General features: G+C 44.8%; 2 protein-coding genes and 1 non-coding gene across 4 annotated transcripts; 1 reads left to right on the forward strand and 2 right to left on the reverse strand.

The window, feature by feature from the left end:
* Positions 1-6,611: 6,611 nt before the first annotated feature.
* Trnaa-cgc (transfer RNA alanine (anticodon CGC)) lies at positions 6,612-6,683 on the reverse strand. Its single transcript has one exon. It is a non-coding gene; the product is annotated as a tRNA-Ala (tRNA).
* A 2,803-nt stretch (positions 6,684-9,486) lies between these two features.
* On the forward strand, positions 9,487-16,304 carry Tsr2 (TSR2 ribosome maturation factor). 2 transcript variants are annotated; one of them, XM_085837968.1, is made up of 5 exons: positions 9,487-9,594; positions 9,767-9,857; positions 13,826-13,917; positions 15,001-15,186; positions 15,368-16,304. In XM_085837968.1, exons 1-5 carry the CDS (start codon positions 9,511-9,513, stop codon positions 15,500-15,502), a joined length of 588 nt encoding a protein of 195 aa, XP_085694094.1. In that variant the 5' UTR covers positions 9,487-9,510; the 3' UTR covers positions 15,503-16,304. The 2 variants fall into 2 exon arrangements, with proteins under 2 accessions (XP_085694094.1, XP_085694095.1); XM_085837969.1 differs by having other exon boundaries at positions 15,001-15,177.
* On the reverse strand, positions 16,264-59,713 carry Fgd1 (FYVE, RhoGEF and PH domain containing 1). Its single transcript, XM_021153177.3, has 18 exons — positions 58,640-59,713; positions 39,398-39,571; positions 38,812-38,989; positions 38,248-38,686; positions 36,691-36,780; positions 35,696-35,844; positions 33,160-33,316; positions 32,917-33,055; positions 26,719-26,777; positions 26,423-26,569; positions 25,718-25,810; positions 25,493-25,572; positions 20,116-20,146; positions 19,564-19,665; positions 19,132-19,257; positions 18,796-18,957; positions 17,680-17,823; positions 16,264-17,190 (listed from the first exon to the last, which is right to left on the reverse strand). Exons 1-18 carry the CDS (start codon positions 58,944-58,946, stop codon positions 16,885-16,887), a joined length of 2,883 nt encoding a protein of 960 aa, XP_021008836.1. The 5' UTR covers positions 58,947-59,713; the 3' UTR covers positions 16,264-16,884.
* Positions 59,714-71,128: the final 11,415 nt, after the last annotated feature.

Here is a 71,128-nt window from a genome sequence, read left to right on the forward strand (position 1 = left end):
AACTTGGTGGGAACGAAAGTCTACAACAGAACTGTTGCACAGAGTCCAATCAGTTCATGGGATGTTGGGGAGAACTGTGTGGGGTAGTGCCAGCATTTGCCACCAGGATCATGATGGAACTTGCAGAGGTGTCACCATCCTGTGAAATTTTGCCTGCAGGGCACTGCCCATGGCTGGAACAGCACTGATAATCCAATCATCCAAACCAAGATTCAGAGAGGAAAATAGGACTGCCCATTGCAGATGAGCTCGAAATAATAAGACAGGATTCTAGGAACAAGGAAAGGAACCCAAGAGAACACAGACAGAATCTAGTAATCAGGCCAGTCTGATTTTATTGTTTTGTTTTGGTTGGTTGGTTAGTTGGTTTGGTTTAGTTTAGTTTTTTGAGATAGGGTTTCTGTTTCTCTGTGTAGCCCTGGCTGTCCTAGAACTCACTATGTGAACCAGGCTGGTCTTGGACTTAGAGATCCACCTGCCTCTGCTTCCTTAATGCTGGGATTAAGGCATACATCACCACTGCCCAGCAGACCAATCAGTTTTTATGCCCTATATATCCATGTAGCTCTCCCTAATCTTTGTACATATTCCTACCATGTTTAACTCAGTGTCAAATCAACATACCAGCAAAGTCCTGCTCTGTTCCTGCCGAATGTTTCTTCTTTTCCCTCTTCTTTTTTTCTCTTTCTGATTTATTTATTTTATGTATCTGAGTATATGTATGTATGTATATACACATGAGACAGCAGCTGTCTCAGACACACCAGAATAGGGCATCAGATCCCATTACAGATGGTTGTGAGCCACCATGTGGTTGCTGGGAATTGAACTCAGGACCTGTGGAAGAACAGTCAGTGAGCCATCTCTCCAGCCTATTTTCCCTCTTCTTAATACTTCCTTCTCCTCTTTCCTCTCCCAAAGAACAAAGATTGGCATGGTTTGCAGGATCTTCGTGGTTCATTCTCCTGAGAAATGGGACACTACTACATTGTCTGATAAAACATCTTTAACTGTCTCTTTTCAGTCTACCTTATCCCCCTTTCTCCTATAATTCTCCCTTCAACATTCCTTTCTACTTTTATCAACTCAGTACTAATCACTTGTCATATTGTCTTCTTTTTATATTTTCATTTTGAATCTTACCCACAATAACCACTAGGTTAGTACATAGTGCCACCAGTGTCTCTTAGTCCCTAAAATGTTATAACAGTTAAAGGGTGTCTGTTTCATAGTTGGCTATTCCTCTTTTTGTAGTGGGTCTATCCCTGGATAGTAATGTTGTCAGAGACAGTATTCTACTCGTGTGTGGCGCAGGGGGAGAGGGAGGATAAGAGCCTGGTGTGCTAAGCAACACCAGTACATGAGAGGAAAATTATACCTTAACCCTACTAAAACCCAGTCTTTCCTGATTAGCAAAAACACTTCCACTGAACAATGAAATGTGACTTAAATAAGAAAAAAATCCAGCAATTTAACTTCAATTATGCAAGTCTCAACACAAGGACAAAGGCTAAAGAAAAAGCAGTCTCCTCCAATAGTTACAAACCCATAGTCATGGCCCCCAACAAGAGGGAATTAGACAAAGGTGTACACAAAGATTTTTTTAGAAAAATATTTAATTATTATTTATTTATTTTTATGTATATGAGAGATCCATCTTCATGCACACCACAAGAGGTGTACATGTTGTGTACAGATGGTTGTGAGCCACCATGTGGTTGCTGGGAATTGAACTCAAGACCTCTGGCAGAGCAGCTAGTACTCTTAACTGCTGAACCATCTCTCCAGTCCCCACAAAGAATTTTAAAAAAGGATTTATAAATATGTTCAATTAGATCAAAGAAAACACAAGTCCTTGATGAATTCTAAGAGAACACAAACATCTGAATAAAATAAGGAAATATATATGGGATATGAAAATGGAATTCAACAACGAGGTAGAAATACTGATGTGTGCAGCTAGAGAGATGGCTTAATGGTCAAGAGCCCTTGATGCTCTTGCAGTGGACCCAGGTTCAATTCCTGGCACCCACAAGGTGGCTCAGACTGTCATAACTCCAGTTCTAAGGGATTGGACAATTTCCTATGCCCTCTGTGGGCAGTATACATATACATACATGCAGGGCAACACTCATCCACATAAAGTAAAAGTACATCCTTTTTTAAAAAAGAAATACTGATGGAAAAGCAAACATAAAATGTCTTCAATACAATCTTAACAGAAAATTCTCAAATATGGGGAAAGAAGTTGGGTCATATCGGAAACTTCAGCATTTGGGGGTTCTAAGGCCAGGAGAATCACTGTGAGTTCAAAGATAGGTTAAGTTACAGAATGAGTTCCAGGTCATTCTGGATTAAAGTGAGACCCTGCCTTAAACAAACAAACAAATCTAAGTAGAAAGATGTCTGTCCAGAATTAGTATTCTATAGACAAACAGGACTAGAAAAGAAACTGCCTCATCATATTATAATTTAAACACTAGCTATACAAAACAAACATAGCATATTGGTTGAAAACTGCAAGAGAGAGAGATACTGAGTTATACAGAGACAGACTCATCAGAACAACAGCTGATTTCTCAATAGAAATGTAAAAGCCAGTAGGACTTGGGATGGTATGCATCAAGTTGTCAATCCCTGAGATTATTCTCAGCAAAACTGACATAATTAAAGGGGGGCTTTCCATGATAAAAAAAAAAAAAACAGGCTTAAGAGTTTATGTCCACTAAGCCAGCTCTCCAGGAGATACTGGGAACAATCCTTTAGACTGAGAAGAAAGATGAATGCAATAGTCTATAGGGGGGAAAAGGGGACCTGGTGAAGTGGCTCAACAAGTGAAGGCACTTACTAAGCCTGATGACATGAGTTTTGATCCTGAGAACCCACAGAGTCAAAGGAGATAAGATAATTCTCAGACCACCACACACACATCCACAACATGCATACAGAAATAAATACATGGGGCTGGAGAGATGGCTCAGCAGTTAAGAGCACTGACTGCTCTTTTGGAGGTCCTGAGTTCAATTCCCAGAAACCACATGGTGGCTCACAACCATCTGTAATGGGATCCGAAGTCCTCTTCTGGTGTGTCTGTCTAAAGACAGTGACAGTATACTCACCCTGTCTCAAAAAAAAAAAAAAAAAAAAAAAAAAAAAAAAAAAAAAAGAAAAAAGAAAAAGAAAGAAAGAAAAGAAAAGAAAAGAAAAGAAAAGAAAAAAACAAAACAAACAAAAATAAATAAATAAATCCTTTTTAAAAATTAAAATAAGGGGGGAGGGTATGGGGGACTTTCAGGATAGCATTTGAAATGTAAATGAAGAAAACACCTAATAAAAAATTGAAAAAAAAAACAAAAAACAAAAATAAAACAGAAAATCACACTGGGAAAAAAAATTAAAATAAATAAATAAATAAGTTTAATTTTTTGAAATTAAAAATAAAAGAGGAACCACAGGGATGACTCGGTGGTTAAGAGCACTTGCTGCTCTTCTAGAGGACAGGAGTTCCCAGCATTCCTGCTAAGTGGTTCATAATCACCAGAGAGCAGAGAGAGTGTGGGGTGAGGATAAGGAAGAGAGAGAGAGAGAGAGAGAGAGAGAGAGAGAGAGAGAGAGAGAATGATTAAAAAATAAATATTTAAAAATAAATAAAAGAAGCTGGGTAGTGTGTGAAGTGAGGAGCTTTCCGACTACAGTAATAGGGAAGGAACAGTGAGAAGCAGGGAAACCAAAGAGCACCTGCATCACTTACACTACAGACAGAATCCATCCCCTCCATCCAGCTGTTACCTCGCACAAATGGTGAGAGCACCTGCATCACTTACACTACAGACAGAAGCCATCCCCTCCATCCAGCTGTTACCTCGCACAAATGGTGAGAGCACCTGCATCACTTGCACTACAGACAGAATCCATCCCCTCCATCCAGCTGTTACCTTGCACAAATGGTGAGAGCACCTGTATCACTTACACTACAGACAGAATCCATCCCCTCCATCCAGCTGTTACCTCGCACAAATGGTGAGAGCACCTGCATCACTTACACTACAGACAGAATCCATCCCCTCCATCCAGCTGTTACCTCGCACAAATGGTGAGAGCACCTGCATCACTTACACTACAGACAGAATCCATCCCCTCCATCCAGCTGTTACCTCGCACAAATGGTGAGAGCACCTGCATCACTTACACTACAGACAGAATCCATCCCCTCCATCCAGCTGTTACCTCGCACAAATGGTGCCTGGTTTCACATCTTCCAATAATCAAGGGTTTCAGGTGGAGTCCCCTAACTTTAAGAGAGCAGCTATGCCAGACAGTTGTGGCACAAACCCTTTGATCCCAGCACTGGGGAGGCAGAGGCAGGTGGATCTCTTGAGTTTGAGGCCACCCTGGTCTATAGAGTAAGTTCTAGAACAGCCAGGGAGGGTACACAGAGAAACCCTGTCTCAGAAAAACAAAATACTACTAGTACTACTACTACTACATTAATAAATAAAATAGACATATTTAGCTTGGTATTGGGAACCTCAGCCAAGGCAGGAGAATCATGATTTCCTACCAGTCTGAGCAACTTAGTCTTGTCTCAGAAGACACAAACAAGAACAAATAGAAACATTCAAATGGGTATTTCCTTATCTCTTCACTCAATCTACAATATTCCTTATTTATTTATTTATTTATTTATTTATTTATTTATTTATTATATGTAAGTACACTGTACCTATCTTCAGACACCCCAGAAGAGGGCATCAGATCTCATTATGAATGGTTGTGAACAATCATGTGGTTGCTGGGATTTGAACTCAGGACCTTCAGAAGAGCTGTCAGTGCTCTTAACCACTGAGCCATCTCTCCAGCCCTACAATACTCCTTTCACCTAAATTCCTTTTCCTCTGACTTCTCCCATGAAGAAATGTGCTACCTCATATCAAAGACTTCTGCATCCTTAAACTTCTGGCCCTCTTGATTCTGTCTCTTAGGTGCAAGGATCACAAGAGTGTGCTGCTATGCCAGCTTCTATGTCTGTTTCATAATCATTGAAGGACATAGCTCTCTCAGTACTCTCTGATGCCCTCTGTACCACCAGTTTCTCTTTTTGGAGCCACCAGCACATGCTCCAGTATCTTCCACAACTAAGACTCCAGCTGGACACATTGGTTCAGAGCTGTAATCCCAGTGCTTGGGAGGTAGAGGCAAGAGGATCAGGAGTTCAAAGCCATCCTCCACTATTTATCAAGGCTGAGACCAGCCTAGGCAACATGAGACCCTGTCTCAAGAAAAAATAAAAATAAAAATAAAAATGAAGAACCTGCTCTGAATTGTGCCAAACTCTCCCAACTATGTCTTGGTGCTTCGTCACCCTCCATTTCCTCTTCAATCGACTCCAGTCTCATTTTGCATCATTCTACAGAACCTGCACTTGTCAAAGTCACAAATGACCTATCACCAAATATGGCAGATGCTTTACTCTGCTCACCCTATCAGCGGCAGTGGGAGACTATAAGTCAGCATCAGCTGTGTAGCCTGACCTGTCTGCTCAGAGCTGAACTCTGTGGGGTTTTAGTGGTTTATTTTTATTTTATGCACGTGAGTGTTTTGTCCATGTGTATGTATGTGCACTGAGTACATGCCTGGTGCCTGTGGAGGCCAGAAGACTGCACTGGATCCTCTGGAACTGAAATTGCAGACAGTTGTGACCTGTCATGTGGGTTCTGGAATGTGTACTTGGGTCCTTTGCAAAAGGAGCACATGCTGAGCCATCTCTCCAATCCTTTTGTTTGTTTTGAGACAAGGTTCATGTAACCCTTGTCCTGGAATTCACTATGCAGACCAGGCTGGCCTCAAACTTACAGAGATCCACCTGCCTCTACTTTCCAGGTGCTGAAGCAAACACCACCACACCAGCTCCATCTTCTTTATTTTAAAAATGTATATTTTATTTTTATTAATCTTGCACTATTAGCTTTCTTTTTCTTTCTTTCTCTTTTTCTTCCTTCCTTTCTTTGTGACAGTCTCATGTAGATCGGGTGGGCCTCAAACTCATTACACAGCTATGTAGCTGAGAGTGGCCTTGATCCTCTTGCCTCTGCCTCTGAGGCCTGGGTGCTGAGATGCCATGAATGTATCTCATGCCTCAGTTTGACACTTTAAGAACATTTGTAGTTAGTTGTATGTGTATCTGTACATGTGCACACACAGACATTGCATATGGCATGTGTAGAGGGGAGGGGACAATTGGCTCTAGTTGTTTTCTCTCTCCATTCTATGGACCCCCAGGATCAAACTCAGATAGTCAGGCTTGGTGGCAAGTGACTTTACTCACTGAGCTATCTGGTCAGGACCTTACATGTAGTCTCCCCTCCCCTAAGTCCACCCAGATAATCCTCTCTCACCTGCCCAACTCTATGCCCTTTCTTTTTCTTTTTTTCTTTTTCTTTTTGAGACAGGGTTTCTCTGTATAGCCCTGGCTGTCCTGGAACTCACTTTGCCACCATGCCCAGCAAAATGTACAAGTGAAAATCTTTTTATTGAGAAATGTAATTGAGGAAAATATGTAATAAAAATATTAAAAATTAAAAAAAAGAATGAAAAACAGATTTATGGCTGCTTGAAGATGCAGGGGATTGAACCCGGGACCTCACACATGCGAAGCATGTGCTCTACCTCTGAGCTACATCCCCCAGCCCTCTATACCCTTTCTTTCTCTCCATATAGAAGACAAACAGGCAAATAAAATAGAATTAGAAAATAAAAATAGCTGGGTGGTAGTGGCACACGCCTTTAATCCCAGCACTCGGGAGGCAGAGGCAGGAGGATTTCTGAGTTCGAGGCCAGCCTGGTCTACAGAGTGAGTTCCAGGTCAGCCAGGGCTACACAGAGAAACCCTGTCTCGGGGGAAAAAAAAAACAGAAAATAAAAACAAAGAAAAAGCTTGGGAAACACATAGACACACAGACACACAAAACAAAACCCACAAACCACAAAATCAGAAACTGTAGTATACAAGCAAAAGGCCAGTAAGACAAAAAAAAAAAAAAAAAAAAAAAAAAAAAAAAAGCCCAAACAAAGCAACACCAGACGAAGTCTACAAAAATAACACTGAGTCCAGTTTTTGTTGGCTATCTACTGCTGCGTGTGGAGCCTGCCTGCAAGAGTGGTTTGTATCCCCAGTGAGAAAACTAGTTTTTCCCCTTTTCAAGCAGTTAACTGGAGGTACCTTCCGGATTAAGGATGGGGGCTTGCATCTACCTCCCTTCTAAGCATGGGAGCCACATGTGGTTTACACTGCTGCAGGCCCTGTGCATGCTGCCACAGTCTCTGTGAGTTCCTGTGTGCCTCAGTCCTATTGCATTTAGAAGACCTTATTTCCTTCATGTCGTCCATCTCTTCTGGCCCTTACAATCTTTTCCCCCTTCTCCTCTGTGGGATTCTGAAGAGAGCTTTCATGAACACATTCCATTTAAGACTGAGTATTCCAAAGCTTCTCACTCTCAATACATTATGGGTCTCTATGTTGGTTCCCGTCTACTGCAAGAGGAAGCTTCTCTGATGGTGGCTGAAAGAGGCACTGATCTACGGGTAAGGAGACTGTCATTAGGTGTCATTTTATTGCTGTGTGTTCCTTTAGCAGAACAAATGCTTCCTTTCCTAAGTGTTCCTTTTTCTAAATGCTTATAGAGCTTAATGTGTTCTCTAAACGCTTGTAGTTAAATCTCATTAACTTTGCTTATCATATATCATAATGATCATAACAATCAGATAACACTGGATGATCATAGCACAATGCTGGCTCATCCTGAACCTCTTTCCTGCAGTGTAATCAAGGGCCTGGCTTTACCTGAAGGAGGACAGAACTCCTCAGACTGCTGAGGGCAGTGGTGGGCTGTATCTCCCCCCACAGGCTCTTTCTAAATATTTACAGCTCAAACATGTGTCCCCTAAGTACTTCAGCTACAACACATAAAATTTTGGTATGCTATATTTTTAAGGTTCATTTCATAGTGTTTTCCAATTTCCCTTTGTTTTTGTCCTTTGACCTATTTCCACAAAATAGAGTCCATAAGCTTACACAAATTTATGGATTGCACATGTTTCTTTCTCTTACTAATTTCTAATTTTGCTTTGCAGTCTTTCTTTTTTTTTTTTTTTCTTTTGTGGTCTGGGGATGAAACTCCAGGCCCCCAGTATGCTGGCAAGGTAGATAGAAACATGATCAGCCCTTAGTCCTTTAAAACCTACTAAGCTCTGTTGTGTGGAATACTACATGGTGTGTCTTGGAGAATGTTCTTGTGAACTTCAGAAAAATCTATATTCTGTGCTAAGTGTGGTGGTGTGTGATTAGTCCTAGAATTTAGGAGAGTGTGGTAAGAGTCCAATACCAGACATGACTACACAGTGGAAACTGAAGTTCCTAGAGAAAAGAACAGGTACATCTGTATGGAAGGTTCTATAGGACCAAATGACCGAGCTTTGTGGTTGGGGTGAGTAAAAATGTTACAGGTGAGAGACAAATGGCCTTGAACTACTTTTAATCCCATTGAAAACAATTCCTTGTCTTCCCTTGAATCTGAACTAAAAATCTCGTGATTATCAAAACTTTTCAAATACATACTTAGCAGTGAGCATCTATGAATCCAAAAGCTAAGAATGTCATCAGATAGTATCTGAAACCTAAGCAGAAATGTCCTCATCCCACTACCTGTAGTCTCTATCAGTAGATTTAGTAAATGCTTTGACTTATGACTTTCTTCGTTCTGTAACTACTAAAATGTCATTTGACCACTTCCACAAAAGAAAATAACTCTCTGGACAACCTGAATCCTGGACATGGTCACTCATATTTGACTCAAGAATGAATTGTTGGAGCTGGAGAGATGGATGAGCGGTTAAGAGCACTGACTGCTCTTCCTAGAGGTCCTGAGCTGAATTCAAATCCCAGAAACCACATGGTGGCTCAAAACCATCTGCAATTGGATCCGATGCCCTCTTCTGAGGTGTCTCTGAAGACAGTGACAGTGTACTCACATATATAAAATAATTCTTTTTTAAAAATTAAAATTACATTTATTTATTGTGTGTGGAAGTGCCTGTGCCTGTGAATGCCGTGTGACACATGTGGAGGTGAGGGGAAATTGCAGAAATCGGTTCTTTAGTTCCATCCTGTAGGGCTCAGGGACTGAACTCAGTTCTTCAGGCTTGGAGGCAATTGCCTTTATCTGCCTAGCCTCGCAAATGTAGGTTCTCTCGCCCTCACTATTCTTTTCTCCTTTCCTCTTTATTTCAGCTATGCTTCCTAAGTACTCTGCTCCAGGTTCACCTTTAATTATTAGGATTTACTGTGGTAAGTGGTAGCATCTACCACTGACTGCGTTTCCCACTGTTCTGGTCTTGCTGCCAGCCACATCGGCAGAAAATTAAACCAAGTTCTGAGAATCGGCTTTTGGCTCCTTTTGCCTGGTGAGGTCGCCCTAGCGATTGGGCTGCCTGGGAACCACGTGATCTAAACGGATGATGGCGGGCGCCGCGGAAGACGTGCGGGTGCTCTTCGGAGCTGCCGTCCGAGCTGCGCTGGAGGCTTGGCCTGCTTTACAGGTAAGTGAGGTCTTGGCGGGGGTCACGATTAGGGCTGAGACAAAATAGAAGTTGTCCAGGCGAGGCGCCAGAGCCATGGCTGGGCGGTGTAAGCGGCAGACTCCCAGGCTCCGGCAGGCCACGCCGTTCTGGTTTCCATGCTGTCATGGTTGGCTTGGGCCTGTGTTCACAGATCGCTGTGGAGAATGGCTTCGGGGGCGTGCACAGCCAGGAGAAGGCCGAGTGGCTAGGGGGTGCAGTGGAGGATTACTTCATCGCCAATGGTGAGTGAATGTGAGGTGTTGCTGTCTGTCGCAGTGTGGCGTGGCGGAGCCTCGACATAGAAAGCCCGCGTTTGATGAATGAATCGTGACTTTGAGATCAGAATTGTGTCTTTAGAGTGCCTTAGAGGCAATGACACTCAAATGCTATTATGCTGGAGAACACATTTTTGCCTTCCAGAGAGTCATTTTCCTAGTTTCTAAAATGGTTATGGAAAGATCCGACGAAAAGAACTATTCGAGTCATATCTTGTAACTTAAAATTGCTGGATGGGGGGTGGGGGACAGCTCCGTGGACAAAGGCCAGCAAGCATAACAGTCCGAATTTGATAGCTGGAACAACATGGAAGGAGAGAACTGGTACACGCTTAAGGTGTCCTCTGATTCTCCCTACACAAGTAAATATAATTTTAAAATTGTTGGGTGAGGAGTGTAGCCCAGTGGAACAGCACTTTCCTAGTCTGCTCATGTCCCTGGGCTCCAACCCTGGTGCCACCAAAACTAAAAGCAGTACCTCTGGTAAATAAAAGGCATCCAGGCCCTGTGGTGCAGGCATGTACTCTCATATTCCTGATGCAAAAGGACCTCAAGTTCAAATTCACCACAACCTTGTCTCATAATAAAAATAATATAAAGACTTGGAGATACAGCTCAATGGAAGTGCTTGCTTACTACACACATGTGAGGCTCTACACTACTCATACTACCACAAATGAATAAATGAATGAATGAAGCAAATATTATAGTGTTATTAAATTCATATCCAAGGCCTAGCATATGGGCCATGTTTGTGATTCTAGCACCAGGGAGACTGAGACAGGGGAATTGCTCTACGTTTCAAGCTTCACATCCCCAAATTGTCCTTATGATAAAAGAAGGGGCTGGAGAAATGTTCAGCTGTTAAAAGTGCCTCCTGCTCTTCCTAACCTGAGTTGGGTTCTCAGCTCACAACCACCTGTAACTCCAGCGCCAGAGGATCCAAAATGTTCCTCATCTGTACACATGTGCATGCATATACATGTAATTAACAAATAAGTAACACAGGGCTGGAAGGATGGCTCAGCAGTTAAGAGCATTTGTTCTTGCATCAGACCTCCGTTCCGTTCCCAGCACCTACATGGTGTCTCACAGTTATCTATGATTCCAGTTCCAGGGGATCTGATACCATCTTCTGTCCTTATCTGGGCACCAGGTACACACATAGTGCACAGGCAATCAAAACAACATACACATGAAATAAATACAACAAAAATCCTCTTTCAAAATATTTTAGTATGTCATAAAAATTAAGCATTTTTCACTTTTAGTATTAAATTTCACAATCTGGAATTTATTTATTTATTTATTTAGTATTTTCGAGACAGGGTTTCTCTGTGTAGCCCTGGCTGTCCTGGAACTCACTCTGTAGACCAGGCTAGCCTTGAACTCAGAAATCCTCCTGCCTCTGCCTCCCGAGTGCTGGGATTAAAGGCACCACGCCTGGCACAATCTGGAATTTTAAAAGTCTTAGTATGTCTCATTTGTGAGCAGCCACAGTCTAAGTGCTTGTGCTTGGTAACCACATGCTGCTGCTTCTACACAAAAGTTCTACACTTCCATTTTGTCTTTGTGGGGTACAAAAGAACAAGAGGACTTAGAATATTGCATGCTGTGTGTTTTTTTTTAAACTCTTCATTAATATCCTAGCTTTTTTAAAAGATTATTTTATTTGTATGAGTACACTGTTGCTGTCTTCAGACACACCAGAAGAGGACATCAGATCCCTTTACAGATGGTTGTGAGCCACCATGTGGTTGCTGGGAATTGAACTCAGGATCTTTGGAAGAGCAGTCAGTGCTTTTAACCACTGAGCCATCTCTCCAGCCCCCAATATCCTAGTTTTGAGGATGGTATTAGGCAGATTCACAGCTCAACATTTACAATCTAGTGAGTGATTTCGGGTAAGTAAATGAATAGTTAAAATACTGGGTGGTATGTGTTATGATAAAGAGGAGCTCAGATTTCTTCAGTTAACTGAGCCTGAGGAGAAGCCTTTTTGATTTGATTTTTGGGTTTTTTGTTTGTTTGTTTGTTTTGTTTTTGAGACAGGGTTTCTCTATGTAGCAGTGACTATTCTAGAACTCTTCTGTTGACCAGGCTGGCCTCAGACTCAGAGATCTACCTGTCTCTGTCTCCCAAGTGCTGAGATTAAAGGTGTGTGTGCCACCACTGGTCAGTAAGAAGCCTTCTTAAGAGTAGCGATTAGGGTGAGGCCTAAGGAGTAAAAAGGGGAAAACTAGGTAGAGATGATAAAGCATGTACTCAAAGGAGTTAAGTGTATTATATTAAGGGGATGGAAGAGTGGTAGAGAATGGTGTGTGTGTGTGTACAGAAGACACTGTGCTAAAGGGTAAGAGATAAAAGGCCTTCTGTGACTTTGCTTATAGAGATAGAAAGCCAGTGTCTGTAAAATTCAAGCTATAAAAGACTTGTCTCGTTAGATATTCAATGAAGAAAAAGTTTCTCCAGTCAAATTATAGAAGCTTTTTTCTTCCAGCTGCTATTTTATTCCTAGTAGTAGTAGTAATTGGAGACAGTATCTCCTTCTATAGCTCAGGCTGCCATGAAATTTATGTTCCACATGCCTCATTTTCCTGAGTGCAGGGTTATATAGATGTGTGCCATCAGTCCTGACTCTGTTTTCCATTAGCTTTTTATGGAGATCCTCCCGTAAAACTCAGGAAAATTGAGCTGGGAATGTAACACAATTGGTAGAGTATTTATCTAACATAAGAGGCCCAGTGTTCAGTCCCTAGAGCCACATTAACCAGGCATAGTGATTCATGCCTGTAATCTTAGCACTGGGAAGTGAAGGAAGGAGGATAATCAATTACCAGGTGGAATTCCAGGCTAACCCTGTATTATACAGTGAGTTTGATGCTAGCCTGGGCTACATACCTGTTATAAAAACAAAACCCTTGAAACTCAGCAAAATAGTTCCTAAAGGCAAGCTTCACAATAGGTGATAAAATTCATGAGCAGGTTCTAAGATAAGTAGTGTTTACTAGCTAGAAAATTCAGAAAGTAGTTAGTATAGAAAATAATGTCTATCGTAGGACAATGGCAATGGTCAGGGAAAAGAGAGTAGCCATGGAGGGGGTCTGGAAAAGAGATTTATGATGAGTGGCAGGGTAGATTAGAAGCCTTTCATTGGATAGATGAACCTTGGAGGGTGAGATGCTGGTTTGGAAGGCAGGATAATAAACCTGGCTTTGGATATGGGGACCTGTTTAACATCTGGACACATAATTAGCCTGAGTGGAAGACAAATTTTAAGGCTGTAAGATTTGAATGGTAGGTAAAAGTAGAAGTGTGGAAGAGCTATGTCTGGGAGAAGGCATATAGGGAAAAGAAAGCTAGTCTTTCATTTAGGAAAGGTAGTCCATTGGCCCAGAAGATAACTGAGCTCCAAAGTCTGAAGGCAGTATTGAGGTTATGATTTCATTTTTGAAAGTAGTGCATCCAGCAGAGGGTGTAGCTCAGTAGTTGTTTGGCCAGCATGTGCTTGACCCTGGGGTTGATCCCCAGCACCAAAAAGCAATGAAGTCCCGTGTCTGTTTCTTCTTACCCATTGCCCTTGAACCTCTGGACTCCCGTGTTAGTGGAGCCACAGTTGTGAAGGGTCTCCACATTTCAATACTTAAGCTGTGAAGTGATGCATATTAATATTAGGGATTTCATCTCCCTTGTGACAAGCACTGTGTAAATGAGTCCTCTCAACAGACCCTCCTGAAGGCTCTGAGAGGAGCAGCTAGCTCAAGGTCGCCTCTAGCTGAGGTTGGTTAGAATAGACAAGTAAAAGAGGGTGTTTCAGTGAACAAGGGGTCACTGGACCTTTACCTACTAACCAGATATAGCAGGCAGGTATTGAAGAATGGTCAGGGCTGATGAAGTTGGCCTTTGGTTAAAGGGTTCTGTCCTTTCCTATTTAGCTGACTTGGAGCTGGAAGAGATAGAAGATTTTCTTGGGGAGCTGATGACCACTGAGTTTGATACAGTTGTGGAAGATGGGAGTCTGCCCCAGGTGAGCTTATGGAGACAGCTGCCAGCCCCCCTGCCTGCTCTTTCTCCCTACTGTGTTGGGGACAAGGTTCTTGTGATCATTCTTTTCTTGAGGCGTAGACATTCCCTATTGCATTTTCAAACATTCCTTTATTTCTCTATTTAGATCATTCTCAACCAGTATTTTCCCCACACCCCACAAGCTGGGTTGGAGCAAATTCCATCCCTATTCTGATTAACACTGCTCACCCTGGTGAGATCATCTTTCATTTTGCATCTTCAGTCCCTTTTTTTTTTTTTGAGACAGTGTTTTACTCTCTAACATGAGTTGCCTGAAATGTACTGTGTAGCCCAGCCAACCTCAAATTCATAGCAGTCAGAGTGCCTCAGCTTCCTAAGTACTGGGATTATAGTTTGTGTACCACTTAATTCCAGTACCTTCCTTCTCTTCTAGGAGGCCCTCATTCAAGGCCTCACACCCTCACCCCAGCCCTTCCTTGAATTGTGGTTGCTTCAATGAACTTTGTGCTTGCTTGCTTGCTGTCTTTCTTTCTTTCTTCCTTCCTTCCTTTCTTTCTTTCGTTTTTCGAGACAGGGTTTCTCTGTGTAGCCCTGGCTGTCCTGGAACTCACTCTGTAGACCAGGCTGGCCTCAAACTCAGAAATCCTCCTGCCTCTGCCTCCCGAGTGCTGGGATTAAAGGCGTGCACCACCACGCCCGGCCTGCTTTATTTATTTTTGAGACACAGTCTTACTATGTATCCTTGGCTGTCCTAGAACTTGCCATGTAGACCAGGCTAGCCTTGATCTCAGAGATCTGTTTGCTTCTGCCTAGTGAGTGCTGGGATTAAAGATGTATCAGCACTTTCCAGCTGTTGTTTTATTGACAGTGTGTTACTATGAGGCCAAGCTGACCTCAAACACAAAATTCTCTTGCCTCTGAGGTCTCTCATTTATATGCATCCACCACTGTGCCCATCTGCTTGGATGAACTTAGGGAGAAAAGAGCCCTGAAAATTCCAAACCCCCTTCTCTGCTGTAAACAGGCTAGTTTTACGGTAGATTGTCTGAAAAAAATCTAAGGTGGTTGGCTATTTCCTTGGTAGGTGAGCCAGCAGCTACAGACCATGTTCCACCACTTCCAGAAGGGTGATGGGGCTGCTCTTCAGGAGATGACCTCTCAGATCAACCAAAAAAAGTGCAAAGTCACGGCTACCCCACTTACGACAGCCAAAGAAACTGATGTGGCTGAAGATGATGTGGACAGCGTGGAAGAAATGGAGGTGAAAGAGGTGCCTGTACTGAGGGGCGGTATTCCTAAATGTTTTCAATTTTCTAGCTAGATTCATAGGGAAGTGATGGCGGTTGTAGGTGGTGGTATTTTCAAGGATAGCTCACACGGTCATGGAAAACTTAGTAGTAGCAGAGTCTGGGTAATGTACTTAAGAGACTTCTCTTGTATCTTCCTTCCAGGTGACAGCTACTAATGATGGGGCCATAACTGACGAGGTCTGCCCACAGCCTCAACCCTCTGATCCAGACACCCAGACTATTAAGGAAGAGGATATAGTTGAAGACGGTTGGACCATTGTCCGGAGAAAGAAATGAGCAGGGCAGTACATGTTTTGGGCCCTCGAGTTTGTTAAATGTTATGAGACTTATAGGAGCTGTTTGGGGGGCTATACACCTCTGTTCTGGAAACCATAACCCTTCTTTGTTCCCCTGTCCTTCCCTTCAGGAGAAGGAAAGCCCTAGTTGTGGGGTTGATGGGACCTATTCCAGCCCCTTGAATCTTAGGGTACCATATGAGAGCTAAGAGCAGGTTTCCCAGCATAGTACCTCCTAGGTGCCATGAATATGAAGATGGCTGATAAGTGTGGATGTGGTTGTAGACCCGACTTGTGGAAAACTGGCAGGTACATTTGTGGAAAGGACCAGAATTCCACAGTGGTAGGCTGGCTGGATTGCCAATCCAGCCAGGATAAGCATACAGTTGGAAGAGAGAAAAGATGTAGACATCTCTACATTCCCCAATGTCCCCACCCTAGCCTCCCTCAGAACAACCCTCATCCTGCCCAGAATTTGCATCCTCCTGAGAATGCTCCCTGTTTGAATACCCTTGAGAGTTTGAAGGACTTGACTAAAATTGGTGAACTTGAGAAAGTTGGGCTGTTTTAAGTCCAGGGATGAGGCTTAAGACCTTAATAACATATAACATTTTCTTGTTTAATCCATGATTTAACCTTGGAATCAGCTTTCTGCAAGCTGAGCTTCAAAATTTGGCAAGAGAGTAGTTTCTGTACCCTCCCATCTCCTTTAGTAGCCTGGGACTTTGGACAAACGGACGGACCATAGCAGTGCTCTGAAAGTTACTGTATGCCTGAAATAAACTGTATTTTTCTTTAAAAAACAGTATCCATTGTCCTCCCCCCTCCCCCATTCCCGTCCTGCCCAGTGGCCCTGCCATGGATCTGGACGATAAAATACTGGATTGCTTTGGGGCTAGGTAGAAGCTATAAGCCATGGGAAAGGCAAGAAGGGTCTAGTCACCACCCCATGTAAAGTCATACATGTGAAGAAGACACTGGCTGAGGAGGAAAGGGTGGGTTGGGGTCCCAGGGTCAGTAGCAGAGCTGGCACTTGAATCCAGATCTCCTGCCTCTGGTCCTTTTGTGGGGAGCTGGGTGGAAGTAGGATCTGTGGGGTACTGGGAGGAAACTAATTCAAGTGAGCCTAGCAATTAGCTCCCGCCCTCCCTGGGGACAGGGATTTAAAAAATTAACATCAATGTAGGAATAGTTTGTTTTCTTTTTTAAAAAGCCCACCTTTTGTGAAAAGATGAATTAAAAAACCCAAGACCCAGCATTCGGGATTGAAAGTGCCCTTGATGGGAATTCAAGTATTGACTGCATTGGGAGTGGGCTGGAGCCCCCAATTGAACATGGGCAGCTGGAGTGTGGGGCAGAAACTCCCAGTTCCCCCCAAACCCTCTAGGTCTTGTCTCGGGTCTGGGAGGCTTCAGGAGGTTCAGCAGTGGCTCCTGAGGCTGCCACTGGTGTCTCCTCCATCTCCTTGTCCTCAGACAGTGTGGGCCCTGGGCAGAATGTGTCCCCACGGCCCGCCCTGCCGAGAACAGCCATCCAGCGCCGCTGCAGTTCTTCTGTCTCTGGGCTGAAGTACCAGCTTAGGTGGCTTTGTGTGATCTTGAAGACATGCCTCCTGTCTGGCCGCTCTCCTGCCTCAGGAGGTCCCACCTCAAAGCCAATGAGGGGCAGGCTGCGCTGGGCTTTCACATCCTGGAGAGGAGGAACAGAAAACTAGTGTCATCTAGGAGCTAGACAGTATCCTCTGCCCAGTCAAACTCTGCTCTGTTCTGCTGTTTCCCTCTGCTGAAGAACACTGATTTCACTGTAATGAACAGGAAGATGTCTGAACTGGGACTAGGCTATCTCCTCCCATGCCCAAATCAACTGCTAGTCTTCACTATTATAGATTCAGTTCTTTTTGGCTAGTTCCTCTATCTGCCTATTCTGTTCTACTTAAGTGTCAGACCTAGAGGTGCCTGTCTCTTCTACTGTTTTCTCCAGAAAGCCAGACTTCCCACCTCACCCTCATTTTCCCCATACCTTGGCCTCCAAACTCTTCTACCTACCTACTCTGTCACATAAGGATAGGGGTTTTAATTTTCCCCTTTGCTAGGCTCACCCTGTCCCCAAAGGACAAGGAGAGGGGCAGCCCAGCTTTGTCAGATGGCTGGAAAAAACCTGAAGGAGTAGGATGCACACCTGAGGGGCTCCATAGATGTACAGCACCAAGGGTTCATTCTCAGGAACCACAAACCACGCCTTGTGCCATCCTTTCCCACCCTTCTCCATGTAGTGCAGGAAGCTGCAGATGACGCTGTTCTCAGCAGCGACCGAGGCCTGTTTCTGTGATCAGAGACACAGGACAGGGAACATCAATGTTGATGGAAGGCTTTGCTCTTGGCTTTAACAGCCCCATAGTGTATGGACTATGTCTCAGACAACGGTAGTCAAGCTATGCAAATCATAGCTGAAATGATTTAGCCTTCATCATGGAGATAAACAAAGCAAGGCTTGGCTGCTGCTGACTCTTAACAAGTATAAGGGGTGTGCAGATCTCAGTGGGGACAGTGAAATGCTGGCCACTCTTCAGGCTAAGGGACATTCACAGCTAACCCTTTTTCATCTTTCATAACATACTCATTGCCTGCTCTGAGAAAGTCCTTCTAACGTAATGATTAATGGGATGAGTGGGTGGCTAACACCATCTGTCTCAATCCTAACAATAGATGAAAATGCAGGACTTGTGAGAAGAGCACAGAGGGTGTTTATGAGATTGAAATGAGCATAAACAAGGCATTTAAAATAGTTCTGGTACAGAGTAAGCTCCCTTACATTTGGGATACCATCACCCCAAATATGTGTATATTCATGGTCCTAAAAAGATAGGAGGATCAGTAGTAACAGTGGCAACTTCTGGGTAAAGGAATATGTCTTATTTTATGTTTCCTTATCCTATTTCATAATTTTAAAAATGCACTTGGTTCATTAAAAAGAAAAACCTATAGGCTAGCTTAGGCTATGCAGTGAGACTTTGTCTCAGATAAAATGATCCGTAGAAGTGTTTTTCTGGTTGTACAACTTAGCCAAATATCCTCTCTAGGTTTTAGTTTCTTCCTATGTAAACTAAGGGTAAGAGTTGAGCAGTTACTGTAAGAGTTAAGTGTGCAAAGTTCTGTAATAAAAAGTATCCTTTTAACCCGTACACTCATTTTCCTTGTCTCAAGTCTGGATTACCTGATTAATGAGTGCTTCCCCTGGGTCAGTAACTAGGGCATACTTTGAGGCTTGTGGTTAGGAACCCCAGCCAGCTCTTACCTCTAGGATGGACCTCCTGCGCTGGGGTGTATGCTGGCTACAGGCTGGACTGCTCCCAGGTGCTCCATGCAAGGCCACATAGCAATCAGTGCACACACGGTTGGAACGATTGTTGTCATAGATGAGTCGGGCTCGGAACTCAGAGCATTTCCCACAAACCACCTGGGGCAGCAAGTGGGCACGAACAGCTTGATTGCCTCTGGCTTCTCTTCAGTGTATCAACTACCAAAGCCAACTTGCAGCCTCCTCCTTCTTGGAGGGTACCCCATCAGAAGTGGGCCTTTAGGTTGTCAGCCTGTCCCCACCTTAGCTCTGCCCCTGCCTCCCAACACTCACATGCCCACAGGCCTTGCAGTGGTGCCTGCGTTTGGTGATGGAATTGAAGGGCTCCTGGCAGCGCATGCACATGGTGACTTCCTTTTCCCGGATAGGCGTAGGTGCCCTCTTCCCAAGATCCACGTTCTAGGGGGAGGGTTAGGGCCCAGGTTAGAGACAGCTCCTCAGTCCAGTCCAGCCAGCCCACCTTGCCTCTGCTTTGCTACTTAAATCATCATGGGGTTGGGGAGAGCATACTATTATTGGAGGTAAGTCACTTCACTTTCTGCGGTGCAATCTGTAGCGCTACTAGCAGAAGCTGGCTTCTGGGGGCCTGTCTGCACTGCCTCTCTAGTCCCTATTTTCTGGGAAAAGGAAAAGATCATCTCAAGAAGAAGGTGGGAACATGGAGCTTCAAGGAGATCCCAGTACTGAGGAAAGTAGGACTCTTACTGGAGAGTTAGGGGGAGTATCTTCATCATCCCTGTTTGTTGAGTTCAACAGTTTGAAAGTCTCCAGGGTCTGTTCATGCTTCAGGAGGGTGGAATTGATGGCCTGGTGAAGAGGTGTGAGAAATGAGGGGTCAGATCACTCCACGACAACCTATCTCTGCCCTCACCACACCTTCCTATGCCTTAGCCTGGAGTTCTAGACCCAGGTCTGTCCCTGCTACACATGACTGGGAAAATCCCTCCCTAAATCCAGGTCTATGACTGGTAACTATCAAATGTGGGAAAGGGGAGTGGTGGATGGAAAACCTCAGAAGGCCCTCCTGGCTGCTGGCTGCGTGCAAGCTTTTACAAAGCTTGGTTCAGAGGAGCTGACTTCCTAAAAGAATGTTTCTATCTAATCTCAGGACTTCAGCTTGCTTATCTGTAAGAGGGTGATAATAGCATCTGTACAAAGCTGATGCCCAGGCCTGTTCTGCTTATTTTATTTATTATCAGCCCCTAAGAAACCTGTTAATACCCTTCCAGACCCCTACCACAAAGCCTTGGGTGTTACCTGGACCCAGTCTTTCTTCTCCTCCTCAGTCCTTGCAGGGGAGAAAAGAAAGGTGTTGAGTTAGGCAGGCCAATAAAACACAATCTGAATGGTATTTTAAGAGTTACAGGACCTAGGCGTCACTACACTTTTCCACTTTATGTAACCTTGAACAAGTCACATAACCTACGTTTATTCAATGTCTTCCAGATCAAGGAGCTCATGGTACACTATAGGAGACTGACAGGGACAGTATGACAGAATCAGTGCTGGCCTGGCTCTAGAGGGAATGAAGACTGAGGAGTCCAGAGAAGGGGACCTGCCTCAGCCTATGTTTGAGTGGGACTTTTAAGAAAGGTTTCCAAAGGGAGGTGCTAGGCCTCAGAAAGATAAAGGTGAAGTGTGTCTAAGAGTATGGAACATACATGAAACTATATCCAACTGCTAACCTGTCAACTTTGTAAAAGGAGGCAGTATTTTTTTTTATTTCATGAAGATGGGCTTACCTGTGTTCTAAGCAACACTGAGATGATTATGTAATGTGCCCAGCATGCTGTCTACTATAACTCCTACTCTAACTTCCTTTTGCTCTTCTTTGCTTCTTCTAGAGAACCCTTCTAGAACCCTTTTAGTAAAAAATTTATTATATACAAGTACACTGTAGCTATTTTCAGAGAGCATCAGATCTCATTGCAGATGGTTGTGAGCCACCATGTGGTTGCTGGGATTTGAACTCAGGACCTCTGGAAGAGCAGCCAGTGTTCTTAACCACTGAGCCATCTCTCCAGCCCCTCTAGAACCCTTGTGTTCTCCAAGCCCTCTGTCCTGGTGCAAACTTGTCAACCACCCCTAGGAATAGGACCCCTAACTTTGCTATCTCCCATCTAGACTCTCATTTTCCTTCTACATCTATATTCTAAGATTCAAATGTATTTTTCTAATATGAGTTCTGACTGCATCATTAGGACCACTATGTGAAAAGTAAGAATGTGAAACAAGTTACGATGTTGAGCCACTATTTAGGGATGTGGGGATGCAAGTTAGTGGCTGAATGCTTACCTAGCATACAAAGTCCTTCTCCAGTACTTGCAGCATAACATGCACATGCACTAATGCATGTTCATTGTAATCAAATGTTTGTCAAACCTCACCTGTGGTATACCTAAGACCTATGCATTTCACTATGCCGACTATGCCAAGAGAAGGGTTTGGCAGTGACTGAAACAAGTACCTAAACTCTGGGTAATGATTTTCTACTAATGCTAGACTCTAAAGGAGGGTTATGTATGGTAAGGCTTTCCTCATTTTGCAATGTATTTAGAAGTCATTGAAAAGCCTCAGTGGTAAAGGACATGTAATCTTGCAAAGTTCAGTTCCTAATACCCACACTGTGTACCTCAGACCTCCAATTCCAAGGCAATCCAATGCATCTGATTTCTTCAGGAAACTGCACTTGCAGTGTGCAAACCCATACACAGATACACACTCATATACATAATGTCATTGGATATTCAGTTTTCTCGGCACCATCTGCTAAAGAAGCTGTCTTTTCTACAATGTATGATTTTAACATCTTTGTCAAAAATCAAGTGGCTAAGTAAAGCATGGTGACATATCTGTAAACCTGGCACTTAGGAAGTAGAGACAGGATCAGGAGTTCAAGGCTGTCCAGTGCTACATAAGACTCCATCTCAAAACCCCCAAAACTAAACAAATTAGTTGTCTATGGCTGTGTGTGTGTGTGTTGTGTGTTTATTTTTAGGCCCTATATATCCCATCAATCTACATGTCTGTTTTTGTGCCAGCACCATGTTACTTAATTATTATGGCTCTGTAATATATGCTGAAATCAAGCATGAAGATAATTCAAATATTGACCCAGCTCCTAGGGGTGTGTGTGTGTGTGTGTGTGAAAGATTAGTCAGCATACCACAGAATTTACATGCCCATCTATCTTTACTGCAACACTAGTCACAATAGCCATTATGTAGTCAGCCCTAGGTTCTCAACTGGCAATTAGATAAAATGTGTATGAGTATGAATGTGAATGTATATGTGAATTATGGAGTTTTTCATGAACCCATAAAGAATAAAATGTCATTTGCCAGAAAATGGATGCAACTACAGATGATTATATTAAGTGAAATAAGCCAGATGCAGAAAAACATGTATTATGTGTTTGATATCATTTCTGGAGTCTAGATTTTACATATATATACAAAATCATTTTTATATGTGTCACCGAAGTAGAAGCAAGACTGTTAGGGGGAAGAAGCAAACGGGGTTCTAGATAGAAAGTATGGTCAAAGTACAGGATATACATACTTGTATGAAAAATGTCTTGCCAGGTGTGGTGGCACACACCTTTAATCCCAGGACTCAAGAGTCAGAGGCAGGGGGATCACTGAGTTCAAGGCCAGCATAGTCTCTACAAAGTGAGTTCCAGGCCAGCCAGAGCTACACAGAGAAATCCTGTCTTTAAAATCAAAAACAAATGAACAACCTATCATTATGAACAATGGACATATACCAATAAAAAGGGTAAAGCCACTGGATTGGTGGGTGGCTAAAAGCATAGACATGTGATAAGCTAAACACAGCAAGCAGCACATTAACCCTTGTATATTCTAAATGTTGGTTCATTAGTGCTCACTGTAATTCTTTCTAGTTTTCTATACTTTGGAAAAGGTTCATAAAAATATGGCAGCAGGTACTAGGAAACAGCACAGTGATTAAAACATTTGCTGTGTAAGTGAAGACCTGAGCTCAGACCATAATACCCACACGAAAGCTAGAAATTGTGGCAAATATCTATAAGCCCAGCAACGAGATGAGGTTTGTTCTGACTATAGTCGTTAAAAATATATTTTTCAACTTGTCATTTCTTGGCTGTGAACAAGTGTTACTCTTGACTTTTAAGAATTATGGTGGAATTTGTGGCCATTCAAAAGGTATATAAGGATGAAATTCATATTTGTTAGTCCCACTTACTCATGAGAGTAAGTCAGGAGGACCATTTGAACTCAGGAGTTCCAAGGATGGCCTGGGGAAAAATGTCGCAAACCAAACCAAAAAAAAATGTCAATAGGTGTCTTGTGTGTGGAAGAAGAGAAGTTCTGGGGATGGGACCCAAGTCTTCTGGATGGTAGGCGAGTTCTCTGCTTCTATCTGTATTATTGGATCTTAATCACTGGATCGAAGTCCTGGTGTACATTAAATCACCTGAGGAGCTTGGTTGGCAATACTTGCAGGCCAATTAAATCGGAATCTTTGGGGATGAAGCCCAGGCATCCGGATTTTTGTAAAGTTCTCAGCTGATTCCATAAATTGCCAAGAGAAGAACCAGCTAAGCTATATTGAAGATTACGGATGCTTATACTGTTTGGGTTTGGTTTGGTTTGGTTTTTTGTATATTTAAAATTAACCTTGTCCAGACAAGGTCTCATGTTCTATCTCAGTCTTGCCTTGAATTTTCTGGCAATCTCCCTGCCCCGGCCTCTCAAATGGTGGGATTACAGGCAGAAATCAACACACCAGAAATTTCTCATTAAAAGATTTTTAGAGGCTAGAGCTCACTCAGCAATTAAGAACGCTTGCTATTCTTCTAGAAGATCCTGATTCAATTCTCTGCACCCACTTCACAACCATATCCAACTCTAGTTCCAGGGTATCTGATACCATCTTCTGGCATCCTTGTATGTACATATTGCCAGACATGCATGCAAGCAAGACACCCATAAACATTCAAACATTTTTAATAAATAAACAATTAATTTAAAAAATAACTAGTGGAGTCAGATGTGGTGGTGCGTGCCTTTAATCCCAGCACTCTGGAGGCAAAGGCAAGCGGTTCTCTGTGAGTTTGAGGCTAGCCTGTTCTGCATAAGCAAGGTATAGGCCTGCCAGGGCTTCATAGTAAGACCCTGCCTCAAGAAAAAAATGTAATTGGCTGGAGATGGCTCATGAGAGGACTCAAGGTCAGTTCTCACAACCCATGTCCTGCTGTTGTAATTCTAGCTCCAATGGGCCTGTTGTTTCTTACAGACTCCAAAGTCACCTGTCATATGCATATACCCCTGCACAGATACATGCATACACATAATTTACAAAATAAACGTTTAAATAAAAAAGTTAACACTAGGAAGACTTAAGCCAAGAGGATTATTTTGAGTTCAAGTCCAACCTGAGCTAATTACAGACAATAAATATGATTGCAAAGTCATCTCTCCATGCCATCCTATTGAGACTAGGAAGAAATCAAACACTGCCTGGAGGGCCCCTCTGTACCCAGCACTCTTCTGATAATCCCCATCTCTAAGCAGATGCCATGCCTTTATGGCTTTGTGTCTTTCCTAGATGGTCCTGTTTTCTGTCTTGCTGGGCCTATTGTTCCTCCCTGCTGCTTGTATCAGTGCAGGCCTCAGGGAGGTTCTCTTGGTCTCCCAGAACTTCAAAGGCCAACCACTAGGCTTGGTGTTATTGTTTTGCTTTGTTTTTTGAGGCAGGGTTTCTCTGTGTAGCTTTATTTATCTTGGAACTCCCTCTGTAGACCAGGCCGGCTTCAAACTCAGAGAGATCTTCCTGCTCCTGCCTCCCAAGGGATTAAAGGCATGTGCCATCACTGCCCGGCCCAACTACTAGGTTGCTTAACTCTTCTCCCTTCTGCCTCCATGAAATCATCAGTCACCCCTCACTTCCAAGTAGCCTATCAGAAAAAGATATGTACTGATGTGCACTCAGTACTTTGAGGCCCTGATCAGGACCTTGTTAGACACCTTTACTCAGAGTCTCAGAAAGTAGTATGGACAGTGGTTAGGAACCCATGTGCCAAGCTGACGAAGCCTAAGCTCTAATTTCAGCTCTAATCCTGCTGGCTGGAACTAGGAAAGGTGCCTCAATTTCTTCAGCTTTAAAATGGACTGATGGTAGCCATGTGTGGTGGTAGGCATTGGTGATGTTATTCATGATAGTGGTAAGTAACCCACTCTTCCCTGCATTTTGGAGTTTGTTCATTCTCCAAAATGCTTTTGTGACTGACATACCACCTTTTCCCATACCATGTATGTGTCATCATCAGAATCACCCACACACACATAGCTGAGGAGCAAGGCCATATCTTTTGGGGAAAGTTGTTCACTCTTTCTCTGGCTTGGAATGCCTCAGCATATCTGAAGTAAAGAATGAGTTGGGCTGGGCAGTGTTGGTGCACACCTTTCATCCCTGCCCTTGGGAGGCAGAGGCAGGTGAATTTCTGAGTTTGAGGCCAGTCTGGTCTACAGAGTGAGTTCCAGGATAGCCAGAGCTTCACAGAGAAACCCTGTCTCGAAAAACAAACAAACAAACAAACAAACAAACAAAAAGGGTGAGTTGGAGGGAAGGCATAGGCAAGGACAGGTACCTGGCCTGCAGTTCGAGAGAGCGCTGCTTTCCTGACACCAGGAAGGTCCGAGGCATGTTGAGGTTGGAGCTCTCCTTTAGCTAAAAGGAGGAGGGAAGGATCATGATGAGGCCTATACACTCTATAGGGTCCTACACATATGTACACATAGACTGGGGACAGAGTAGGCAATTTCCTCCCAATACCAATGCCCCACTCCACATCTCCATTTCTCACGGTGCTTACCTCCATGCCATCTACATCAATGCGTGCCCGCACGCTAAACTTCTGGCCAAGGAGCCGCAGCCTGGGCACGCAGTAAAGGAGACGGTCGTTGAACTAGAAGGAGAAGATTTGAGATGCATGTACAGGGGCTTAGTGTGGATGGTGAGTCTCCTCACCCTCAAACTACTGCTAAGGATGCAAGGCAATAAATGGATGAAAGATACATCAAATTGTCAGCAGTGGTAGCACAAGGCTTTAATGCCAGCACTCGAGTGGCAGAGGCAGGCAGATCTCTGAGTTTGAGGCCAGTCTGATCTACAGAGCGAGTTCCAGGACAGCCAAGGCTACGCAGAAAATCTCTCTCTCTCTCTCTCTCTCTCTCTCTCTCTCTCTCTCTCTCTCTCTCAAACAAACACACAAACGCACACACACACACACACACATACACACACAAAGCTATTTCAAACTGGATTCAGCAATGAGGAAAGAGCAAGGAAATGACAAGGAAATGTCATGGGAGTCACTTCCTAGTTGGTAACCTTAGCCAACTCATATCTAAATTGTAGTTACATAATGTACAAAAGCAAAAATTATTTCTAGCTAACATAGTGCAAATACAATGAATGCTGGAGGAAATGACAGCTGGCTAGAAGTCTATTCTCGAATGACTGCCAGGTTATCTATGTCCCAAGGGCATGCCCACCCATAAGCACGCCTGGCACTTACTAATATGAGGTATCGATCTTGAGTGGTCCCATTCTTTGCTGACAGCTTAAGGATATGACCTTCCTTTATGAGCTCTTTGGTGGGACTGACAATGTCCTCCTCACCTCCTAGCAGCTCATACACCTTCAGCAGCTTGTGCATTCGTTCCTGGCAGGGAGTGAAAGGTAAAGATTGGGGTGGACAATACCTCCCCTTAAATGTCGTCAAGTCACAAGCCCCACCCCACACACCAGTCCTAGGACAGAGCTACCATAGAGGGATGGCCAAGGAAGGACAGGACTAGAAGGGCCACTTACCATTTTCCGGATGGCAGCATTAGAGTGTTCTGCTGCTGTGGCTATCAGCTCCAAAGACTCTATGGCACAGAGAAGTAAGATCAGATGGGAGTCATACAGAAAGGAAGCTCTGCAGGACATCTCTATTCCATGAGTATCTCCTTTTGGCCTAACTACACTTTCCACCTCCCAGCAGATGCCAGCCTCAAAAGATGTTCATGACAACATCATTTCAAATCAGAAACTGCCTGGATTAACAACACAGTAGCAGAAATATGGGATAGCCAATAAAATGTAAGCTTGGTAAAATGATTATGACAATTAACTGGCAGGAAACATGGTCATGTTTAGACAGTTGTTTCTGGCTAGTGGGACTATGGATAGATTTATTTTGTTGTTGTTGTTTTGTTTTAGAGACAGAATCCTTCTATATTCCCCTGGGTGATCTCAAAATTCTGGGCTCAAATCAAATGAACAGCAGCAGCAACAAAAGATTAAAAGTAAAGAGGGGCTAGTGAGATGGCTCAGTGGATAAGAGCACCGACTGCTCTTCTGAAGGTCATGAGTTCAAATCCCAGCAACCACATGGTGGCTCACAACCATCCATAATGAGATCTGATGCCCTTTTCTGGAGTGTCTGAAGACAGCTACAGTGTACTTACATATAATAAATAAATAAATCTTAAAAAAAAAAGTAAAGAGGGCTGGAGATGCTCAGTTGGTGAAATGTCTGTCTAGCATGTGTAAGGCCCTGGGGTCCATCCCTAGCACCATAGAAACCCCAGCTCTCAAGAGGTAGAGATGGTAGGATCAGAAATTCAAGGTCATTCTTAGGTACACAGCCAGTTCAAGGTCAGCCTATGATATGTAAGCCCCTATCCCAAATACACACACATAAAAAAAATGAAGACACCCTGTCTCGAAAAAAAAAAAAAAATGAAGACGATGATGATAAAGATAAGGCAGTAGTAGCAAAGAGGAATTGTGGAAATGTGGCTTCGTGGTAGAGCACTTGTGTTTTATGTTAGAGGCCTTGCATTCAATTCGAGTACACCAGGAAGGGAAGAAGGAAAAAACTCTATTGTTTGTCTTCCGAGTTCTGACTATACACACTTGTTCTATGCACAAATACACTTTCCTTGCAGTGTTTTTTTATTAACATTGTCAAACCTAAAACAAAAATGTTCAACCATAGGAGCTCAGTTACAGAATTTACAGCACACACATATAATAAAAATATCAATCTTTAACAATGATACTTATTTAGGGTTTTTGATAATATGGGAAATGTTCAGAGTGTCTTAGGAAAAGGATACAAATTTGAATATATACAATGATCTAATTCTTGCTTACACACACATCTAAAAACCATATGCTTAAACATTTATCATGGGGCTCAGGTCACAGGTGGCGTTTCTTACCCCCCACATCTGTCTTCTTTTCTGTCATTCCCACACTTCCTACAGTGACCAGTGTCATAATGAAAAAAAAAAATGAAGTAAGTCTCCATAAAAGTTCACATGTTAAACCATCCCTGCCTCTGCCTCCAGTCCAGCTGCAGCTTCATGGTTCCCATTTGACACAGTAGAGTCCCTCCTCAGAACTTATGCCTGTACTGGAGAATTACATGTCCACATGGATGGCAAAGGAGGCCCTGTTTCCTAAGATGAGCACATTCTGGGACTAAAGAGGATCCGTGGCCACTGCTCCAGCTCAGGTCTCCATATGCCTTTCAGTGCTGGGCCTTTCTCCAACTCCCCTTAAGCCCTGGCAGCCAGAAGGAGCTTTCTTGCACACAGCTTACTGTTTCCCCTCTGTTTAAATCTGTCAATGTTTCACTCTGCCAGCACATCAAAGACCCAGCTCTTTTGTCTAGCATTCAAAGCCCTTGGTGACAGGCTTCAATTGACCGTTGTGGCTTCCTTCATATGCACCTCCCTAAACATGCCCTGTCTTGCTTCATTTGGCCAACTGCCATCCAGTCTTCTGGATTCGGCTTAACATGTCTAGAAGCCTTCCCTAAGCTCCAAGGATGAGTTAGGACACTGTCCTTGCTCCTTCTGCCTCACTAGTCATACTGCATGCTCTTCACTCACTGCATCTGAATCCTTCAGTACACAAGAAGTCTCCGAGGAAGGGGCTCAGTTCCCACTAGCTTCCTCAGGGATCCCAAACAGATGCTTAGTATAAATTAGCCTCTCTAATTCAGAACCTCAGAAGACTTGCCAAGTGGTGCTGTCGTATCTTTAATCTCAGCACTCAGGAGGCAGAGACAGGCAGTTCTCTGACTTCGAGACCAGCTGCTAGTTTAAGACAGCCAGGAATACAGAGAGAAACCTTGTCCTGTAAAACCAACCAACCAACAACAACAACAACAAAACAAAACCAAGCCAAAGGCTCAGGTGGTTATCTACCTAGAAGGTGGCATTGCTTTTTCTCCTATAGATGCTGCATCTTTCACACCCCAGTAGAGCCCAAAGGGGCAAGAAAACTGGTGAGTTGGGGGTACATACACTTAGGCCTGAAAATATGGCTGGGCTCAGACTGGAAGCTGTGTTTGCTGTCAGGACCTGTCTAGTGATGTACCATGCAGGAAACAGATGGACATTTCTGGGAATCCCAGGATATGTTGAGAGTTTGTTGTGGGGATGTTAGCCTTAAGTTAGAAGCTTTAGTGGGGCCTAAGCTGGCCTTGGCAGTCTGGAGTCTCAGTCTAGAGTTCAGCCTTGGGCTAAGTGTAGGTAGGTAGCTGCAGGCAGCAGTCCCAAGAAGGCAGTTTGGGGACTGAGTCCAGGCTTTGGAGCTTAGTCTGTAGGTGAGTCAGTCAGCAGAACCAGAAAGATGATTCAGTGGGGCTCGGCTTAAGGATTTTACTTTGAGTCATAAAATATAGGGATCTCGGCATCGGATCTTGAGCTGGGTAGCTCAATGGGCAGATCTTAGCCGGCTCTCATTCGAGGTCCTCAGTCAAAGACTGAGGTAGGAAGCCAACCTACGAAGTTAATTTGTGTGGGTGGGGGTGTTCTCCTTTAGAGTCAATAAATGGAATGCTGAGATCTGTTCTAGAGACTCGGATATGGTTGAAGCTAGTACAAAACAGGAAACTGAAGTTAATAAACTCAACCTGCTGGCTAACTCAGTATGGATGACATTACCCAGAACATTTAGTCATCAAAAATAGCTAATGTTTATTGAGTCAAATGCCAGGTACACTGCTAAAAGTTTTAACTATTTTCTCATTTAGCCTCAAAACAATTCTATGAAGTAGACATTATCATTCCTATAGTAAGCTTATAAGAAAACCAAGCCTGAAGTTGGGCAGCTTTCTGGAAAACACACATGGTTTTATGCTGTATTGCTTGTTTTGGTTTGGGGTTTTTTATCTTTTTTTTTTTTTTTTTTTTTTTTGGTTTTTCAAGACAGGGTTTCTCTGTATAGCCCTGGCTGTCCTGGAACTCACTCTGTAGACCAGGCTGGCCTTGAACTCAGAAATTCACCTGCCTCTGCCTCCCAAGTGCTGAGATTAAAGGCATGTGCCACCACTGCACTGCCTGGCATTTTATCTTTCTTATTTTGTGTTTTCTAACACAGGGCTTCTCTATATAGCCCTAGCTATCCTAGAACTTGCTATGTGGACCAGGCTAGCCCCAACACAAAGATTTCCATCTGCCTCTGCCTCCCAAATGCTGGGATCAAAGATGTGTGTCACCACGCCCAGCTGGGTTTAGGATTGTTTTACTTGAAGTACTAGAGATTTAACATGGGGCCTCACACATACCAGGCAAGTACTCTCCCACTAACATGCCTACCCCTGCTTTTTTCCTTATTTATTTGCCCAGGTTGGCCTTGGATTTGACTTGTAGCCCAGGTAGCCAATCCTCCTGCCTTGGCCTCCAGATTAATTAAAATTACAGACACAGTACATGGCACTTTCTTCAGATTTAAGTTTTATGCCTTACGCTGGCCCCTCAATGGGGCTCTCATTTGGGAGAGGAACATGGTACTTAATATGTAGCTGTTTCTCTGCAGAATTTAAGTCACCAAATTTCCTGGAATTTTTAGCTCTTTTCAAAGTCCAGGCTGGGGAGCAAAGTGCCCTTAGGTAAAGGGTTTGGGGAGTATGTACAGCACAGTATACAACTGTTTGCTCCCCATTCCTGTGGCTTGTAGACTTTCTCTGTTTCTCCACTCTTTTGGGCTGCTTCTTCATCTCCTTTGCTGACCTCACCTTCCCGAGCTTTTAATGCGTCCTTCCGTTTTCCTTTCCGTTTAGATTCACTCCCTTTGCTAAATGCCACTTGCTCCATGGCTTTAAATACTAAACTGTGTACCAGTGGTACTTAAATTCCTCCCTGTAATTCTAGCCTCATCTAAGTATCTAAAGTGACAGCTCCGTTGTGTGTATGGGTAAGTGCCCAAGGAGCCCAGAAGACAGCATCTGTTCCCTCTGGAGTACAACAGGGAGTTGTGAGCTGTCTGGATGTGAGAGATAGCAACAGAACTTGGGGTTCTCTGGAAAAACAGTATGTGCTCTTTTTTTTTCTGAGACAGGGTTTCTCTGTGTAGCCCTGGCTGTCCTGGAACTCACTTTGTAGACCAGACTGGCCTCAAACTCAGAAATCTACCTGCCTCTGCCTCCCAAGTACTGGGACTAAAGGCATACGCCACCACAGTCTAGCCAGTATGTGCTCCTACCCACAGAGCTATCTCTCTAGCCCCAAGAACCATCATTCTTGACTCTCCCAATCTCAGCATCTGTGGTATCCTAGTGCTACTTTCAAATAGAATCTATCCGGAATGGAACCATTTCTCATCTCCTCTGCTCCTACCATCTTCATCCAAGCCACCTTTTTGACACTTTACTGCATTACCAAAATGACCCCACCTTCCCCCAGATTTTCTGACTCCTTCTCATATCTTCAGCCAATCCTAACCATGACCTTCTCGTGACTATCCACTACACTCAGAATACACCTCATCTCGGCCTCCAAAGCTTTGCTCCTCCAACCCTCTTTTCTATCATTCTGCCCTCCCTTAACTCAGGTCATACTGGCCTTCTTGCTGTCACAGAGATACATCGACCTCTATCAGCTTGCCCATCTCCCCCTGCTTTGGGGATTCTACATTTACAACTGTAGCTGCCTAGAGCTTTCCCCTCCCTTTTGCCTATGGCAACTTTCTTGTTATTCAGGTTTTGGTTTAGCCATCTTCCCTGCATAGAAGTCACTGGCTGAAAGTAGACTATCCAGTCACCCTTACATCACTCCCCTACGTCTCCAAGTCACACTTTTAGCATCCTGCAAATATGTTCCTGTGGATTTATCACACTTGTTTATGGGCTCTCTCCAACTAGAACACACACTCCCTGAGTCAAGGACCTCATCTATTTTGCTCAGTTCCCTGAGGTAGGCACAAGCACTTGCCTGTTATGTTAGCGATGAATAAATGACAATATGAGTTCAAGGAAGAACAAGTGGGCTAGACTCAAGAGCTGCACCCGAGGCCTGGCCTGATACAGATGAGGTAAATATGGAAGGAATCTAAACCAACTACTTTTCTAGTGATTCAGTAAATGAAGAATCAGTCCGAGGAGGAGGTATCTCAGCCTATAGATCCAAACCTGAGAGGCATAAAATACGGGAACAAGTCTGATCACACTTGAAATTCTTTAGGGAGGTTCATTCTTGGGAGTAGCCAATAGACCTGGAGTAGAGCTCTAATTCTAGAGGGTGGGAAAGTAGAAGTCTGACTATATGGGGCTTTGACTTGGGAGCTCACCTATGGAGAATTAATAAAATGGGCTTGGCCTGAAGGATTCAAGCTAGGCTCTGAGCCTGGAGGCTCAGGCTCTGGAGGGTTAGGCTCTCTTTCATTCCCAACTTCACTGAGAGATGAATCTTGGGTTCAGCCTAATAAAAGCATGGTTTCCTAAAGACAATCAGACTAAGCATACCTCTTAGACTGTACAGTTCCAGTCCGAAGTTCCTAACTGGGTTCTTTCTGGGTCATGAATGCAGAGTAATGAACTTGGAGGTTCATCCTGAAATCTCAACACAGAGCCTCAATATAGGCCCTTCAGTTTAGAGATCCTATTTGGAGATTTTAATCATTCAACATTAGCAGACCAACCCTGTGAGTGAAATCTAGAGCCCTGACTCAGAAGTCTGGCTAGAGGTACCAGTTCGGGGAAGTAGGGAGGGCCTAGGGGCACACACTCACTCTGGGCATCCTTGCTGTCCGGGGAGCCATGAGGCAGCTTTAACAGATAGTCCTTGAGAAGAAGTTCATAGCGGGGGATGCGCTGCACGGGCTCCAGCATGTGGTGCTGCAAGGTCAGGTTACCACAGGCTTCCTCCTTCTGTGACAGAAGCAGAAAAGCTCAGGTCGAGCTAAAGGCCTTCCCCAGGTCCTTGTAGACTTTTCCTCCTCCTGAAGCATGGTTCATCCAGTCTCACTTCTTACCTGTACTTCATGGATGATGACTTTAAACTGGGTAGAGCGCTCTGTCCATGTGTTGACCAGCTCTACAGCCCGGTCGAAGTTTTTCACATACTCGCCATACATCTTGAGGAAGGGTGCCAACTTCTGAAGGATGTCACCAATGCGTGGGTAGCGGTCCCTAGAGTAGAAGCAGGGGCTGACATGGTCTCCAGCCTCAGGAAGAAAGCCATTTTTCAACTGGTTTCCTTTTTAGGAAATGCTTCTTATGCTATAGGCCAATTAGGCTGAGGGACTCAGTTTGAGCTGAGGCTGTAGGCTGTGAAACCCTAGCCTAACTCTCTCCTGCTTAAGAACCAGAAACATTACCATCCTGGAACACCCGCTCTTGCCATACCGTAAAGGCTATTCATATACTGATCATTGATTCTTGCCCAGCCTTTGTTGGGTAGTGCCAGAGATACAGTACTGAGCCATACTCAGTCAATTCCTGTGAGCTTTACCATCTTGGAGGGTAGGAAAAGTAACCAAGTCTTGCTGCACGCTCACTGTCTACAGTGTGATGTGAGAGACAAAGCAGACTTCAGGTCACAGGATGGTAAAGGAGATTTAGGAAATGGGCTTTATGCTAGCCCTCTGCAGTCACAGTTTTGTAAAAGAGGCATACTTTATCCCGAGAATGTAGGGAACATTGGGACAATTTTAAGCAGGTAATGCCATGGCCTGGTAGTTATTTGGGTAGACTATTCAAACAGGTGGCGTAGATGCTCTAGGCTATATTAGAAGAGGAGAACCTGAAGGCCAGAGTCAGCCCCTATAAACCCTGCCCTCCTACCTCAGGCATTTGCTTCTCCTCAAATCATTCTTCTTTACTCTTAGGCTAGACTTGGTCCATTTGTCTGCATCTCCAGTCTCCCATTCTTAGCACTACCACATTTCTAGTGCACGTCTTTAATCCTAGCACTTGGGAGACAGCGGTAAGTGGTACTTTGTAAGATCTAGGCCAGCCTGGTCTACAGAGTGAGACTGTCTCAAAACAAGACAGCAGTTCATAAGCTTCAAATTCTTATATGCTAGAAACTGTTTTAAGCTCTGAACATGTATTAACACATTTAATTATTAGAATAACTCTACAAGGTAGGCCCTTATTATTGACTTCATTTTAAAGACAAGGAAGGTTTGAGTATAGCTCAGTGGTATAGCATTTGTCTAGCTTGTGCAAGGCCTTAGGCTTAATCCTTAACATGACAAAAAACAAGCAAAAATACACACATGAACCAAGATGTAAATAAAGCCAAGGTACAGCATGGTAAGAAATTTCCTTAAATTTAGCCAAGTAGCAGAGGCAGAATTTGAACCTAATCATTTTAGCTTTTTCTTCTGTTTGTTTGAGGCAAGGTTTCTCTGTGTAGCCCTGGCTGTGTTAGAATTCACTCTATAGACCAGGCTAGCTGTGAACTCAGAGATCTATCTGCCTCTGCTTCTGCCTCCCAAGTGCTGGGACTAAAGGTGGGTGCCATCACACCTGGCTCAGTTTAGCTTTTTTTGGTGTTTTTTTTTTTTTTTTTTTTTTTTTTTTTTTTTTTTTTGGTTTTTCGAGACAGGGTTTCTCTGTATAGCCCTGGCTGTCCTGGAACTCACTTTGTAGACCAGGCTGGCCTCGAACTCAGAAATCTGCCTGCCTCTGCCTCCCGAGTACTGGGATTAAAGGCGTGCGCCACCACGCCCGGCTTTCAGTTTAGCTTTTAAACTTATTCTTTTTATTTATTGGGGGGGGGATCTGATTTTTAACACAGAGTCTCTCTGTGTAGCCCTGGCTGTCCTGGAACTCACTCTGTAGACCAGGCTAGCCTCAAACTTAGAGATCCTCTTGCTTCTGCCTCCCAAGTAGTAGGATTAAAGGCCTGAGCCACCACCACCTAGCTTTTTTAAAAAAATAAGACAAGAGTCTCACTATGTCAGTCTAGGCTGGCCTCAAATTCATTGATCTGCCACAGAGTCCCTAATGATAGAATTATAGGCATCCAACTGGAACAGCTAAATCTCAACACTTTCTCTTGTCTTAAGTTTGATGGTGGTGGTGGTGTCGTAGGGCAAGAGAAAGAACAACTTTATAGAGCCATTTCTTTTCTTCCATTTTTATGTGGGTTCCAGGGCTTGAATTCAGGTTGCCAGCAGCAAGCACCTCTACCAACTGAGCTATCTCATGAGCTTTCGCACACTCTCAAGGGTTCTGCTATTCTGCTGTAGCATTCTAGGCCTTCATTTGTGTTCCACATTAGATTGGGAGGGCCAAGAAGGCAGAGATTGGGCGGTTTTGTTTTTTTTTTGGGTTTGTTTGGTTGGTTTTGTTTATTCAGAAGAGAAGAAGGTAGGTAAGATTGAACTTATTTTTATGAAGCCAGGGATGGAATCCAGGGCCTTGCATATTCTTGGCAAGAATTCTGTCACTGAGCTACATCTCAACATCTTCAGCCCAGGAATGAAACTCTCTGAATACATCTGGGCTTAGCATGTAAGTTGATGCCAGAAGAGGCAGACTGGCTCTGAGGCCCCTTACCATTCCTCCATGCGCTTCTCTAGCTCAGGCAGCAGGAACTGCTGGTGGAAGCAATAGATGGAGCAGATGTTGGAGAAGATGCCGTGGACCACATCTGCGGGGAATGAACTGCGGTTCCGAGCTTCTTCCAGCAGCCGGGCACAGAATACCTGGTGGAGCAAGGCATGAGTGCTCAGCCCAATTGAAATGAGAGCTTAGCTGGGGAAAGGGCAGCTAGCAGGTAAAGGCATTTATCTGTGGACCTCTGAGATTAGTGCTGGTCTTGAGACCAAGGAGGGTGGGAATTTAGAGAATTGCAGGTCACCAAGATTAGGAGCTGGAATTAGGAACTGGGATGATGGCAAGTTAGGATTGGAGCAAGGTCAGAAGCAGATTCAGGTTTAGAGAGAAGGCTGGAATTAGATCCCTTTATTGTAACAAATGTTTATGAGTGTGTCTAGTGTATAAAGCACTGTCCTGGAGGCTAGGATGGAACAATGAAAGACAAATAAAGATCCCTACCCTCAGGGATTCTAATGGATGCAGAGTGAAGAAAAAAGTCAAGGTTAGAATGAGGTCCATGAAGATGGATACATTAAAGACGAGGGGAAGAGTCAGAAGTGTCAGAGTCACAGGGTTGGTTTATGTCTGTTAAGAGTTAGGAATGAGGCCGGGCGTGGTGGCGCACGCCTTTAGTCCCAGCACTCGGGAGGCAGAGGCAGGCGGATTTCTGAGTTCGAGGCCAGCCTGGTCTACAAAGTGAGTGCCAGGACAGCCAGGGCTACACAGAGAAACCCTGTCTCGAAAACACCAAAAAAAAAAAAAAAAAAAAAAAAAAGAGTTAGGAATGAGGATTGACCTTGTGAACATTATCACAACTGGCTTCAAGGCCAGCCAGAGACCTTACCACTTCTGGATTCTGGTCCTAATGGTGGAGTTAGGCTTAGGGCCTCATTTCCTCTATGGAACCTACCTACCACATCCTAGGGTCCTGGGACCCCAGAGGGGCCATTCACCTGATCCAGGAGATGGAGCCTGGAAACATAGGCCTTCTCAGTTTGCAGGAGCTCATTGGCAATATGGAACACCTTCTGCTGCACAGTCAGCTGTAAAGAAGAAGTGACCTTTGATACATCATCTCTACCTTAACCCCAGCTCCTTCTGTACATTTTTCTTCTCTCCTTCCCTTCCCCACCCTCTCACTCATTTATCGGGTATTGCTATGTTTCTCAGAGTGCCCTCAAACACTTGGACTGAAGTGATAGTCCTACATCAGTTTCCCAGTGGCTGGACTCCAGGCAATGTCACCATGCCTGACTCCTCTAAGTGCACATGATGCTCTAACCTTAGTTCCTCCCTCAGATAACTCTGATCCGATTCATAAAGCATAAATATCACCCAGGAAGGATTCCTGTAGTTGCATCCTTCATAAAGTTTGTCCCTCAATGCTGAAGATACAAACTTCCTCATATGGGCAGTCATATACCACCCATTGGTCTACTTTCTCTACTCATTGAGCATGGTTTGGTGGCTAAACATGGGAAGTAGGAAGTCCAACTTCCTGGATTCAAATCCTAGTATACCTACCATTCACTAACATGTGTAAGTTGCTGAGAATTATTTCTGTATTTAAGAGTCCCCATTATAAAGACAAATAATAGGGCCTATGTCCATTTGTAATGAAGAAAATTTCTTTTATTTTAATTTTTGCAATGTTGGGGATTAAACTTGGGGGTTCATGTATGTTAGGCAAATGCTCTACATTTTCCTACACTCCCAACCCTAAAAGATTTCCTATAAATAAAAACAGAACAGACTGCAGATTACAGTCTCTAAATACCAGCTACTTAGTCACTCATTCAGCTCGCTGTCAGCAAAGGCTTGCTGAGTACGTGGGGTGTGAGAAAGGCACAGAAGTACAAAAATGTCTAAGATTATGCCTGCTGGCTCACTTTCTTGTTTGCAGGCTACACACTTGCTGAGTGTCATTTCATCTCGGTACTCCTGGCCCCAGTCCCCACAGCTGTGCTTAGTTCTGGGAAAGCAGGTCTCCTGGCTGAGACCTTACGTGAGTGCAAGGATTCCTTCTAAAGAAACATTAGCTAGACAACGCATGGAAAGAGTTCCCAACCTAAAGCTTCAGGCTCCTTTGGGGCTCTGGCTCTGAGCCCCTCCTCCAGTTGCTGAGAAGTATCTCTGGCATGTTAAGAGTTTCTGGCATACAAACAAGGAAACTGAGGCTTGTAGTGAGAAGTGGAAAGGGAAGAGACATCCTCAGTGTCACTCAGCTACTGGGTTGTGAAAAGACTGAGGTTCATTAGTGGTTCTCTGAAGAAAGTGGAGCCACCTTCCTAACAGGCATTTAGAATGAGGAATGGCCATTTTGGTGTTCACAGTCATCTGGGAGAGGAGCAGAGTTTTGCTACTTGGGTTCTATACTAGGTGCTAAATAGATTAAGTGGAAGCAACGGCCTGTTTTGAGAAATACCAAGCTGGGAAAGAACCAAATACAAAAGCCAAGCTCCTCCTTTCTCTGCATGGTCCTGCCTCTTGGGTAACACATAAGTCAGTACCTCCACAGACTCCTGTCTCTCCATTGGGGGCACTGGAATTTCTCTTTCCTTTTCCTCCTCTTCTTCTTCCTCTTCCTCTTCCAGGTCACTGTCAACCTCCTGGGAGCCAGGCCGGTGGGGGTCTGCCAAAGCTACTGGCATACTAGCCAGGGCAGGGGGCCCAGGACAGAGGCTGTGGATGGGGGGCCCATCATCACTGACGAAGCAGGTCTCTTCACTGTTGGATGGCGAGCTGATGCTGTCAATGCCGCTGTCCCGGTTAGGCACCTTCTCACCATCCCGGGGCCCAGGAGCCAGCAGGAACAGGCAGCGAGAAGCTTCACCCTCAGGGAGCTGGGACCCTGTTGGCTGTGGGGGTGGCTGTGGCAACATGGCTGGCTCTGGGGGAACTGGGCAGGGGCCAGGGGCTGGCCTATCCGAGGCAACAATCACAGGCTCTCTGAGGTGGGTGATGGACAGACATGGAGGCAGGGTATGAGCATGACCAAGAGGCCTCTTCTACAAGAACCCTTCCTGTCCCAGATCCACCCTTCCCTTACAGGGTCCTATGGGGACAAGACTCACCTTTCAAACTTCTCAATCAATGATGATACTGCTGCAGAACTAGTGCTGGCCTCAGCTCTGGGGGCAAGTCCCTTGGCCACTCTAGGGTCTGCAGGCAGAGGGCGTGATGGTGGTGGAGGAATGGGCTCAGGAGGAGGAAGCACCCGGGGCATCTGCAGGTAGCTGGGCTTTGGGGGAACTGGAGTGATGGATGGAGAAGAGAGGAGAGATATCACTGAACTGGATTTCGAGGTGATTATAACCAGGCTATACCTATTTTCACAATACCATAGCTAGCCCTGACTGACTTTAAAGTCACAGCAACCACCCTGTCTCAACCTCCTGAGTGTTGGCAGTATAGGCATGGACTGCCATGCTTTTTTTTTTTTTTTTTTTGGCCTGAGGTAGGCACAGAGTAGGACTGACCGATGTGAAATCTCAGTAGGCTATATTAGCCACAGGCAACACCTTTCTGCCCATTAGATAGGTATCACTCACTGCCCTTTGAGATAAGGGCACTTCCCTATTCTTCTGCCATGCATTAATTTCTCCTTTTCTTTTGTACACCTCTCTGGTCCATTTCTCTGCTCTTAATGGAAGCACTTACCCTGTGGCTTTGGGCCCGGTGCCCGCTTCAGTGGTGAAGGACGTGGGCCAGGGATTTCAGTGGGAGGGCCTGGATCTGAGCGAAGCCGTTGGGGACCTTCTGGATGAGGCTCAAGGCTCTGGCCAGGGTCAAGGGACAAACTTTTAACCAGGATCCGGTTTCCCTGGTGCAGTCCTGTAGAAAGGGAGACTAGACATGAAGTGACTGACTGATTTTACCCCAAGGGAGAATAGAAGTAGCATATCTTAGCTGGTATCTAGGGCTAGGCTCCTTTGAGTCCTGTGCTAGCCACATGGTTTTGCCTAAAGCCTAAGCCTCTCTTCCAGGCTTTAGCCAGAAAGTCAGGCCCAAGGTGGAGATTGGCTATTTTCATCAAGAAGTTATAATTCTCTGTGATTACTATATTGATCCCATGTCTGTCAGTAAGTAATTAAGGACTTAAAGCAAACGCTGGATTTCAACTAGGTGGAGGATAGACGTGACTAGCCTAAAGTTCACACACACACATACCTGGAGCTGTGGTTTATACAGCCATTCTTCAGTCTATTAATTGTTTTGTTTGTTTTTTAATCAAGATCTCACTGTGTAGCATAGGCTAGACTCAAATTCATGACAATCTTGCTTCAGCCTCCACAGTGCCAGGATTATAGGCATAAATTACCATTCCTGTCATCTTTATCCCATTTCTTTTTTTTTTTTAATTATTCTTTTTTTTTAAGATTTATTTATTTATTATATATAAGTACACTGTAGCTGTCTTCAGACACTCCAGAAGAGGGTGCCAGATCTCGTTACGGATGGTTGTGAGCCACCATGTGGTTGCTGGGAGTTGAACTCTGGACCTTCGGAAGAGCAGTCGGGTGCTCTTACCCACTGAGCCATCTCACCAGCCCCCTTTATCCCATTTCTTAAAGCCCTAAAAAACATCTGAACTTTGTTGTCTACAATTTTGTACAGCTAAGTGTCTTTAGAAGAAATGATGAAACTAGGAACTAGGGAGTTAGCTGATGATGGAGCACTTGTTTAGCATTTGCAAGGCTTAGGTGCCAGTCCCACTATGTGCACACATTGCACACTGGTGGAACTATATTTTATAAGCAAACATTTTTCTCTTTAAAATCCCAGTGTCTTACTAATTTGTTTACCTTCCTCTATTTCAACATCCACCTAACACCTCCCCACCCTCCCGACCAGTATTCAGAATACAAGCTGCTCAACTTTTCTGTGGTGAAAGAGGCCATGAAAAGCACTGTGTACGGAGAGGTGCTTGTAATAAGGTGAGGACGATGGAGCAAGCACTAGTCAAGAACTCCCAGAGCACCAGGCACAGTATGGGCCTATGAGCCTAGCACTTGGGAAGCTGAAGCAGAAGGACAATGAGTTCAAAGTCAGCCTGGGCTACAAACTAAAAACCCACTGAACACAAATAAACAAATAACAAGTCCCACAGCTACAAGGAGAGCATGATGTGCCACAGCCACGTGGCATCTCATCTCAAGGCTTTTACTTTATGTCACAGTCTCTTAAGTGGACAGTCACAAATGGGTCCCCAAAGACACAAGAGCACATGGAATTTATAGTGCTTCACACAACTGCCAGGTCACACAAATTCAAACATCTAAGCACATGTCTTCACCCTCCTGAAAGCCTGGGCACATACAAGTTCACAGACCAGCAGATACAATTCCACATATGATTACACAGCATTGAAATCATCTATAATAAGGTCAAGCGGGGGGTCAATGGTGGTGCACACTTTTAATTGGGAGACAGAGGCAGGCAGATCTCTATGAGTCTGAGGCCAGCCTGGTCTACAGAGTGAGTTCCAAGACAGCCAGGGTTGTTACAAAGAGAAACCCTGTCTAAAAAAAAAAAAGATAAGATGAAACACAATCATAAAGATATAAAAAACACAAATGTTAGTTCTTACACAAAGTCACTTAACCACAATATAACACATACCATAATATAACTTTATATACCACCATATATTGTTCAAGCACACAAAGTTACAAAGGATATTTTTCCATTTATATTACAGGATCATGTACTTTCATATATATCATTAACATGCCTTTAAATGCCTACAAGCATAGTTACAAATAAAGATCACAGCCACACAGGATCCATTATACCAGGTTATGGAAAAAAAAATCCCACATACAACAGCAAAACAGTGTAAAGTCATAAGCCACTACATACCTAGAAACATGGACCCAAATCAGGCACATTTCATGATTGATTATATCACGATCTTGCAACAAACATAACCATGGCATCTGAGGGTCTTAGCTCAAGGATATAGACAAACACAGATACAAAACAACAGGACACATGTCTCTTCCTGCTCTAAACAATGCTGTCATATGCTGTCTTTACATATAGAGACATCCATACCCTTGCTCACCAGATGACACCAGCAGAAAGAGTTGCAGGGTTCTCCTAGTTGTAGAGGGAACCCAGCTTCCATGAACTCCTGGCCTTATCCTGGATACAGACCCTTCCCAGCCTGAGGGAACATGTGCTCTAGATCCTGGCCCCAGTGGGTTTCTTCTACCTTGTACCTGGCTTTGGATGAAGTTTCCTCCTGTGCCTTCCTACCTGAGCAGGCAGAGCCCAGCCTGCATAGCAAGAGTATTCTTCTTCTCACCTCTGGCCCAGTAGAGCTGTTTATCCTGCCCAGCTCAGCACATCTTGGCTGGCCCTGCCCTGTCCTCTCTGGGCATAGGATTGAGGAGGATGAATCACCTGGAGGGTGGTACAGGTGTAGACATAGTTGCAAGGACACACAGCCAGAGAAAGTTGTGGCCAAAGAGTTGCTGAACAAGGCCAAACACACTGCCATGCACGCTTCGTAGACATACACAGGTATCATGGTCCCAGGGGCTCTCTATCTGCTTTCCAGCCCTTAACACCTCAAAGCAGGTAAGCTGCCCTAAGTAAATCCTCCCCACCAGGCCAACAGCTAGGCAGCAGGACTCTTGTGAGGGGGTTGGGCTTCTGTTCTTCTATTCCCCTGCTTCTCAGACTGGTGTGGCCTACCATTCTCTAAGGCTCTGCCCTGGCCCATTCTGGATTCTCCTTATCCACCTGACACTCCTATAGGAGACACATAGGCTACCTCTCTAGTCTCTGCCTCCTTATAAGCAGTCCTGTAGAACAGACTGAGTGAAGTTGAGATTCAGGGATACCCTGGAGTCCCAGATGAGGTGGGCAGGGATACTCTGTCCAGTTTCTTGTGAAGAGATGAAGACAAAGAAAGACTTGGTGACTAGCCCACAATCACACAAGGAAATAGCTGACTCTCAGGTAGACTAAACCTAACCCTGCTTTCCAAAGGAAAGCCACAAGAGACAGGAGAGGACACTAGTGTCATAAAAAAGAAATTGTAGAGCCGGGCATGGTGGCGCACGCCTTTAATCCCAGCACTCGGGAGGCAGAGGCAGGCGGATTTCTGAGTTCGAGTCCAGCCTGGTCTACAAAGTGAGTGCCAGGACAGCCAGGGCTACACAGAGAAACCCTGTCTCGAAAAAAAAAGAAAGAAAGAAAGAAAGAAAGAAAGAAAGAAAGAAAGAAAGAAAGAAAGAAAGAAAGACAGAAAGAGAGAGAGAGAGAGAGAGAGAGAGAAAGAAAGAAAGAAAGAAAGAAAGAAAGAAAGAAAGAGAGAGAGAGAGAGAGAGAAAGAAAGAAAGAAAGAAATTGTGACTAGTAAAAAGGATACCCACAACCCTGCCCACAGGACAGCAGGGTTTCAGTTCAGGAGTCTGGAGATGGCCACGATAAGGTCCCACTGAAGGGAAGAAGATCCAAGAGCCCTGCCTTCTACTTCTGTAGATCCCTTCTTCCCATTGTCTCCTGTTATCTTCAGTGACTCCCTTTACCCCAGGGCTTACTCTTTCTTGGTGGAATCTTCTTATAGACAGATCACACAACCTACCAGAGGAACTTTCCATAACTCCCTTCTACCCATAAATATAAACATCTTCACTAGATCTCAGTGGTCCTTTATAGCCCTGCTCAACTCTTGGGTTTCCCTCAGTTGTGTTTAGTAAGTGAACTATATTTTGCAGCTGCTAGATTCTGTGCAGAAACAGAAAATCTCGTTCCTGCCCTCAAGGGAGCTACTAGAGTAGGACCCACTTCCTCCTTTCTAAAAACCACAGTACTTCCTATTTCCCCATCCATCCCACCCACCTAGATCCTAAATTGGTTTGCTCCAGACTATTTTTCTTATGGTTGATAATTAATTTAAAACATTTGCTGACACAAATATACCCACCCACACCCCCATGAAGGCTCTGAAGGCTCTCTACCAGCACTGCTCCTTCTACCTCTGGGTCTACCAGAGTCCCTGTTGTTTCTCTCACACACAGTCATCATAAATCTTCTAACACCCCGTACCACATGCCAACTGTGCACAGCCCTCAAAGACCCAAAGAGAACCACAGAGCCACCATGATGTATCCTATCAGTATGCAGTGTGCTCAGCACAACATGCATAACCCAACCACTACGGTACTCCCACAGCTCATAGCAACGACAGGAAGCACACCCTGAGCATCCTAGAGTTTCCAGATACTCCTAAGCTCAGATGTAAAAGTGAGATATACACTCTCTTACTTTACCTCAACAACCTCTAAGCCCTCGGCTGGCTGTAAGGGCAATGGATTTTTGGTTGGTTAGTTTAGGGGGAGGGAGGAAGGGAGAGAAGGAGAGGGAAAGGGAGGGAGAGGGAGATTGTATGTGTGCTATAATGCTGTAACTAGCACATACTAGGCAAGAACTTTACTACTGAGCTCCAGCTCAAGAAACAGCAATATACTACAAAAGTATAGTAATGAAAACAGCACAGTACTAGTATAAAAACAGACACACTAATCAATCAATGGGACTAGAATTGAGAACCTACCTGCTGGCACAGATGTGGGGAAAGGAGAATACTTATTCCCTGATGGTAGGAGAACACACTGGTGAGGCCACTATGGAAATCAGTATGAAGGTTCCTCAAAAATGTAGAAACAGATCAACCACATGATCCAGCTTTATCACTCTCAGCCCTATACCCAAAGGATTCTATATCTTACTATAGAGGTACCTGTTGCTCCGTGCTCATTGACATTCTATTCACAATAGCCAATAAATGGAAGCAGCCTAGATGCCCATCACTGATGAATGGATAAACATGTAGTACTTTTACACAATGGAATATTATTCGGCTATTAAGAAAAATGAAATTGGTGCTTTTGCGGTGGTGGCACATGCTTTTCATCTCAGCACTTGGGAGGCAGAGCCAGGTGAATCTCTGTGTGTTTGAGGCCAGTGGTTTACATAGTGAGTTCTAGGACAGCCAAGGCTACACAAAGAAACCATGTCTTAAGAAATGAGAAAAGAAAAAAAGGAATTATGAACTTCCCAGGTAACCGAGTGGAGCTAGAAACAATCATTCTGAGTAAGATACCCCAGAACCAGAAAGATAAATGTTGAATGTTTTCTCTCATTTCTGAGTGTTAGCTTGAAATCTTTAGATATGGGAGTTCCATTTGGAATACCCATAGTGGTTGGTAAATTAGTAAGAAGCCATGGCAGGGAGCTTTCAATGGAAGTGACATAAAGGGCTAAAGGGGAATAATGGAAGCTGGAGGGTTAAATTAGGATTGAGCATGGGACATCAAGGCATAGGACAGAATAACTTGACTTGGTATTAAACTGACTCCTGATGCATGGTGAATGTGCCCACAGATTACCCCACCTATTGACACCCATCAAAGAAGCTTCTAAGTTTTAGCAGATGGTGATTAACACAGAGACCCACAACTGGTCAAGGTGCAGAGACTAAGAGAGTGTGGGATGCTCAGGAAGGGAGGGATGAATGGGTATGATACACATACATCACAGACCTTCCTCCCAGGGCTCAGGGATCATTGTAACAGAAAGGGCAGAAATATTTTTAGAGCCAGAGATAGTGAATAGTGATAAGAAAACATTGTTAGTCTCGAGACAGAAGGAAAGTTATATATAGGAAATCATAGTAGTTAGTTGTGACAGCACACAAGAGACCTGAACAAGTCAGACAAAATCCCATTGTGAAGAGAGGAGGTGGGTACCACGTCCCAGGTCCCATCCCTAGATGAGTAGCTATTGGCAATTTGGTAGCTGCTGGGAGAGGAAGAGTCAGTTTTGTTTTAGAGTATAGTCACTGGTAGATCAACCATGCTCCGGTGAAAGGCCACATATCTAAGAATATATTGGCAGCACAAACTGCACTTGATGGGGCTAAAAAAAAAAAAAAAGGACATAAAGTTGGGTTGGTAGGGAAGTGGGATGGATCTGGGAGAAGTCAGGGGAAGTGGGATGAATATGATCAAAATACACTGTAGGAAATTTGCAAAAAACAGAAAATATAGTAAAATTATTCAAGATATTGCTTCTGATTTTGACATGTGCCTGTTTGGCAGATACCCGGAGGACATGTTTCTGGGTTTATATGACAGAGCAGGTTCAGCGTCTAGCTGAATTTGAAGACAAAAACTCCTCCTCTGGCCCATTCTCACTGGAACCTGACCCTGCTTCTCCTGCATCTCTTTCTGGAAAGTTCAGCTGCCAGCTCTCCCTCCTTCCCTGGCCAGCAGCATCCTGTCTCCCTTCTCCCAGCTGTAGCCTTGGCTTAATCTCAAAACAACTATGAGAGCTGCAGACCAGCCTTGGCTGTTAACTCTCTGATGACCTGGGACCAAAAGCTCCACAGCTCTGGGCTCATTTTCCCATTTGCAAATTTGGGGCACTATATGTGTGTGTGCTGTTCATTGTGAGAAAATAGTGAGAGGTGGGGGGAGCCACCCATAACCCCAGCAGTCAGGCCTCCTCTAGGATGATGCAGCCTTCCCTTAAGAGGGGGACTGGCTGGGACAGCTGGAATTTCTGAGGTTGCAGTTGGGTAGCAACAGAGAACAGAGGGAGTGGAGAAGAAGAAAGAACAACAGCAAAAAGGAAAGAACTTTTGGGAAACTAGGTCGGCGGGGAAAGAGGATGGTCTCTCGGACTGGGGGAGAAAGCAAGGGCTGAAGGTACAGCTACCCTCACTCTTCCCACCTGTCTCCTGAGCACGAATGAGCTGCAGCTTCACCGTCTCAGCCCACCTTCAGGGTAAGACTACATCCAGACCTGGCTCGGACTAGTAGATGTTCCTTCGGAATCCAAGCACAAAGCTCTGTGAAATGTGTTCTTTGCACGAACCCCAAGGGGAGCCCAACCATTCTCTGAAGTCTACTCATCTTCTGACTATAAAGGTTTGGCAAAAATGGGGTGATTTCAGCAGTGCAAAGGCACCTTCAGAAAGTGGGAGGCATCTGGAGAGCAAGGAGCCTCCTAAGGAGCTTCCGTGTCCTCCTGCAGAACAGGTTCTATAAAAAGGTCTCTTTGATTTTTATTTTTGCTTTGCATTTATGAGACAGAGGCTCATCATATAGGCCAAGCTTGTTTATAACTCACTTTGTAGCCAAGGCTAACTTCAAACTCAAGGTAATTCCCCTGCCTCAGCCTTCTAAGCAGTGGGTTTAGAGGTGTGTACTGCAGTCCTCCTTTAACTTCCTGCTTGTTTTGTTTTGTTTTGTTTTGTTTTTGAAACAGGGTCTCAGTAGCCCAAGCTGGCCTCAAATTTATTCCGAGAACAAACTTGAACTCCCAATCTTCCTGTTTCCACCTCTTTGGGTTTGTTTACTTGTTTGGGTTTTTGTTCGTTTGTTTGTTTTAAGTTTTAAGGTTCCTCTGTAAAAAGAAGAATTTCTATAAAATGGAAGTAATTTCTTTCTTCAAAGTGAAGGGATATTCTGTAAGTGAGGAGAGTTCTACAGAAACCCACTGTAAAGCAGATGGCCTGCCAGTAAATGAAGGTCTGATAAAGGAGAAAACTTGTCCATTAAACAGAGGAAATCCAGCACTCGGGAGGCAGAGGCAGGCGGATTTCTGAGTTAGAGGCCAGCCTGGTCTACAAAGTGAGTGCCAGGACAGCCAGGGCTACACAGAGAAACCCTGTCTCGAAAAACCAAAAAAAAAAAAAAAAAAAAAAAACAGAGGAATTTTTTCTTATAAAGGGATGGACCTTTCTGTAAACTGTGCACCCCTGTGTGAAGTGAGGAGCTTTCCGTAGACCGAGACCGACTACAGTAATAGGGAAGGAACAGTGAGAAGCAGGGAAACCAAAGAGCACCTGCATCACTTACACTACAGACAGAATCCATCCCCTCCATCCAGCTGTTACCTCGCACAAATGGTGAGAGCACCTGCATCACTTGCACTACAGACAGAATCCATCCCCTCCATCCAGCTGTTACCTCGCACAAATGGTGAGAGCACCTGTATCACTTACACTACAGACAGAATCCATCCCCTCCATCCAGCTGTTACTTCGCACAAATGGTGAGAGCACCTGCATCACTTACACTACAGACAGAATCCATCCCCTCCATCCAGCTGTTACTTCGCACAAATGGTGCCTGGTTTCACATCTTCCAATAATCAAGGGTTTCAGGTGGAGTCCCCTAACTTTAAGAGAGCAGCTATGCCAGACAGTTGTGGCACAAACCCTTTGATCCCAGCACTGGGGAGGCAGAGGCAGGCGGATCTCTTGAGTTTGAGGCCACCCTGGTCTATAGAGTAAGTTCTAGAACAGCCAGGGAGGGTACACAGAGAAACTCTGTCTCAAATAAATAAATAAATAAATAAATAAATAAATAAATACATAAATAAATAAATAAATAAATAAATAAAATTTAAAAAGACTGAGCAGATCGATTGAATCAAAATAAAACTTGAGAGACCAACTTTGTGGGTTCTCATATTAACTACTTATGTAGGCCTCTTATACTTTTGCTGTTGACCTTTTTAAAACATCTGTTCATTAATTATTATTACTATTATTATTATTGAGAGAGACAGAACCCGAGACCTGGGGTGGGGAGGAGCTCAGAAGAGAACTTTGTGAAGTCAGTTCTCTCCTTCCACCTTGACATGTGTTCTGGGGACTAAAGTCAGGTTCACAGGCTTTACCTACTAAAACACCTTGTCAGTCTTGCTCTTTATCCTACATTGATAATGTTCTGGCCCTTAGCCTTGGAAGCCCCTTGTCTCATCCCTTGAAAGGGCCCTGTCTCTTTCATGTCAAGGGAGTTATTTCATATAATATTTGTCAGGCAGTCCCTGAATTAAAATCTGCCTTTAAAGACTAAAAAATATGTAGAATTCTCTAGAACTTAAGCTGTCATTTTTTTTCCCTTAAAGACAGGGACCTCTAGCTTAGACGGACCTCAAACTCCCTATATAGTCCAGGATGACCTTGAACTCATGATCTCTGTGTCTTCATATATAGAGTATATGCCTGGCTCAGCAGCAGCAGCCTCCTCTTCCTCTTCCTCCTCTTGTTCTTCTGGTAAGGCTGCACTTTGTAGCCTAGGCTAGCCTGGAACTCACTTCATAGTTCTGGTCTTGGAATCATAGTGATTCTCTTGCCTCTACCTGCAGAGTGCTGGATATGCACCAGTGTATGTGGGTTATACAGTGCTGAGAGAATTCAACCCAGGGCTTTGTGCATGCTACTCAAGCATACCAAGCAAACACACTACCAATGAAGCCACACACCCCGCACATACTAAGCTGTTACTTTCTAAAAGATGATAGGAGGTATGGAAATTCAACTGCATATTAAACATCTCTTCTAGGTCAGGTATTGTGTTGACACTTTCCCGTGGCATGCTATGTGAATTATTGGTGCCATTTTGTACACAAAGAAATAGGTACATGTGTGGTGGCACAGGGCTTTGATCCCAGCACTCAGAGAGGCAGAGGCAGGTGGCTCTCTATAAGTTGGATGCCAGTCTGGTTTCCAACTATAACTAGTTCCAAGCCAGCCAGGATTACACAGTGAGACTGTGTCTCAATTTAAAAAAAAAAAAAAAAAACAGAAAAGGAAAAACAAGGAAAGGAGGAAAGAAAGGAAAGAAAAGTGAGGCATAAAGAGGGAAATACCTGACTAGAAGCTATATGGCTAGAATAAGTGAGTTGTGGCTGGATCCAAGGTGTGTTCATGTGTAGTCACAGAACACATTTCTTGTGAATTTGCTGAACTGGGGAAGAAATCATATTTGGAAGGAGGGATGAGGCAACTTTCTGAAGTATGTGGTTTTAAGTTGAGCTGTCCAGAGTAGAGTGTGTTTTTATTTCATACATAGGTGGTCAGGATGGTCCTACAGACGAGGGAAGAAAGGTGGACAAAATTATGGATACCTGAGAAGGTGTGTAGATGAAGCATGTGACTAAAGAACAGTGTGCTGGCTTTGTAAGAAAGTTCCAGAATAGGAAGATCTGGCAGGGAATATCAAAAGGCACCCCAGCCACCACTATTAGAACACTGACTTATGGGGGACATAATGACAGACACAGAAACAGATAAACATAGAGAAGCAGCTAGAAACTTCTAGGACTAAGACTGAGCCAAATGACATAAATCTACAACACACAACATAAAGTAATGCAAAGACCCACATGGATATATGCAGACCCACATGGATATATGCAGACCCACATGGATATATGCAGACCCACATGGATATATGCAGACCCACATGGATATATGCAGACCCACATGGATATATGCAGACCCACATGGATATATGCAGACCCACATGGATATATGCAGACACACATGGATATATGCAGACACACATGGATATATGCAGACACACATGGATATATGCAGACCCACATGGATATATGCAGACCCACATGGATATATGCAGACCCACATGGATATATGCAGACACACATGGATATATGCAGACCCACATGGATATATGCAGACCCACATGGATATATGCAGACCCACATGGATATATGCAGACACACATGGATATATGCAGACACACATGGATATATGCAGACACACATGGATATATGCAGACACACATGGATATATGCAGACACACAGGCAAATTAACACACACGCACTAGTAAAACACAAAACAACCCATGGGGATAAGGACTGCCAAGAGGACAAGCGCTCTCTCTCGCTCACGCTCTCTCTCTCTCTCTCTCTCTCTCTCTCTCTCACACACACACACACACACACACACACACTGCTAAGAGCACAAGCAAACCCATCCTGCTTCCATCTGCTTGATTGCTCTGAAGGCCTGGCCACTTCAGCTGGTCTTCTCTGGACCAGAGTCCAGAAAAGGACAGGGGGTGGTAGCTCCACCCCCGGGAGGAGCTAGGGACTTCAGAGGACAGGAAGGGAAGGGAGTGGAGCTGCAGCTGGGAGCACTGGGGACAGTAATTACCCAGTGCTAGGGCTGCCACGCTGGCTAGCATTACCCTCCCAAGAAAGACAAAGCCACTAGGGGAATGATCCCTCTGACTCCTGTCTTGACCCCAGAGTTGTCCCCTAAATCCATGCATCCACACACCCCCCCACTAGAAGCCTGGTCAAATCTGAAAACTGCATACACAGAAGAATTAGGAAAGGAAAAGACCTTTTATAGAAAGCTAGACATAGTGGTACATGGCAGTAATCATAGCACTTTGGAAAGAGAAGCAGAAGGACCCAGGGTTCAAGGCCAGCTTCAACTACATAGTGAGTTTAAGGCCAGCCCAGAGTACATGAAACCCTGACTAAAAAAAGAAACAAACAATGCTTAATAAAGAAAGATTCTGGGACAAAGACAAGGAATCAAAAAGCAAGAAACCTTCAGAAATCCAGATAGGTATGAAAGACCAAACAGAAAAGTGGGACAAGTCTGAATGGAGACGGTAGTTGGCATGAGGCATGGAGGTCACAGAGGGATGCAGGCCACAAGGCAAAATGGCAAGCCAGGGCCACCTGTTGAGCATGGCTACCATAGGCCTCTGGGCTTTGCCTGTGACATTTAATCCTTTCAATGGTACTAAGAGGTGGGAATTACAAGCCATTTTATCGATAAGAAAACTGAGGCATGAGTAACAAGACGACATGAAACTTTTCAAGGTGGCAATCGGGGGGGGGGGGGGGGGGGCTGGGAGGAGGCCTCTCCCCATCATTGTCAGAGATATGGCTGAAAGATCCCTGAAGAATCTTTCAGAGAACAACAGTCCCGGAGATTAGGAAACTCACGCTAAAAGACACACAGCAACAGAGACTTCCACCTTCCCTACCCCCCCCCCAGCCCCCGCGCTGCCCTGCAGTGTGAGAGGGGCTGCACCTACACCTGGAATGTATTAGGTAGGGAGGCCCAGACTCGGGGAGCCAGGAAGAAGGTGGAAGGGGAGCAGTGAAGGTGAAGGCAAAGCAAAGGAGGCAGCGTGGGCAGCTGCAGCGGCTCTGGCCTTACTGGCTAGCGGAAGGGCTTCTATGCCAGCTGCAGCTCCCAGGGGCCAGCCCTGCCAGTCCTGCCTTTCCCACTTTCCAGAGAAGAGTTTTGCTCAGTGACTTAACCCTTTCCCTTTCAGGGCCACTGTGAAGCATAACACAGGAAGTGGAGCAGACAACAGAGAGGGAAAAGGCAACAGGAGAGCCTGTGGCTGGGCAGCTCTGGCCACACACCTGTGACCTCACCATCCTGTTCTTACTCTGGGGCCCAGGAAAACACAGCTGGTGCCTGTTGTGCACTATTCAGATGTCTTATGTTGGGGCGCCTCAGACTTAGTGTATCCTAAAAATAACAAGCATCCCTACCCTAGCCAGCCTTTAGCTGACTCCTCCTCTTGCTTTCCCCACCCCAGGAACAGCAAAGACCTCCAATCATCCAAGCTGTCCAAGTCAGACTGGCCTTTCTCTTAACCTTAACTCACACAATCAACTAACTCCAAGTCCTGCAGACAGGGCCCTTTCTTAGCTCTAGAATCCATACAATCCACTTCCAGTCTCTACTGCTTCCCTCTATCCTCAGGGCCCTTTCCAAAGCCTAGCCAGGCTTACCCTAGCCTTGGGGTGAACTCCAAATAGGAACAAGAAAGCCCTAAGCTCATGAACACTGCCCCACACCCATCCTTGAGCCACAATGGCCTCTTGTCTATTCCTCGAAAGTGCTTTCTTCCTTCCGCCTGAGGCTCTGGCACATGTCGTTCCTGCAACATGAACTGCTTTTCCACATCTCCTCACCTCTGGACATCTATTTATGCTTCAGGTCTGAACACTAATGTCTGACCTGCCTCCCCTCCATGTGCCCCTGCAACGGCTGTGCTGGCAGTGACTTGCAGTTTATCTTTCCTGCTAAACGGGAGCTCCATGAAGACAGGGCCATATCTCAGCATATATTGCAGAGCTAAGCACACTGTAAGCACTCAATAAACATGTTAAGAAAACAGCCTCGGGGGGCTTGAGAGATGGCTTAGCGGTTAGGAGCACTGACTGCTCTTCCAAAGGTCCTGAGTTCAAATCCCAGCAACCACATGGTGGCTCACAACCATCCTAACAAGATCTGACACCCTCTTCTGGAGTGTCTGAAGACAGCTACAGTGTACTTACATATAATAAAAAAATAAATCTTAAAAAAAAAAAAAAGAAAACAGCCTCCTTTCCCTACCTTACAGGTTCACAAAGTATTTATGCTTGTCATATTATATTCCAGGCAAATGAGAAGCAATAATTAGAAATGGGGAAATAAAGTCCTGAGATGGGAATGATGCCTAGGGAAAAAAATGAATCAATGGCAGATCCCAGAATGCTGAGGTCCTTCACTGGATATCCTATAACCTTGTCTCCAAGTGTTCTGGAGATACAATGCCTTCCAGCGTCCAGCTCCTGGACACCAGAGCCCTGAAGGGCTGGATTTTCAACTCCAAGGATGTTTGTTCTCTTTGCATTAAGGAACTTAACTCCAAGTAGCTAGCCAATGACAGGCTATGCTTTCTGCCCTCATTCCAGACAGGTCCCAGCCCCACCCAGCCAGCGTCTGGCCAGCACCACATCTGCCTAAGGCATTTAGCTAACTGGCTGCAGAAAGCCACTGTGTAGGGTACTGTTAACTGTCAGTCACTGTTGAGGGAGGAGGGAGCCCTAGCTGGGCCCTCCTTGGACAGGACATGTGAAAGGACTGAGTGGAGGTTCCAAGCATCTATATTTGAAACTTTCAATTCCTTTAATCTGGAGAAGTTCCTTTGCTCCCCTAGCCACCTCACCACCTAGCTCCCACCTACCCAGCCTTGACATTGTATTGTGTCGGAATGGCTCCAGATGACTAGAAACTAAATCTGAGATAGTTCCTAAACCTACCAGGCTCACCTGAAATCCTGCAAACCTCACCACCTAGCTCACCACTATTCCTATCCCAGAGACCCTTAAAAAGGAAAAACCCTCTGGGGCCTCTCAAATACTCTCAGCATGAAAAACAAGGAAGGAGCCACACAAATATTTGGGAATGTTTGATTTGCCTTTTAGGATTTTGTTGTGAAAGCCAGCTATCCTCAATGTGTGTGGAATAGGCCTCAGCTCCCTGCAAATGCTTAAAGCGGATGCACACAAAGGGACTTACCAGAATGTGGCTCTGCTGACCTCAGCATCTGTCTTCAAGGATGCAACTGCTCCTCAGAAGCACACATACTCTGAATAAGAGCCACCTTGTGATCTATGGTACATGGTGGTGGTGAACATTTCCATGCATCTCTCACACAGAAATCTTGTTGGAGATTTATAATTCTAAACCCAAATGCCTGGTGACCATTACTATCTTGATATCCTTCTGGGCCTTTCAAGCTCAGCAAGTCTCAAACACAACTCATCACCTTCCCCTAAAGAAACAGGTCTACTTCTCTTGAACAGATGGCTCCACTACCATCCACTAGGTCACTATAGTTAGTTGGTTTCAGAAAACTACCCAGAAACATCCTGAATTTTCCCTCTTTCCTTGGCCTCCACAGCCCTTACTAAGGCTTGCTCATGTTGGTAATTAAATGTACTCCCAATCCACTTGCTGCAACTTTAACCTGGGCTACCATCACCTCTCAAAATATATGTGACAGCCATGCTTGTCCCCTCCACTCACTTCCACTATTTAACACCTTCCACCCATTCTCCACAAGCACCTATGAGAGCTCTGAAACTCTAGCACTTAAGTACACCATTCCCCTGTGAATGAGCCCTTGATGGTTCCCATTTGCCTTCAGGACAAAGTCTATTTGCTAGCCTTATTTTTCCACCCTTCCCAATACTAGGCCCCTAAGCAGTGTTTGCATGTCTTTGCTGACACTAGACCTTCTAGCTGGACTGACCTCCATGTTCTCTAGGTCTTAAGTCTTAGTTGACATACTTCTAAATCCAGTCCCTTGGGATGGGATGGGGGCCTTGCATTGAGAAATGCTGATACCAGATTTCCCATGCCTGGAGTTCCAGAATTCCAACTGCCTTCCAACTTAAAACAGTCAAATAATAGCCATTCACAAAAGCAAGGGAGAAAGGTAAACTGAGGCATCCAGTTAGAGGTGGGGGCAAGGGATTAACTTGCTTCCTTATATCCCATGCTTCTCTTCTGAACTAAAAGTTGAGTTGAGGGAGATTCATATGATTCTGGGAAGAAGACTTTGGAGAGGGAGACCAGTGTTCACTCACTATAGAAATTTGGCTGAATCATTGTCTCTGGGTCTCCATTGACTCAACTGGAAAAAACAGGCCTGGCTTCTACCCTAGGCCATGCATCAACATCATCTGGGAATCCCTGATGTTGGGAAAGGCTCTCATTATATAGCCCTGGCTGGCCTGGAACTCAAGATATCCTCTTGCCTCTGCCTGGCATTAAAGGTGTGTACCACACCTGTTCCTTGTCTAGGACTTGTTCTTTGAAACCAGATTCCTGGATTGTAACTCCAAGACTCTGGAACTCTTGAGTTGGAGTTTGAGACTGACATTTATTCTTCAAGGTCAACAAAGGATTCTGATGCTTACTAAGGCTAGAAAACCCAGAAGCAGCCAGTGTCTAGGGACTTTTTAGCTTAAGCTTAAATTTTTGAGTCTCCTAAGATGTAACCAAGTAAGAAAGAAGCGGCCCTTCCACTACTTACATTGGCTGTTTCTCTCATCTCCCCAACAAAATGGCCCTGACATCAAGTCCAACTCCTTTGGCTGAGCTAGGGTTAGGCCAAGCTTTTACCAACTCCACAACATGTGAGAAAGCATTCTAGGCCTCAGACTTGAGGACTACAGTAGGATTCTCCCAAAACCCTACGCATAAACCTACACTTGGAAGCCCTCTGCTAACCCTGTCCAAGTGTTAGGGACAGGAGTATCTCACCGGGTTATCCCAGTGATCCAAGGAAGCCTTGGTTGGCCTTTATCAGCCTAGAAGATGAACATAACACTCTCCACCAGGTACTAGGCAGAATAACAAAAAGAAAGGGCCTGGGGAGGTAATTCAGAGCTCTTCACATGGATAAGATATAATTATTATTTTCACACCACCAACCCCTGCTGCTCTGGGATGCACCACTGGGACCTAAGGCTGGTGATTCAATAAAAGTCTGAAGGAAAAAGTCAGCAGACACATGAATATCTTAGCAGGTGGACTAAAATGTTTCTAACCCTTTAACTGAAGCTCGACTTTCTGTTTCTCCCTCTTTCTTGCTCTCCCTCCATACACCCTCCATCCACCCACCTCTGCCCATTCTGAACCAATTATAGGCAAGTCCTATGGAGAGAAGCAAGTTGCTTGTGCCTACCTCTGAGCTGGCTGTGCAGAGGGGGAGGCGGGCCTCTCACAGCCCATGCTACTGTGAATCACATGGCCCAGTGCCCGCCTTGTCAGGACTTGAGAAATTCCTCCGCCTCTTCTTCAGAAGGGTTTTCTCTCCTCATATTTTATTTTCTAAGTCCCTGATTGCTGAAAGCATTGCAAAAAAGAATCTGATGGATTCCTAGATATCACTCTCTAGACGAGGGGAACTGAGGCACAGAGAACTGAAGTCATTCATCCAGGGACACACAGTAAGTGAGGAATGGTCAGATGGGAGACCAAGTCTTTCCCTTTCTACCCCCTATCTTTACTTTTGATTAAAAGACTTGCTGGAGCAGTAGTGGAGCACGCCTTTAATTCCAGCACTCAGGAGGAAGAGGCAGGTGGATTTCTGAGTTCCAGAACCACCAAGGCTACACAAAGAAACCCTATTTTGAAAAACAAAAGGGGGGGAGGGGTGTAAACTAAAAGATACCACTCAAGCCATTACAGAGGCAAGGACTTAGCAGGGGGTGGGGGAGGGGGGAGAGGGGGGGGGAGGAAGGATCCTGAAAACAACACTATTGGTTGAAGAGAAGAGGGGGATGGTCTGGGTAGGGAACTCTGCTTTGGAATTTGGAAGAACTGGTGGAGTAGAATAGCTTGCTCATTATCAACCCTATGTTGACTAGAGAGGGCAGAGACCAAGGGTCAAGACCTTCCTAGCTTTGTCTCCCAGACCAAGAGTATTTGCTGGGTGGGAACTCAGAGTCCTCTTAGGCAATAGTTACAGAGGGCCTACTATGCGTTCCCTTACCATCTATTCAGACACTGAGTACCTGCCACGTGTTAGGCACTACATCAGTCCCTTAGGTATACAAGGTAAAACAAAATAGACTCAGCCCCCTCGCCCTTGAGGAGCTCACATTCTGGTGGCATATGAGCCGCAATAAACAAGTAGACACATACAAGAGGGTACTTTCAGACTGTATTAAATGTAAGGATAGACACATACTGGCAGCTGTGATGGAGATTCACAAGAGGCCCTACTTAAAGTGGTCAGGGAAGGTCTCTCAGAGGGGACATTTGAGCTGAGACCAGAAAGATGAGGAGCAAGCCAGGTGGAGGGCTGAGGGAAAAGCTAACAGGCAGAAGGCAAAGCAAATGCAAAGACTGCAGTGGGAGAGCTCTGGCTGTTTAGGGATTTGAAGGGAGGAGCTAAGATCAAGTATGTATGTATGTATGTATGAGTAGCATGTGTCCAGGGGAGTTTGGGAAGCCAGAAGAAGCAACAAGCAGGGCAGAGCATTAAAGAGTGTCAGCTGCCTATCTCCAGTTCACAAGGGGGTGAGGGGGGCAGCGCCTGCAATCTCCCAGAGGTTCCATAACTATCCAAAGAAGAGACAGCAGAGAGAGGCATGTTCTGCCCATGTTTTATGCTTCACCAACTGTTCCTACTACCTGGTCCTGAGCCACAGTCCTAGTGATCTGTGGAAGGTGAGATAGGAGCCCTGGAAGCTGCTCAAAGCTCACCACCTCCTTCAGTCCCAGTGAAGATAGGGCAGATCCATACACTGTTCTTCCTTCAAGGCTCCCAGACTCAGGCCCACGTGAGAGTAGCCTAGAGGCTCTGCTAGACTGCTCAGATACTCAGGACTATGAAAAGGCCCATCTGGGTCTGTGGTCCCAGCCTGATCTAGAGTTGTTCCACCACACTGCAAACCCAAGCAACCATCCTGATGATCTTTCCAAACAATCTCCTGGCCCAGCAGCTCTCCCTTCTGACCTCTCTGTTCTATTCCTACAGCGGCACCTTCAGCCCCTTCCTCCAAGCTCAGCTCCACCTTTCTCTCTCATCAATACCCCCTACCTCTTCCTCCCCTTGTCCTGTGGCCACACACACCTAGCAGAAGCACAATCTAGGATCAGTCCACCATCTCCCTCTCTCTTTTGCTCATACTTTCGGGCTACTGAGTCGTATAAGGGGAAATCACATAAGGAGAAAGCTTGCATTACTCTCCAGCTTCAGTTTGGGGAAGCGGGAAGACCACAGATTTTGGACTCTGATCTGTTTTTAAATCCAGGCACCATAATGACAGTGTGACCTTGGACAAGTTACTTCTCAAAGCCTCAGTCTGCACCCCTAAAAATGTAGTTGATGATATCCGCTTCACAGATGGCTCCTAAAGCTGAAACAAAAACCCTTGTAAAAGTACCCAGTTCAGTGCCATGCACAAATGTAGGCACTTAGCTAATGGGAGACTTCTTTTCTCCTATTCCAACCACATCCCTATTGCTGCCCTGAAATCCTGCCCCCTTTTCTTGGAGTGCTTCCTCTCCTGTTAGCCTCAACAGTTAGAAGAGAAAGGAGTCTTAAGGCTTGAGGGCGCAAGGGACAGATAAGAGCAAGGGGCAAAGGCTGAAAGGACTGGACCGAATACTGCAGGAGGTGGGGGTAGGGGTTGAGGGGACCCAAGGGGCTAGGGTGAGCATGTCGGCTCCAAGTCCTAGAACAAGAACCCGTTCCCAGTACCAGGCCCGTGGCCCAGGTTCCCATGCTGTCTGGATCACTCACCAGGCCGAGGCTGCGAGCCCTCCAGGTGGTAGGAGAAGCGCAGGGCCCGGTGGTGCTGAGGACTAGGGCCGCAGGGCAAGACCCGGGAGCTTGGAGGCGCTCCCAGGCTGGCATCCGAGGGTCCAACAAACTGAGGATCCAAAGGGCCTCCAAGAGCCGTGCCTGAGCCCCTGCTCACCGGCAGCCCGGGTTCCAAGGCTCCAGGGTCCGAGTCGGCACAGGCCAGCGGAGCGGCACCGGGGGTATTTGCCACTGAGCGTTCGGGATCCGAAGGCCCAGGGCCCCCCGGGACTCGGTGGCCATGCATGGTCCGGGCCTGGGCGCGGGGCCCGGGCTCCCCGCTTGGCTCCAGTTCCTGGGGCGGAGGCGCGGGCGGAGAAGGCCCGGCGCCCGGCGGAGCAGCGGCCTCAGGCTCGGGGGGCGGGGCTGCGGGCTCAGCCCCACTGCGGAGACTCGAGCCCCCGACCCGGGCTCCGGCCAGCAGCCGTGGCGGCAGCAGCAGCAGCCGCGGCCACCGCCGTTGCCGCGCCAGGCATCGCCAGCCCTGGCCCCAAGCGGGGAGTGGGCTCGGCGGGGCCGGGGGCCCGCTGGGGAGCGCTGTCTATGCGGCTGCGGCTGGGCGAGGGTCGGGGGCTGCGCTAGGCACGAGCTCTCCTAATAGATGACCAGTCACTTCCGTAGCCGGGGGCGAGCGGCCAGCCGGATCCCACCGAGGGGGGTCTCTTTCTCCCGGAATGAGAATCGACCTGGGTTCTCTGGGCTAGTCGGGAAGGGTTCTTCCTCCCGCCGCAGCGGAGGCTGGGGGCGGAGGAGAGGGGAGGGGAGAGAGGAAAGGAAGGAGGGAAGAGAGGACGGCCGCGGCCGGGAGGCGCGCGTGTGCGCCGCGCTCTCCGGCTGCGAGGCTTGCCTTTGGGCAGTCCTCCGGAACGATGCTCCAGCCGTGCGGGCAAGAGGACCGGGCTGGACCTGGCTTCTCCGCCTTCGTCCTGGGTCTTCACCGCGGCAGGCGGGAAGAGCCCTGGGAACTGGGGGATGGGGAGGCGCGAGCCGTTGCTGAGACAGCCGCAGCCACCGCGGCGCTGAGACCCAGTTATTGGAGCCCCGCCCCCTCGTCGGGATTTGAGCTTGGCCACGCCCCCTCGCTAGGGCCAGTTTCACCTCTAACTGCTAGGAGCTTAAGGCCCTCCTTCTGCTGGCCCTTCAGCTTTCCTTCCCATCCTTCCCTGGTCCCACAGAGGCGAGTCTCTGGGCCCAATTTCCGAAATCGACCTTTCCGTCGCATCTCATGCCTTCTTCCGCTCTCCCATCACATTCTTTCCCAGAAGCCTTTCCACATGTCCCAGAGTTAAGCTAGGCTGGGCACATAGCGATCCTTTAGTACTTATTTTCTCAGACCAGATCTCATGGTCCTTTACTTTTCCACTCTTTTTGTCGCGGTCCCTTGTTTTGTCCGTTACCCGGCTGGCAGCAACCCAAAACTGAATCAGTCCAACTGTTTGCCTTTTTTTTTCCATGCTTGTGCCCAGGCAGCTGAACACTACTGGGTAATACTACAATTTTCCACACTTGTGTCATGATAAACCCTCATTTCCCAGCTTCTACAAGTCCCTCAGAACTGACCCGTCACCCTACTAGTAGTCAGCTTTCTTTTCTGTTTCACCCCCGTTGCCTAGATAACTCTTATCCATGGTGGCCATATCAAATCTAGTCTCCCCAAGATCTCGATTTGTGCCCCCAACTCCGTCCCGCCGTACTTAGCTGATAAGCCCATGTCCTACTTACATGGAGTGAACAGAAGACGCCAGAAGAAAGGTCTGGAATTCTTAGCAGCAGACCTCTGAGTTCGTTCCGAGTCCCTTCGCTCTGGGCTTTAAACAGTCAGGTATCTTCTCCCATCTAAAAAAACAAGCATCAAAAGTTATCTCTCTTCTCTTTTTACAAATGACTCAAGACTTGCTCATAGTCAAGTGTCCCATTTCCTACCTCCCACTTATCTTTAACCCTGCTACAACTCACCTCTACTACTTCTTCCAAGCTGTTTTTCTTATCAAGGTCTTCCATAGCTTACGTTACTAAACCGAAAAGAATCTCTTTAGAGGTCATCCTACTTGGACTTGCTAGCATTCAGGTAGCACCAGTGACCTCTCCCTTCTCCTGAAATTGCTTCCCTATGACATACTACGCTTATTTTTCTCCTTTTTCCTTCTCAGTTTCCTCCTCGTCTTAGTAGTGTTCTTGGGAGCTTTGGCCTGAGCTCTCTTGTCTTCTCAGGCACTCTCTCTGGTCTTTCCTTCAATATCTCATTTGCTTCTATGGCTTCAATTATTACTTCTTTGATAGTTACTCTAAAATACTTCAAATCAAAACATTTTTCCTGGCCCAGACATTCAGCTGGTTAGAAAACAACATTGTTTGAATATCCTAGAGAAACCTAGAATCTCTCTTCTTTCCCAGCTCAAGAAATCCTCTCTCAATGAGCTGTACCTTACCTAAGTGAAGGATCTTGGTCAAAGTAGAGACTCAAGCTATACCCTGGCTCTTTTCTCTCTCTCTCTTCTACACTCCCCCCCCCATGCAATTGCCAAGTCTTCCTATCATCTACAGGACCATCTCCATCATCTACTTATACAGTCTCTTCATTTCCATCGCCACTACGCTGGTGTAGGCTAGTACAGCTTCTAATCTGCAATACCTTCACAGCTCTCCTGTTTCAGTCTTGTTCTCTGGAATCTATTCTTAACTATTTTTCATTATCATGTATCAAACCCAAAGCCTTAGGCAAGATAGGCAAGTGTTCACTGAGTCCTGGAATCTATTCTCTATATTGTAGGCAGTCTGTATTATTATTATTTTTTGAGACAAGCTCTCACTGTGTAGCCTAGGCAGGCCTTGAATTTATAATCCCCCTGTGTTTGCCTCCTGAGTGATGAGACTAAGGGCATATACCACCACATCTGGCAAGTCTATGTCTTTATTTTTTTTTTTAAAGATAGATATATTTACTTATTTATTTTATGTATGTGAGTACACTGTAGCTGTCTTCAGAGACACCAGAAGAGGGCGTTGGATTCCATTACAGATGGTTGTGAGCCACCATGTTGTTGCTGGGAATTGAACTCAGGACCTCTGGAAGTGCAGCCAGTGCTCTTAGCCACTGAGCCATCTCTCCAGCCCCGTCTATGTCTTTCAAAATCAAATATCATTCACATATTTAGAATCTTCCAAGTCCCCAAAGGTTCAAAAGAAAATTTACCTTCCTTAACATTAGAGGTTTGGCAGGGCTCTTTATGATCTGGTGAGATCTCAATCAGCCTTTCTAAACCTAATGCTTGAGTCAAAGTTGAAAAATTGGGCCGGGCGTGGTGGCGCACGCCTTTAATCCCAGCACTCGGGAGGCAGAGGCAGGCGGATTTCTGAGTTCGAGGTCAGCCTGGTCTACAAAGTGAGCTCCAGGACAGCCAGAGCTATAAAGAGAAACCCTGTCTCGAAAAACCAAAAAAAAAAAAAAAAAAAAAAAGAAAAAAGAAAAATTGGAAGACTGTTCCTTGGTCTATCCAGCCTCTGAAGGTTTTTTTAACCTTAATTTTTAAAATTCTTTGACAATTCCATCCATATGACCTCTGGAGGTTTTTGGTTGTTGTTCTCTTTTGCTTCTTTGGGTTTTTTTTTTAGAGGCAGAGCCTCCTTTGGAGTCTAGGCTGACCTTGGACTGCAATGAGTCCTCTTGCTTCAGGCTCCTGAGTGCTGGGATGAAGGCTGAGCTTTTGCACGTTTGCTGCCGTTGCATGGAACTCTCTTCACTTTTACCTCGTTCCTCTTTTTTTTAATTTATTTATTTATTTATTTATTTATTTATTATATGTAAGTACACTGTAGCTGTCTTCAGACACTCCAGAAGAGGGTGCCAGATCTCGTTACGGATGGCTGTTAGCCACCATGTGGTTGCTGGGATTTGAACTCTGGACCTTTGGAAGAGCAGTCGGGTGCTCTTACCCACTGAGCCATCTCACCAGCCCTACCTCGTTCCTCTTCACTTGCCCAAGTTTCAGCTGACTCTGTGAATATCTTTTGAGCATGTAGTCTAGGCTTCAGGTGAGGCACCAGTCATGCTGTAAGAAGGTTCACAAACAGGAAAGTGTTGAGCACACGCCACTCTCAAAATGACCGGTCCAGTACCAGAGATGAGGTGACATAAATGCACACAAGATTACAACACATAAACATGCACATTTATAAACTGCACTAAGGCTATGAATGAACAGAACAGAGAGAGTGACAGGAATGGAAGAATTTAGGGGTTAGTAGTGTCTAGCTTTAGGGGTCAGGCAAAGCTTGAAAGAATGGGAATCAGCAAATGAAGAATGCAGATGAAAGTATTCCGGGGGGGAGGGGGGCTGGAGCTACGGCTCAGTAGTTAAGAGCACTGACTGCTCTTCCGAAGGTCCTGAGTTCAAATCCCAGCAACCACATGGTGGCTCACAACCATCTGTAATAAGGTCTGACGCCCTCTTCTGGTGTATCTAAAGACAGCAACAGTGTACTTAGATATAATAATAAATAAATCTTTAAAAAGAAAGAAAGAAAGAAAGAATTCAGGGAGGGTTGGAGAGAAGGCTCAGCGGTTAAGAGCACTGACTGCTCTTCCAGAGGTCCTGAGTTCAATTCCCAGCAATCACATGGTGGCTCACAACCATCTGTAATAGGATCCGATGCACTCTTCTACTGTGTCTGAAGACAGTGACAGTGTACTCATACATAAAATAAGTACATTTGTTAAAAGAAAGAGAAAGAAAGAATGTATTCCAGGGAAAGGCCTCAGTAAGTAAGAAGACCCTGTGGAGAACTGGCATCCATGGATTCAACCAATCGCAAGTCAAAAAGACTGAAAAGGCTGGGTGTGGTGGCACATGGCTTTAATCCTTGCACTCTGGAGTCAGAAACAAGCATATCTCTGAGTTCAAGGCCAGCCTGGTCTACAGAGTGAGTTTTAGGACAGCCAGAGCTATACAGAGAAACCCAGTCTCTCAAAAACAAAACCAAAAAGCACTGTAATGAATATGCATATTCGTTAAGTCCTCTATATAAAATGGCATAGCCTGTGTAATATTCCAAGACTCCATCACCAAAAGGCAAAAACACTATATATAACGTTTGTAACTAAACTATACACATCATCCTGTATGCCTTTTCCATCTCTAGAGGACTTACAATAGCCAATACAATGTAGCACTCTGCAAATAGTCGTTATTCATTGAGCAGGTGTTCTGTAACCAATTTCTGAAGCTCTTCAATGGACAACTTTAATTATGAGCTATGAGAAGGCTACAGCAGGGGGCTGGAGAGATGGCTCAATGGTTAAGAGCACCGATTGCTCTTCCAGAGATCCTGAGTTCAATTCCCAACAACCACTTGGTGGCTCACAACCATCTGTAATGAGATCCAATGCTCTCTTCTGGTGTGTCTGAAGACAGCTACAGTGTACTCACATACATAAAATAAATAAATAAATAAATAAATAAATAAATAAATCTTTTTTAAAAAAAGAAGATAGAAAAGGCTACAGAGCAAATGGAGAGTATTGAGGTCAAAGTAGGCAAAAGTGAATTAATTACATAGGGCTTTTTAGACCATGCTAAGGATAATGGACTCTATTCTAAAAACAATGGAAATCTATTAAAGTAGTAATTTTATTTTATTTATTTATTTTTTATTTTTTTGTTTTTTTGAGACGGGGTTTCTCTGTATAGCTCTGGCTGTCCTGGAACTCACTTTGTAGACCAGGTTGGCCTCAAACTCAGAAATCCGCCTGTCTCTGCCTCCCAAGTGCTGGGATTAAAAGCGTGTGCCACCACCGCCTGGCCAGTAATTTTATTTTTTAATTAATTTTTAACAGTAGTCATATTATTAGTGCTGTGTGTGGTGATGGGACATGCTCCAGCATATATATGGAGGTGAGAGGACAACTTGTGATAGTTGGTCTGCTTCTACCTTTATGTTAGTTCTAGGGGTCAAACTGAATTCATCATCAGGCTTGTGTAGCATGTACTTTTACCAACTGAATCATGGCCCATGAAGTAGTAATTTTAGATGTGGCTCAAACATGGGAAAATACTAAAATCAATCTGGAAAACAAGTAGAAAAGTTCATAGTGGAGCTAGGCATGATGTCATAGGAACCTGAGGAAAAAGGGTCACAAGTTCAAAACCTGCCTGGGTTATGTTCAGTTCAAGGCCAGCTTGTACCACCTAGTAAAATCTTGTCTAAAAAAAAAAAGTAAAGCCGGGCGTGGTGGCGCACGCCTTTAATCCCAGCACTCCGGAGGCAGAGGCAGGCGAATTTCTGAGTTCGAGGCGCCTGGTCTACAAAGTGAGTGCCAGGACAGCCAGGGCTACACAGAGAAACCCTGTCTCGAAAAACCAAAAAAAAAAAAAAAAAAAAAAAAGTAAAATTGGGAGGTAGTACCTGTCTAGAATGTCCAAGGCCCTGAGTTCTGTCCTCAGTACAAAGAAACAAAAGCCCAGAGAAAATGAAGTAGTGTGTCATAATTTTATTGAGAAATTGATTTTTTTTTTTTACTATTTCCTTTCACTTATTACTGTTTTGTTAAGACAGGATCTCACTATGTAGCCCTGGCAGGCCTAGAACTCACTATGTAGACCAGGCTGGAGTTGAACTCAAATAGATCCACTTTGCTTCTGCCTCCCTCATGCTAGAATTAAACTCATATGCTGCGACACCTAGCATATTATTGTTGTTGTTATTATTATTATTATTCAAACTTTGAAATGAAATAGAAAGAAAAACAGGTTTTAAAGGGGAAATCAATGGTTCAGTTGTAGAAAAACCAGGTGTGGTTGTTCATGGCTGTAATTCTAACATTTGGGAGACCAAGGCAGGAGGATTGCCTAGAGCTTGAGGCTAGCCTGGAGCACAGAGTAAGACTCTGCCACTGAACATGTTCAATTTTATATGTTATGCCTTTTAGCATCCAAGTGGAGAAATCACACAGGTGTAGCCTCCCCCAGCCTTGAGTAGGCTGGCTTTGACCTTGCTGTCAATGAGAATGAGACCACCTGGGATGGCGCCTTCCCACTTAGATGGCTCTATTGTTCTGTCACGTGCTGCTGTTATTCTCCAAGACACTGCTACCTGCTGAGAGGCCCTGGAGCTATTCCGGAGACAGCAGCCTGCAGATCACTTACAGGCAGGCAACAGGCATCAAGAATGGATTGGGGGGGGATGGGCCTACCCCCTTTATAAGCACAGACTCTTAGTAAACTTGGGGGCCTTGAACATAAATGTGTCTTGGTCTCCATTATTTCTCTCATTGTTCTCTCCCATACAGCCCCTGCCTCCCACTCAGGAACCCAGTTAGTGTGGCCGCAGGCTGCTTACACACAGGTGGTGGTATATGCATCCAAGGGGAGAGGTATAGGTTTCAGATATAGATGGAAGTCATCAGCACAGAGGTGGCAATAAAAGTCCTGAGAATTAAAGGTATATACCCCCACATACAGCACCTGGGTGCCAGAAATAGGCAAATCTCAAACTATTGGAGTTTGAAATCAGACAAAGCTACAGGGTGAAATAGAAAAGATTGGCCTGAGATAAAATAAAGAGAACAAGATGGTGGTGGCACATGCCTTTTATCCCAACACTCTAGAGGCAGAGGCAGATGGATCTTTGAATTCGAGGCCAGCTTGGTCTACAGAGCAAGTTCCAGAACAGCCAGGAGCTGCTACACAGAGAAACTCTGCCTTAAACACAAGGGAAAGCCGGGCAGTGGTGGCGCACACCTTTAATCCCAGCACTTGGGAGGCAGAGGCAGGCAGATTTCTGAGTTCGAGGCCAGCCTGGTCTACAGAGTGAGTTTCAGGACAGCCAGGGCTACACAGAGAAACCCTGTCTCGAAAAAAATCTAAATAAATAAATAAATGAGAAAGAAAATGGAATAGTGTTCATGATTGAGCTCCAATAAAAGATCAAGGGCAAGAGACTGAAACAGAGGTACACACCTAGAGTTCTGATATGGCATATGTCTGGGACATCTCAACAGCACTGAGAAGTGGAATAAGAAGAGGAATGAGAAGGGTCCATTGGCACCAACAGCATGGATAGCATTGGTGATGGATAGCATTGGTGACCTTATTTGGAGTGGAGAAGTTGGATAGCCAAATGGCTCAAGAGTGAATGGATACACTATGAATGAGGGTATAAATTGATACAACCTCTAGAAGCCTATTTGGCATTCTCTAGTAAAGCTGAATGATGCTGGTACTCTGACCCAATACTCTAGGGACGTATCCTTCTCACTACAGTATTTCTTATAGGGTCATCTAGTAAGCCCATGGACCCAAGGAACTCTGCAGTAAGAATACTAAGAAACTATTCACTTTTAAAACTTTCATTCTCTAAATAATTTGGATAGAACTTTTAGAGGTTACATGACATATGATATTCCAAGAGATTGAGTGCAGAGGCAGATATGATAATCTAACTATCTTGTATTATGTCATACACTAAAAGCCAGACTGGATTATGGAGTGAGTTCTCACTGTCTCAAAAACCCCCAAAACAGATGTTTATAAAATTATGCTACGTTAAATGTAAAATATTTATTATTTAATTTAAAATCAATATATATATATATATATTTAAATCTTTTGTTTTAATTTCTAATATGGCAAATATCAATTGCTATATCTCACACAAACCAAAGTTCTTTAGGGTCCTCAGTGCTTTTTTTTTTTTTGGTTTTTCGAGACAGGGTTTCTCTGTGTAGCTCTGGCTGTCCTGGAACTCACTTTGTAGACCAGGCTGACCTCGAACTCAGAAATCCGCCTGCCTCTGCCTCCCGAGTGCTGGGATTAAAGGCGTGCGCCACCACGCCAGGCTTTTTTTTTTTTTTTTTCTCAGTGCTTTTTTTAAGAACATAAACCAGGAGGCTGGAGGGAAGACTCAGCAATTATGAGTGCTTACTGCTCCTCCAGGGGACCTGAGTTGGGTTGCCAGCTCTCAACTCAGTTCTCCTGGACAGCTCATAACTGCTAGTAACTCCAGTTCCAGAAGACCTGGTACCTTTAGCATCCATGAGCATCTTCATTCATCTGGCATGCACACACACAAAGATACATACAAACAAAGAAAAGAAACAGAAATACAAATATTTTAAAATGTGCACAGGCATGGTGCTATACGACAGTGTCCCAGATCCTCAGAGATAGGCAGATCACTTGATCCCAGGAGTTCCAGGCCAGCTTGGGCAACAGAGCAAAGCTGTGTCTGAAAAACGGAAGGTGAGCCCAAGGGACCAAAGAATTTGAGAATGGTCTTCTAGAGTACTCTATGCATATATGTACTGAGAGTGCATAGTAAGGTTTACAAAGGCCTGTTTATAACAGCAAGAAGCTGGAAATGCAAGATACAGGGAATAAATGAATATAGGGAGACACTTTTATATGTTAGAACAGAGAAAGGGAATAAAAAATACTGAAGTGTAGCTACATGTACCAACATTGGCAAGACATGGAAATTGAATGCTGATTCAAAAACAGTTACCAAAAACATATTTAAAGAAATACATGCAAATTAAACCATAAATGGATGCTGCAATATGTTCTCAAAGCACACAAAAGAGGAAGGAAAAAGGAAAATTCCAACACAAGTGGTTACCTTTCAGGTAGGAGAAAGAGATGCAACTGGAGAAGGTTCCAAAGGTGATTTTGTCAGTAGTAAATAATCTGTTTTTGAAACTGGGTGGTTAGGGTACTCAGGTAATTGTTTTATTGTCTATTCAAATTGTATGTATAATAGTATTCTAAAGTTTATAACACATAGCATGAAAAAATATAGGATGCATTTTTTTTCAGGTAGGGGGTTTTCACTGTGTAGCCTTGGCTGGCCTGGAATTTACTACGTTGATCAGGCTGGCCTTGTATTTATAGAGCTCTGTCTACCTTTGCCTCCCAAGTGCTGGGATTAAAGGCGTTTGCTTCCACACTCTGTTTAACATGCATTATATTTTAACAAACAGGACCGATGGACTAGAGTACTTGCTGGCACATGATTGCCACAGGACTCTCACTAAGGTCAAAGGATCAGAACCCCTTCACTCTCCCTCACTGAAGTGGGGCTAGCTATGTAGACAACCCCCCTGAAAAACTTGGCTGTGAAAGAATACACCATCAAGCAACAGAGTTATATTATGGGGAGGGTAGATAATGATTTTTTTGTGTGTGTCTGACAAGAGTGTCTATAGATCAGGCTAGTTTTAACTTCATAATCCCCCAACCTCAGCTTCCTGAGTGTTCTAACATGATCTATCTATCTATCTATCTATCTATCTATCTATCTATCTATCTATCTATCTATCTATGTCTTTCTTCCTCCTTCTCCTCTTCTTTGTGTAGCCCTGACCATCCAGGAAATTGCTCTGTAAACCAGACTGGCCTTGACCTCAGAGATTCTAAAGCCTCTGCCTCCCCAGTGCTGGGATTAAAAGTATATGCCACCACTGTCCTGTTTATTTATTTTTGAGATAAGGTCTCACTATGTAACCTTAACTGGCCTGAAACTCAATGGAGACTTGATTCTGCCTGCCTATTTTTGCCTTCTGAGTGCTAGGATTAAAGGCATGAACCATCATGCACAGCAAGAATGATTTTTTTTTTTAAAGACAGGAGATACTAGATTGTTTTGTGCTGGGAATGATCCAGTAGAAAGAAAGAGGAATGAGGCTGGGGATGTAGCTCACTTGGGAGAGTGTTTGTCTAGCTTGCACAATACTCTGGGTTTGATCTCCAGCACTTCAGAAACTGGGTGCTGTGTCACATGCCTGTAAAATGCACCAAGGAGGAAGAGACAGGAGGATCAGAAGTTCGGCGTTGTACTCAACCATATAGGGAGCTTGAGATCAGCCTAGAGGACATGACACCATGTTGAGGGAAAAAGAATGGAGGCTGGGATTTGGGGCACTGGGCCCAAGAAAGGAGAACCGCTCTCTGTCTGTCTTGCCCTATTTGCCATAATCCCAGAAAAGGACAAGCATGCAAAGTGATGGAATTAGCAGGTGCTGGTAGACTCACTGCCAGGCTTGCAGGCTTTCTGAGTTGTAAATCTGTTATCTCCCTTCAGACAGCCACAAAGGTCCTAACTCTCCTTGTCAGGACACTGCATTCTCTCTCTGGAGATACCCTCACCCATCCAGTAACTCTCAGACTCCTAGAGCCTGACTGCTTCCCGGACTTCCAGCTTCAAAAGCATAACTCTGTCTCTATCCCCCGCTCTCCCCCTTCTTCCTCCTCTTGGGCAGCTGTAGAGCTCTTCTGCTCCAGGAAGAAAACCAAGTTCTTTTAGTCTTTCCACAAACCATTCAATGTTCAAGGGAGCAGCTTGCAAACAGAGACCAGACCCTCACCCACCAACCAAACTGATTTTTTCCTGGATTCTCTAGCCACCCGGAACTGGATGCTAAAGCCCATGGAGCACATGTCTGCCACACACCTATACAGATTTCAGCCCTATCTCAAAGGAGCTGGTGAGTGGCTTATAGAGGGAGATACAACTGTCCTTCAGCAGGGAAGTCAAGGCCATACAAAAGAATATAAGACATGTTTGGAGCCAGCATGTGGTTAAAGGTCCATGTTTGAGTCAACTTCCTCACCCCCAAATTCCCAGAGCACTTTTCCCCTAAGGCCACCTTTTCTTCCTCTCAGATAGGATTGTTGTTCCCTCTCCTCCAGGGCAACTCTATCTGATTGTTCTTTTTGGTCCCATGGAGCCTAGTTTAGGGTTGAGACACTGCCACAAGGAAATACTTGTTACTGGAATCCAGAGAGGACCCCTGGAAAATCCGTTTCAGATGTGAAGAGGAGGAGATGAGTATTCTTTTTTTTTTTTTTTAAGATTTATTTATTATATGTAAGTACACTGTAGCTGTCTTCAGACACTCCAGAAGAGGGCGCCAGATCTCGTTGCGGATGGTTGTGAGCCACCATGTGGTTGCTGGGATTTGAACTCTGGACCTTCGGAAGAGCAGTCGGGTGCTCTTACCCACTGAGCCATCTCACCAGCCCGAGATGAGTATTCTTATGAAGATTATCACTTTGAACAAAAAGATTGATAGCAAGCAATAAATGTGAGGAAGACATAAGTGTTTTGTTTTGTTTTGTTTTTTTTCTTTTCTTTTTGGAGACAGGGTTTCTCTGTATAGCCCTGGCTGTCCTGGAACTCACTTTGTAGACCAGGCTGGACTTGAATTCAGAAATCCGCCTGCCTCTGCCTCCCCAGTGCTGGGACTAAAGGTGTATGCCACCACGCCCAGCTTAATGTTTTTTTTTTTTTTTTTAAGACACAGTTTAAAACAAACAAACACAGAAGCCGGTGGGAAGGTAAAGGTTCTGTAACAGTTGTTTGATTGGTTGGTTTGGTTTGTTGGTTTGGTTTTCTAGACAAATTCCCAAATGCTGAAATTAAAAGGGAATTGCTACA

This window comes from Mus caroli, unplaced genomic scaffold, assembly GCF_978045245.1.
Source record: "Mus caroli unplaced genomic scaffold, Mus_caroli_1 scaffold_5, whole genome shotgun sequence".
Lineage (NCBI taxonomy): Eukaryota > Metazoa > Chordata > Mammalia > Rodentia > Muridae > Mus > Mus caroli.

What these genes read in the sequence shown, in the direction of transcription:
- Tsr2 (XM_085837968.1), top strand. Translation starts at nt 9,511, where the DNA reads ATGATGGCGGGCGCCGCGGAAGACGTGCGGGTGCTCTTCGGAGCTGCC. An exon ending in AGGCTTGGCCTGCTTTACAG is followed by an intron (nt 9,595 to 9,766) that starts GTAAGTGAGGTC and finishes CTGTGTTCACAG; the next exon opens with ATCGCTGTGGAGAATGGCTT. An exon ending in GGATTACTTCATCGCCAATG is followed by an intron (nt 9,858 to 13,825) that starts GTGAGTGAATGT and finishes TTTCCTATTTAG; the next exon opens with CTGACTTGGAGCTGGAAGAG.
- Fgd1 (XM_021153177.3), bottom strand. Translation starts at nt 58,946, where the DNA reads ATGCATGGCCACCGAGTCCCGGGGGGCCCTGGGCCTTCGGATCCCGAA. An exon ending in GGGCTCGCAGCCTCGGCCTG is followed by an intron (nt 39,572 to 58,639) that starts GTGAGTGATCCA and finishes CCCTTTCTACAG; the next exon opens with GACTGCACCAGGGAAACCGG. An exon ending in AGAAGAAAGACTGGGTCCAG is followed by an intron (nt 19,666 to 20,115) that starts GTAACACCCAAG and finishes CCTCTTCACCAG; the next exon opens with GCCATCAATTCCACCCTCCT.